The sequence below is a fragment of the Carettochelys insculpta genome, chromosome 19, assembly GCF_033958435.1.
Source record: "Carettochelys insculpta isolate YL-2023 chromosome 19, ASM3395843v1, whole genome shotgun sequence".
Lineage (NCBI taxonomy): Eukaryota > Metazoa > Chordata > Testudines > Carettochelyidae > Carettochelys > Carettochelys insculpta.
In genome coordinates, this window is record NC_134155.1 from 7,903,442 (window position 1) to 7,973,678 (window position 70,237).

At 46.0% G+C, this 70,237-nt stretch overlaps 1 protein-coding gene across 1 annotated transcript; it reads left to right on the forward strand.

The window, feature by feature from the left end:
- The first annotated feature begins 959 nt into the window (after positions 1 to 959).
- On the forward strand, positions 960 to 59,762 carry DHRS11 (dehydrogenase/reductase 11). Its single transcript, XM_075013734.1, has 7 exons — positions 960 to 1,168; positions 40,798 to 41,007; positions 49,631 to 49,725; positions 51,496 to 51,625; positions 52,402 to 52,494; positions 54,373 to 54,438; positions 58,682 to 59,762. The coding sequence occupies exons 1-7, from the start codon at positions 1,037 to 1,039 to the stop codon at positions 58,721 to 58,723; spliced, it is 768 nt and encodes a 255-aa protein (XP_074869835.1). The 5' UTR covers positions 960 to 1,036; the 3' UTR covers positions 58,724 to 59,762.
- Positions 59,763 to 70,237: the final 10,475 nt, after the last annotated feature.

Sequence of the window (70,237 nt, forward strand, 5' to 3'; positions counted from 1 at the left end):
CTTGTTAATGCGAGTTAAGTTCAAGTCAAAATCACACTTGTGGAGGGTTTACGGTACCGAGGTATCCTAAAATAGCAACTCTGCATCTACGCAATGCGTCTGTTCTATTTCGAAATATTTTCTGAAATAACCGCTGTGCTCTTTTGGGCTCCCTCTGCTCCTTGGTGCAGGAGACATCAGGGATGCCTGGACAGGGCGCGGTAATTTCGACAACACAGCAATTGCCTCTTTTGAAGGTAACTCAGAACAGGATAGTAACAGAGAGGTAGCCTTGTTAGTCTGTACTCCAACAAAACAAAGCGCAGAAATGTAGCACTTTAAAGTCTAACAAAATGGTTTATTCCGTGATGACCTTTCATGGGACTGACCCACTTCATCAGATCAATCTCATTTCCAGTACAGATGGACCTGCTAGCAGGACAGAGGTCCACAAAAAAAAAATTGCAATAAAAACTGACAAATCAAGTACTTGATCAAGTATTTGATTTTACTGCCGGTGTTTTTTTGACCTCTGTCCTGCCAGAGGTCAGTCTGTACTGCACATGCTACAGATCTGAAGAAGTGGCTCTGCCCCAGGGAACCGCATCACCCAATAAACCATTTTGTTCGACTTTGAAGTGCTACATTTCTGCCGGTTGTTTTCTCGGAAGAGGATAATGCGTCTCCTCTTTGGAGCTGAGGCCGCAGGGAAAATGTGGCCCAGGCTGGGCCTCCTCACAGCGATGACGATATAGATCAGGGGCACCTCATCCCCTCCCCGCCCCTGCAGGGCGTGCGCTGAGTGTGGCAGTTCTCAGCTGGAGCTGGGGGGGGGGGAGGTGTCCATCTACCCGCCCCCCAGGAGGCTGAGCGCTGTGAAACTCAGCGCATGCCAGGCGGCGCCGGCTGCTGACTCTCTCCCAGGCGGGGAGGGGCCGGGCGTGGGGCGGGGAGAGGAGAGACGGCAGCCGAGCGAGGGGCGGTGTCGGCCTCCTCCCGGGGAGCGGGGGCAGGCGGCTCGGCCGGGCGCGGGGCTCCTGCGCCGCAGTGGGGGGCCATGGAGCGCTGGAAGGGCCGGGTAGCGCTGGTCACCGGCGCCTCGGTGGGCATCGGGGCGGCCGTGGCCCGGGCGCTGGTGCAGCACGGCATGAAGGTGGTGGGCTGCGCCCGGAGCGTGGACAAGATAGAGGTACCCGGCGGGGCGGGGGTGGGGATAGCGGCAGGCGGCCCTGGGCTCCCCCATGGGCCCCCTCCCCAGGAGCCGGCAGGGGGAATCCCATAAAGTGGGCGCGGGGAGCCGCCCATGGAGACGTCGCCTCCTCTCCCCTGCCGGTATTGTTAGCGGACAATGCCGGATCCGCGCCCACGTGGGGGGAGCGCAGGTGCGGCTGAGTCTGGGGAGGAGGAAGAGGCAGCGCAGAGGCTGGGGGGCTAAGCTGGGGGAGGGCAGGAATTAAAGGGGATTCTTTTAGTGAAAGGTCGTATCGTGTGTGTGTGTGTGTGTGTGTGTGTGTAAAGGAGAGCCGGGGACTCGGTGCACACCTCCCTCCATGTCCTCAGTCTTCGCCCAACGCATTTGGGGCAGGGAAGCCGGAGAGAGGCTATCAGCTAAACTCTCACCTGCCACCTGACATTGACTAGAGCTCTTCCCTTCTCAGCTCAGCTGGCTGGTTAGAGTTGCGGAGCCCCCTTTATTTTTAATTTTCACCCAAGCCTTCCCTCTGTGGAGCTGTCAGATTACAATTCAAGTCTGAGATTTCCCTCCCCCCAACACACAGTGACTAGTTGTTCTGATTGCCTCCCTTTTGGGGGACCGAATTTGAGGTCTCTAAAGGAACCTGGTTTTCAAAGGGTAGGTTAAAGTTTAGGTCCTAGGAGGGCAGCTCAAGCTGGGCAGCCCTAAATCACAAGCCGGTTTGGAAAATTATGACCCATATTTTTGAAAGGATCTCCTTTGAGTATTGGAAATAACGTTTCTGGCTTAAATTTTCAGACCAAATTGAGTTCTACTTTTTGCCATTTATTTTTCAGCACTATTTTTTTTAACCTTGGAAGATTGTCCAGTCAATTTCACTTCTGTTTATGAGCCCACTTTGTAGTCAGTTTTACTCTCTGGTTGTAGCACAATGCTGCAGTATAAGGGTTGCAGACATTTCGGGAAAATGACTGTTAAAACAATTGCCAAATGCTGTTGCTAATGGAACTAAATTGTAAAAATTTCTGGAAATATTTCTGCTGGTGGTAAGGTTTATACAAAACTTAAATTTGGGACCAAATTTGACCTGAATGTCCCTTCAGTTAAATAATACTAGTAAAACAATTTGGTCTCGGTACATGAAAAGATTTATAGAAGTGCAAAGTATTACAGTCTGCATCTGCAGAGCATATTAAAATAGAGCAGCAAGGAGGCTTGGATAGTAAAGGATGTATTGATTGAGGAGGCCCATGAGAAAAACAGTGTTATGAAGGAAATTTTGTAGGGATGTTGGGAAAGGGAGATCCTTTCTTGTGGCTTTATAACGACTTAACCTCCATTGCAGAACTGTAATATGTGGCAGTGATTGTGTTCAGATGAGTTAGCTGATGTGATTCTGACCACATCTCAGTGAACAAACTGTGTTCAGCATCAGGTCAGCTAATGTGATCAGCTGATATGCAACCAAACACCATTTGTCTGGTCTAGCTAGACAACTCGCATGTGGTCAGCAGCATTGCGTCAGCTAAGTTAAAAATGATGTTCCAACACAATGCAGTTTTGCAATGTAGAAGATCCTGAAGGGATAATATAAGGATGATGGTGAGATTATATGGAAAGTCTGGTGCATAGCTGCAAATAAATCTTGTAACAATATGTCCTTAAATACTGGGTGACCTCATGACTGTACTTCTGTAAAAACCTCATGTGCTCCTAGGTTCTAGCTTTCACTTGTGTCATGGCTACCAAGAGAATGGAATCTCTCTGGGGCAGGAATTGTACCGTGCTTGGGTAGAAAAGTTTCTAGTGCATTTTGGGAGTTACCCCAGTTAAACAATAAAGACTGTAATACAAATATTATGGTAGTGTAAAATTCAAAATATAGCTGGAGAGGTGAAGAATCATGTCATAGTCTGCATGACTTTCCATGCCAATTTGAAACCTGGTGTTTATGAATGAGTACTGTTGGGGGGGGTGGGGTCTGTAAGTGAAGTTCAGTAAAGATACCCAAGTCACCTATGATTGCAAAGACGAAATACTCACTTATACATTTTTTTTGTGAGACTACACATTGTCTCGTATTTTGTTGCCTCACCTGTTATAATGGTCAAAGGCATATTTAGTTGACTCACCTGGCAATTAATGTATAATATATTCTCTCCTTTGCTGGCTTGATTGCACTTTGTACAGTAATTCAGTTTTATTACAGATCTTTTAGGCCCCAGCTCATCCAAACCATTAAACACAGATTTAAGTTTGGTCTCAAATTCATTGTGTCTTATGTATATTCGTTAATGATTGGATGATTAAATTGGGAAGACCATTGTGAAGCTGAGGTACAGCATGAACCAACTATAATTATATTTCTGTCAGAAATCACTAGCTAGCAGTTACTTAGTACATTTTTATTAGGTTACATTTAAAACACACTTGCCCGGGCACACACACGTTTCATTCTGGTTGTTACATTTGTCGCTTAGCTGTTTAGGTGTAAATCCTTCAAGGGGAAGTGGCTTTTTAATTTAGTTGGGAACAAAAAAATTAGGTTTCACTGGAGGGGAAGACATCAGTTTATATTTTTTGTCTTTTTATTTTGGAAAGTTTTCCAAAACCTTGATTTATCCTCTGTCCAGACAGATCTGTCTGTGCGATATTCACTTCTAACTAGTTCAGTGGAACCAAGCAGTAGCATGGTTTATATACATATTGACAGCTTCAAATCAACCCCAGCAATGTACTTAGAAATGCGAGGTACTAAACATGCTGCCTTTATTGTTATGCCACTACCAGGGGGGTGGGGGAAATAGTTTTTCCAACAAGCTGGAAGTTGGGAACTAGGGAGTTGTAAACTGGTATATATTTGTGTGTGTGTGTGTGTGTGTGTGTGTGTGTGTGTGTGTGTGTGCATACACACAAGATATGGGGAAGCTTTTGGAGAGTGGCTGTGGTAATAGAGAAGAATACCCAAGATATCTCAGGAATGCGGGATGGAGGATGTAAGTATGAAGACCAACAAGGCTTTAGAGAGAGCTCTCTCTCTCTCTCTCAGAAGGTTTCCATGCCTCAGCTGCTTGTTTATTTTATTCAGGTCTGTTTCCTGGCTTTATTACCAATAGGTCTGCTGCAGATATATGTTTGTCTGTTTGTCTTGCATAGTCTAACCATGCAAATGAATTTCAAGTTTTTCTTACATCAGCTCTTCCCCTGAGATTCCTGCCCTGGTTCTAATCAGATTTTCACCAAGCTTTTTGTTCAAAGAGAAGAACTGGAGGTTGTACCATTAAGTTTTGAGCATAACTCAACCAAAATGCACCTTTATTTACCATGCACTGCATGCATTAAAGATATAATTGTGTTTTTTTTAGCTTCTGTGTTGTAGGAAAGAATTATTTTACGTTTATCTGAAAAACAGAATTGGCTTATGTTCTGAGCTGAAAGGGGTCATAGCATTTTCAGGCACTTATTTACATGTGGTTTAATAAATTTTATTTATGTCTTGTAAATCCATCTGAACCTTGGACACACTGCTTTTCTAGCCAAAGTTGAGGTTAACATAGCTATTCATTTTAAAGTTTTGTGCCTACAGCAGAATTGAACCAAATTGGCTGAAATATTATAGATGGTTTTTATTTAAAATGTCAGTGTGGGAAAATTTTTGGACAAGCCTAAAGTATATGAAACTATTATTTGGGACTGCATTCATATATATTTTGGGAACACCAAAACGCCAAAATGTTTTGGTCTAAAAATGCTAGAGATTTGTTTTAATTTGGTGTTGGCAAGGACTGGTACCTTGGAGCAGTTTTGCTGATGGAATTGTACAATTATTTGGTGCAATTTGTAGAGATTTTAAACTGTGCATGGCCACCATGTGGGGAGAGAGGAGTGGGCTGGCATTCAGAGGGAGCAGAAGAGAGAGAGCCACGTGGGTTGAGATATATGTGTTATACTAGTCCTAACCAGCCAGGAAACAAAAATAATATCCTGTGACCCACCTGTCCAATCAAAAGTAACTACAGGTTGAACATCTCTAGTCCAGCACCCTCAGGACCTAACTGGTTGCAAACGAGAGCATTTGCTGGACCACAGGAGGTCAATATTGTCTAGCAGCACTGCCAACTCTTCCACTGCTGACTCGGCTCTTAGAAGACATTTAGGGATAAATTACAGCTAAATAGCAGCACCAAACACTGAGGGCAAGGACTGGTGGCTGTAAACAAACCCTATGAGACCATGGAAAACTTGGCTATGTCTATGATAAGTGGGTATCCGGCTAACTAAAATCATGCAGGACTATGGATGTTACCAGGCGAGAGAGTGCTGGATTAGAGAGGTTCAGCCTGTAATGTATTTTGTTCGAGATGATATATAATCTCAACAACCTTCTTCTAAGCAGTTGATCATAGTACTTGCCAAACAATATGAGGTAAGAAGTATCTGCCAGATAACTATGAATGAAGAATGAATCTGAAAAATGTGTAAACTGATGGTAGATGATTTGCAAATGGAGAGTAGTGAGAAGGTTAGATTGTCTGCTATAAAGATCAGCATTGCTCTGGTGATGGTTTAGATGGTACATGGTCCTGCAATGCGTGCAGGGGCCTGGCCCTGGTGACCTCTTGAGGTTCCTTCCATTTCTGTTATTCTATGATGGCAATGGAGCTAAACTGATTTACCAGCTGGAATCAGGCCTTGAATTCAGTAAATAAATTGTTCCTAGAAGTTATTTACTTTTCTTGAGTTTAAAGCCCACACCAAATACTCCAGTCTTGACTCCACAGGTAAGCCCTGCAAAGAAGGTGAGTTTAGTCTGTGACTACGGCTGTGTCTACACGAGCCCCAAACTTCGAAATGGCCACGCAAATGGCCATTTCGAAGTTTACTAATGAAGCGCTGAAATACATATTCAGCGCTTCATTAGCATACGGGCGGCCGCAACACTTCGAAATTGACACGCCTTGCCGCCGTGCGTCTTGTCCCCACGGGGCTCCTTTTCGAAAGGACCCCGCCTACTTCGAAGTCCCCTTATTCCTGGGGGATAAGGGGACTTCGAAGTAGGCGGGGTCCTTTCGAAAAGGAGCCCCGTGGGGACGAGATGCACGGCGGCGAGGCGTGTCAATTTCGAAGTGCCGCAGCTGCCCGCATGCTAATGAAGCGCTGAATATGCATTTCAGCGCTTCATTTCGAAGTTTGGGGCTCATGTAGACATAGCCTACATGTGTATCACAAATTTTAAAATCAATAGGGTCAGAAGAGACCTCAGGACATTGAGTCCAGCCCCTTACTGAAGCAGGAATGATCCCAACTAAATTATCTCAGCCAGAGCTTCATCAAGCTGTGATTTAAAGACCTTTAGGGAAGGAGATTCTACCACCACCTAGGTAACCCATTTCAAAGCTTTACCGCTGTCCTAGGCTACGTCTACGCTGGCCCCTCGCTTTTAAAAGGGGTATGCAGAAACGGCTGATCGAAAATGCAAATGATGCACAGATTTGCATATTCAGTGTCTCAATTGCATAAAGATGGCCACTTGCCGTTCCGGAAGTGCTGTTTTTGAAAGCCAAAACAGCCGTGTACATGGGGTTCCTTCGAAAGGAAGCCCTGCGTTCGAAAGCCCCCTTCTTCCTGAAAATAATTTCCCTATGTAAATGATAGATTTATTATATTTTTATTGTAGATTGAATTTTCTTTTTCTTTATAATATCTTGTAAATGAGGCCATTGTATGAGTTTTTTCTTTTAAAAGTGAGACCCTTTTCAGTCCAGCTTTGGTCACACGTCTTCCTAAACTAGCTCCATGATAACTTTCATAACTTTTATAGACATAGCAGAACTTGTCAACAGCACAGTGATATACAGAGGATCTAGTTAACTCATGATGATGATAAAGCACTTCATTCTGAAGTTGGATCACATTATGCATATTCAAGAGTAATACTTTGTCATAATCTGTCAAAGAATGTTTATCCCAAAAAGGTTTACCTGGGCTCTGTTCCCACCTCTGTCTGATTCTGATTGTCTGATTCTCTGTGCCTCAGTTTATTGAATTGTAAAAGGGAAATGCTCCTGCTTGTTTAACTGATCAAGCATTTTATGAGGCTTATTTATTTAGGGCTTGATCCAAAAGCCCATTGAAACAAGTGGGAGTTTTACTATTTTTTTTTAAAGGCTTTGGATCAGGCCCTTACTAGTTGTAAAGCGGTTTGTGGTTCTTCAGTGAAAAGTTATATGGATGGAAAATTATTATTGTCATTCCATAGAAAGCTTTGGTAAACGGGCCTTTTATCTTGCTATTTCCTTTTCATTTCATTTTCATTATCATATCTTTAAACTGAGGTATTTGTACGATTCCTTATCCATCTCGTAGGTGTCCATAAGTACTGGTCTGTGGTAACAATTTGATCTGATCCTTTTTAAAAAGTTGCAGGTGATCACCTGCAAATGACTTGGCTGGGTTGCTTGATGATGGAGTTTTTATGTAGTTGGGCTGGTCTTTGTGAAACTGTACTCCATCCATCTATATTATCTTGCATGAAACACAAACATTAGTTACAATTTCACCCTCAAACTTTAATCACAGATGATTGTCTTTCACGACACTGTGCTTTGAAGCAAAACAAGCACCATTGCAAGATGCATGTAGACGTGTATTTAAATTGGCATTTTTGCTTTGAATGACGGAAAGTTGGACTTCTGCTGGGAAGTTAGTTTAGTGAGTTGTGCAACTGTTGTTGGTATTTGCATGGTACTTTTAAAGGAGAGACTTCCCACAGCATCCGAAAGATTTAGGGCAGGGAAGTCAGTGAGGCTTGTGCTCTCTAAATCTCTTAAGTGCTTTTGAAAATCTCAGCTGAATGATCTTTGTACCTCAGACTTTTCAGGCAAAAGTACATTATGTATAATGTGAACCTCAGAAACATTTACCTGTTAAAATCTTGGCTTTTTATTAAACGCAACCCAAAATGTACATTTGATATTGGTTATTTATTGGCATTGATTGTATTAGAGTATCCAACTGTCCCAGTTAAGACCAGGGTCTGCATTCAAATTCTGTTTAGAGTCTTCTGTTACTGTAGTATGAGGACCTCCCTGCCATGCATGAAGTGATGCGACTTAAATGTGTCACATGTGGGCTGTTCTTTCTCTCATCTTGTCTCCAGGTTGAGTTGTGTGCAGCGGAATGATTTTAGTTCTTGTCCTGCTCTGTTCCAAAGCTCCTCATTTGTGATGAAGTCTTGCTTTTTATGTGAAGGATGTACCTCAGGCGTCTGTTTATGAATGTCTGTAGCTTGTGATTTTATACGCCAGGTCTCGCAGCCATAGAAGAGCACACTCCTCACATCTGTGTTGAAGATCCGCAGTTTCATCGTCACAGATATTATTTGTGATCTCCATATGGGATGGAGAGCCTTGAATGCAGCTGTTGCTTCCCCTATTCTGGCATTGATATCCTTATCCTTTCCTCCATCTATACCCATAATACTCCCTGAGTACGTAAACAGCTCCACATCTTCCTGGTCATTCCCTTCCAGGGTGGTGGTGGACTGGTTGATCCTCACTGTCTTGGACTTTCCCTTTTTAATGCTCAGTCCAGTCACTGAGGCAGTTTTTTGTAGTGTTGTGACCTTTTCTTGCAGGCTTTCATGTTGGTGTGAAAGGAGGGCGACATCAGCAGCAAAATCATTGTCCTCTAGCTGTTTGTGTCCACTGAATGCCTATGAAATAGAACATGGACCATTGTTACTTCCTTAGAACATTTGGTTTCAATGAGTACAATATTTACTGTGTGGTACAATTTTGATCAATAGTTACTTCTGCTGTGTGGCACAATAAAGGATTAGCTTAGTTATTTGGATTTATCATATGTAATAATGTCCAGCAGTGATGGCTTCCAGTAAAATAGTATACAGGTTCAATCCAGCAACTGTGACAAAAGTTTGTTACACAGTGAAGTCAGTTTCTCAACAGCGAAATTCTTTAAATCTAACTCAGCGCAATATTCTTTAGAATAAAGGGTTATTTGCATCAGTGTCATGATTGTGGCCTTCTATAATTCAAGTCTGGAGGAATAAGATAACTCTGTAATTGCATTTGGCTAAATACTCATTTGTAAGTGGGAATCCATGAAACATTGAAGCAGTAACACCATTCTTGTGGTGTACCACAACCCATTTTTTCCTGGTTTTCCAAGGTTTAAGCACAGGTACTCGATATTCTTGAAAGGTACGTGACACTGATAGTCCACCTGGATTCTGCATTAATAACATTTTTGGGCAATGAATGTATTAAAGTCAAGCATGGGCTGAAGTATTTTGCTGGATTTGCCTAGAGCTTTCAGCAGAGGGTTGGACTAGACAGCCTCTGAAGGTCTCTTCGAACCTTAACCTCGTATGACTCTTATGATTTAGAACTTTGCTTTAAGCAAATGGCTTATATGGTTTCTCTGATCCTCTCTCTGAGAGAAGTGTGTGTGCATGCAGGGTTTTGTTCTGGTTATGGAGTCTGTGATCTGCAAGGCCTTTTCCATCTTGAATTTCTGATGTGAGTTTTATAAAACAATTTTGTAGGCTGAAACCTACATGTGTATACATAGCATTTTTCTTTGGGTGTTGAGATGGGTTTTATGACACATAAAGTGACACATAAAGTTACAACACATGAGTGTTGTAACTGAGACAACTTCGTAACACAGCTGAATATTAAAAACTTGTACATTTCCAAAGTAGCGAGAAAATTCAAGCAATATCTGAGATCCATTCATGTCATTGGGGGTAAAATATCTCATGTACTGGCTCATAAAACGTTCTCTGCTCCTCTTACTTAACAATATAATGCCTCAGTTATGTTTTGCAATGCTCTACAACAGAGAGAAAATTTATGAGTATTTATCAGTACATGTAGGGTCTGTATGGCTTGGAGGCATAATGAAGATGACTGAATACCCTGTCAGTTGTAACACATATGCTGGTTTTTTATTAGAATGCAGGACCATATTAAATGTTTTCCTCTGTAAGAAGAGGCTTAGAGTAGCGCACAAGAGAACAAAGCTGCTCCTTTGGGATCTGAAAATGAATTCCACGTGTAAGGATGAAACCAGAGAGCAAGTCATTCTGTCTATCTGCCAGCAGAACATTGGTCTGGGTCATTTTAAGGGTACATAATAATGCTAATTCAACCTGTGCAATTACAAGAAAGCTTTTAATGTTAAATAATGTATTACTAACTGCACAGTAGATGGTAGAAAGCTGTACGATAGGACAAAAGGGCTAAGGGCAAGTCCCTCAGCCCAGAGAATTTACAGTTAAAATTCTACAGCATCCTGTTCTCTTTCAGGTCTGTTTGAACTACCATCTATACTGGTTTATAGGATGAATATTTTTGGGTAGAAAAGTGAATTGTCAAAGACAGGGGTTTACTTATCAGGGGATCGGCAGAGCCACATTGGTTCCCTGCTGGTCATGGTCAGCACTGGCATGCTGGGACGGGCTGAGGGAAGTGCTAGTTTCCACTTTCTGCCTCTCATTGGGCGAGGAAAGGCAAATTGCAGACTCAGGGAGTTGCAAGGCTCCAGGCCTGCAGACACTTCAGGTAAACAAAATGTCCACGTGCACCAGCAGCTTATCCTGATGTTTGCCAGTCCCTGAACGACAGGGTCAGCTTTGCAAGAGTCCTAGTGTTTTGGCATTTTTGCCCATCCATCTCGGGGTGTCGGCTTATAAATGAACGAGCTAGTGAACGAGTACATATGGCATATTGTATTCCCTGCGCTGGTGTTTTTCTCTTTTCCCTACTGATCTTAGGGTACATCTACACTACCCAGTCGATATTCTGGGGTTCGATCTAGCACACCTAGTGGGGACAGGCAAAACCGAACTATCAGGGGTCAACAGTTGACCCCTTTATGCCTCAGTCTCAGAAAGAGTAAGGGACGTCAATGGGAGAGTTTCTCTATTAACCTCCCTCTGTGAGGGCAGCCAGGTAAGTCAATCGAAGATAAAGTCAGCTCTAGTGACGCAGTTGCTATAGCTGGAATTGCGTATCTACGATCGACTTTAAGGTTTCGTGTAGACCTGGCCTTCGCTGCCAATGGACTTACTGTCTGTGATTTCTGGGCCGGTAGAAATGCTTTCCTCTCAACTGTTGTGCCCCCTATTTAAAACCTAGACATTGTTTTAACTCCACCCCTTATGCACCTCGGGTTTGTACAGCACCGAGCACCATCGGGGGCCTTGGTGTGTCTACTTTAAAAAAAAAAATGGACAAGTGAGTTTGTATCCTATTATCACAGGCAGAGCTGTGGGTTTGCGGGGGTGGGGGAGGACAGCAAAGGGACAGTTGCTGTGGGGCCTGGTGATTTAGAAGGGCCACAGGCTCCAGGCCACTGTTGATGTTACCGTGGTGCTGGCAGCAGCAGGAGGCTGGGCCCTTTAAATTTCCCCAGGAGCCCCAGGTTAGCTATTAGTCCCACCCTTTCTGCCTGAGGTCCCTTCTACAGACCCGGAACAAAGGTGCTCCCCTGCATTGCCCAGAGCCTGGCAAAGTCTGTTGCCAGCCTTGCATCCAGGTCACTGACTGTTCACTATATGTAGTAACTTTTAACTCTGCAGGTTGCACCTCTCTAATCCGGCACCCTAAGGACCTGATCGGTGCCAAATGAGAGAATTTGCTGGACCACAGGAGGTCAATATTGTCTAGCACAGCACTTCCACTGCTGACTGGGCTCTTGGAGACATTTAGGGAAAATTACAGCTAAGTAACAGCACAGAACAGTGAGAACCAGGATGGTTGGCTGGAAACAAACTTTATGGGACTGTAGGAAACTTGGTCTCGCCCGTGATAAGTGGTCATTCAGCTAACTAAAATCATGCTGGATTGTGGATGTTGCTGGATGAGAGAGTTCCAGATTAGAGAGGTTCAACCTGTACTAATCCAGGCTGCATTAGACTCAGGGATTGACAGGTCAAAGGTTTACGATCCCATTGCCTAGATCGGGGCCTGCAACCAAAAGAGCAAGAAGAGTCATTTATTCAAATTCAGTTACACAATTAATACTTCGAGCTGCAATGCATGCGCATACGAGACAGTCCTTAATAAATAACATCAAAACCTACTTTTGATAACCCCCATTTTGAGAACAGTGCATACACAGTGGTTTGTAACAGGTAGAAGGTTTTAGTTACTTTCACCCCTTGATTGGAGTGCAAACGAGGACAGGAAAAATGCTGCACCTGGTTTGCATCAACCCTATGTGTCCCTCGCATGCCCAGGCTCTGCCCCCACTTGGCCCACAAACCTGCCTGCCCCTCTATCTACAGGATTAACCCCTCTCAGCCTCAAACCACGCCCCTATTCCCAGGGTTAACCTGCCTCAGATGACGAGATCTGCATACTGCTGCTGCTCCTTCCTGGCAGCCTCCTCTTCCCCCTTCTCGACGCAGCTGGACAGTTCCAGCAGGGGCAGATTCAGCTGCCCCTTGCCCCAGCATTCCTGCTTGCTTTTCCCACCTGCAGCACAGGCGGCTCCCTGCCCTGCCGCCTCTGAAATAATGAAACTCAATTTAATCGGTTTAACGGCTGGATCCGTCCTGCCGGCTGTTAAACCAATTAAATTTAGTGCCATTATTTCAGCGGTGACAGGGTAGGGAGCGGCAAATGACTCCTTAAAGAGCCATATGCAGTTCCGGAGCCACAGGTTGCTGACCCTGATCTAGATCCTTTAACCAACCATTTCCCTATGTTCTTAACAAGCAAGACAAACAAGGTGGACTGGAGAGACCCAGAAGGCTGGGAAGTCCCATGCTGTCTGTGAGTACCTGGTTTCACACTGTTTTGATTTTTCCTTGGCTGGCTTTTATAATGGGTATTGTGTAATACAAAACTGGGGGAGGGGAAAGTTTGATAGGCTGAACACAAGAGTGGTAAAATGTGGCTCACATTACGAGCTTTAACAAGTTAGTTTCAATGCATTTGTGACAATTATTGATCAAAGGTAACATTCAGAACCATGGGCTGCTTTGTCAAGGTTAGAGCTTGCTCAAGAAATGGCCTTTGATCAGATGAGCTATTGATTGTAAATTCTAGAAGACGAGCTTCTTACCAGATTGGAGCTTTCCTTTTCGAGCAAGCTGCGAGGAGGGGGAAGAGAAATACTGGGCCTCCTTCTCCCTGCTGTGTGTACAATAAATAAATATTCACTCTTTAAATCCTCTGATGTATCCTCCTTGTATATTTATTTTTTTTAATTATTGGTAGTGCAGTAACTCAGAGAGGCCTGCTGAGGTCAGGGCCCAGCTGTGCCTGCAATGATGTCCCTCCTGAAGATTTTGCATTCTAAACAGACAGACAAAAGGGGGAGGGCTTGCTCAGTAGTTAGACCATTGGCCTTGTAAACCCAGGGTTGTGAGTTCAATCCTTGAGGGGGCCTTTCAAGGTTCTGGAGCAGGTTAGATTAAAAAAAAAAAAATCTGCCAGGGATGGTGGTAGGTCCTGCTGCAAGGACCAGGGACTGGACTCAATGAACTCTCCAGGCCCCTTCCAGCTCTGTGAGATAGTATGATACGTAACACAGCATGTGGGGGGCTTGGTTGCAAGGACAAGACAACCAGGTGTCATGTTCTCTTGGGCTGAAGGCTTCTTCCCTGAACAGGGTGTAGCAGGAGAGGCCCAGATATTTTATTTCAGAGCTTCACATTTGTACATGGAGGCCCCGCTCTGCAGCAGGCACCATGCAGTCGGGGATCTAGACCCCACCTCACCACGTGGCTAGCTGCCCAGGCATCATGTGGCAGGCCAGCCTCCCCTCACACGTGGTGGCTAGGCTGTGGGGTCATGCTTGTGTGAGAGGCTGAGAAACTTCTTTCTGCGGTTCACATTTGTACAGGGGCAGTCCCTCCGTCCCATGACTGGTGATTTCCTGCAGCATGCTCACAGGATCCTCGGAAGAGCTCCTGAGGTCTGGGGGGCTGGCCCCGCAAATAGCCATATTGTGGACTCCCCACTTCCCAAAGTGTGCGGCTCGAGCTGTGCAGTTTCTGCTGCATCCTGTTTGCTTCATTTTCACAGGGAGGAAACAGCTCCCTGACTTGCTTCCCTGCCCCAGGAAAGGCACTCTTTGCCCAGGGGAGAGCTGAGGTTGCAGTTAGCGTGGCACAGTCAGAACAGGGAAAGATATCCTTGCTATTCGCGGGCAGAATGATTCTTGAGTGGGGACAACAGGTGCCCAGCCTCACTGAACGCAGGTAAATTTACAAGTTTCATGAAATGATCATAGATTATTGTAAAAGAGAAGATTGAGGGGAGACATGATAGCAGTTTTCAGGTATCTAAAAGGATGTCATAAGGAGGAGGGAGAAAACTTGTTCTTTTTGGCCTCTGAGGATAGAACAAGAGGCAATGGACTTAAACTGCAGCAAGGGAGGTTTAGGTTGGACATTAGGAAAAAGTTCCTAACTGTCAGGGTGGTCAAACACTGGAATAAATTGCCTAGGGAGGTTGTGGAATCTCCATCACTGGGGATATTTAAGAACAGGTTAGATAGATATCTATCGGGGTGATCTAGACAGTACTTGGTTAGGGTACTGGTCCTGCCATGAGGGCAGGGGGCTGGACTCGATGGCCTCTCAAGGTCCCTTCTAGTCCTAGTATTCTATGATTGTAGTCTGAGAACCTTTACCAGCTGTTTGGCCACACTACAGTTTTCTCAAGGTGTTCTTTCCCTAGGAACCACTGTGGTTCCTGTTAGCAGGGCACAGACACCTGGAGAACAGGAACCTTAATACGTAGGACTGACAGCTCCCTGGCTTCCTGCCCTGCCCCATGAAAGATGCTCTTTCACCTGAGGGGACCACTGAGGTTCCCATTAACATGGCACAGACACCCAAATACATGGGTCCTCAAGGCAAACTTTCGCTGTCCTCAACCATTGTGTAGATTTGCTTGCTGCTGTTAAACAGATGAACGTATTTCAACCCAGAAATGACTGCGTGTCAGTGGCTAAAGTGGCCCCTGCATTTGGGGGTGGAGATAATGGTTTAACAGCCTGATCACAGGACAGGGAGCCTGGGGTTTTAATCTAGAGGTTCCCCTCACAAGTTAGTGTAAGTACTTGAAGAAAGTTTCTAGGCTGCTTTGCTTCAGTTTCTCTGTGTGTAAAAGCAGTGCTAATAATCCACGTGAAGCTTTTCAATAATATTTCTCATGGTGGTATCTAAGCCCTGCGAGTTGGGAAGATTTAATTCCTTCATGTCTGGAAAATAATCTGAAGATGAAAAGTGCTAAATGAGTGCTGCTATTGCTTGCTAATATTCAGAGAGCACTTGGCGCCTTCAAGAAGAACAGCACCCACTATATGTTAGACCAGGGGTCAGCAACCCCCTGCACATGTGCCCCTGGCCTGTGGATTCATAAAAGACCAGCTAATGCTTACCAACCACCACCTGATCAGTAAAGCATCTTCACTGATTTATTTATGAAGCTGTTGTAAGTAGGACTGTTAGTGACTTTAAAAAGTATCACTGGCATTTGGACCGTCCATAGAGGTCAAATTATGGCATTCCACCTCGGAAAGGTTGCTGACCCCTGTGTTAGACCATACATGTAATGTGACAACACCCATCATCACAACTCCAGAAGGAGGAGGACATTTTATATAAGAGACTTATAAATAACTGCCTGTCCTTTTGTTCCTTCCTTCCGAACCAGTGGATGGGTCTGAGAGAGAAATGTAGAGGGGAGGCCAGTCTTGCTGTATAAACACAACCCATGTGACCATAGCATGGCTAAACGATGAGCACAGGCGGAGCGATGCTCAAACTTCTCACGTGTGAGGATGGTGCCTGGGTTACTCTTTCGAGGCTTGCACTTGTGTGCATTGCATACGGCGGAAGCTTGATAACCTGATCTTCCCACAGGGTTACCGGCAGCGCTTCCATAAGAGGCAACAACAATGAAGCTCATGGAAAATTTGGTTTCCAGCATCTGAATCTTAAATTTAAGTATGTTTATCCTTTGGAACTGGCAGCATAAATACAGAACATATAATCACGTCTGGGTGGGATTTATTTTATGGCGGTGTAAACTGCTGCAACAGTTGTGGGTCTTTAAGCTTAACTGGTTCATATTTATCAAATTATCCTTTCGGTGCTTGGTGTCCAACCCAAACCACAAATCTGCTTCCCAGTGTTTCGTGCTTCTGGTTCAGTTTGAGATTTGGGGGGTGTTCAAAATCTTGCCCGATCCTGAACTTGTACTTCCCAGAACATAGACCACTAAAACTTCAGTAGCCTTAATTTTGTGAATGCCACTAAATGTAGAATTATAAACTAGAAACCAAGAGGAAAGCTTTAGACCCGTGTTCCCTCTAAGTTTTTCCAGTTATGGACAGAATAAATTTTGTTACATGCACCAAGGTATGTGTGGCTGTTCACCAGCAATAGAAACGTGTTACTGGCTGCGGGTGGCTGTGGGCACTCTTTTGATCATCTGGGTGGCACCTGAATCTCTCCTGGGTGGCTGCCCAAGCGCTCAGTTTATAGGGAACACTGCTTTAGCCCCTAGATGTATTTTGTACAGTATTTTGGTCAGATAATTAAATGCTAAATGATCTCTCAGTGTATGCACCTGGAGTAAATTAGGTTCCATGTGTATTGCAAAGATGACTCTGAATTACCTTTCAACTCCAGACTTGCCTCTTTCTGTCCAATCTAAAATACTGGCCTGTATCACTGATATTTTCCCTTGGATAAATAGCCATCAGCTGGAGTACAACAGAGCTCTTAGTTGTCACCCTCTCCCTCCAGTCCTCGCTTGTTACTTCCTTGCTTGATCACTGCGGACAATGGTGGTACCCTCCCTGTCTTTCAGGCCTGTAACCAGGGCATCATCTTGGACTCGGAACCCCTGCTGGATCCTCACATCCAGGCTGTATCTAAAGGCTTGTCTAGGCAAGCAGACCACGGTAAACTGGGGTCGGGGTAGAGCCCTGCACATCCACAGGCGTCTGCTTTATATTGGTGGGTATTTGCACCTGCAGATGTCAGTGTGGATGTTTGCAGCTCATTTTTATGGATACAAAATTGGTATCTGCACAGGGTTCTAAATGGGGGTGACTGAACACCATGCTAGCCTGCTGTGGTGCTGCCGCGCATTCTTGGATCTACTTCTCCTTCAAACAGACAAGCTCAAAGTGCTCTGAAGACATCTTATCTTGCATCATCAAGGAGAGCCCTGTTAGGAAAGCAGGGTAAATTCAGACCCCAGATTGCCGAGGCCCAGTTCCTATAGCCATGCCCTTAATCTTGCCAATTTTTCTGCAGACCATCTCTACTTACAAGATCGTCACTGCTGTGGTCGATTTTTCCCGGGTTCAGTTTAGCACGTCTGGTCGGGATGCACTAAGTCGAATCATCAGGGTATCCCTGTCGGCCCTGGTACTCCTTGCGACTGCAAAGTGTAAGGGGAGTCTATGGGAGAGTTTCTTTTATTGAGTTCCTGCTGTGGGGATGGCATAGCAAATCCATTTAAGGTCCTCTTTGCCCACCCTGTTGGCGGGCATGCCTACACCTGTTCTCCCTATCGACGGTCTACCACTTCCTGAATCAATACTCCACTAAACTGCCTATCGGCAGTGACTTTATCCTCAGACCACAACAGTTCCCTGATACGCCCCCATTACTATGCAGATGATAACTCTGGAGATAGTCCCACATGCTGCCCTGGGGCCTGGCATTTCAAAGTGCCCCCACCAGAAACCCTGTACCATTTACCAGCTCTGACTGCCCCAAGCCCTGTCCCTTCCACTTGTGGCCCTGTCCCTTCCAGGGACAGGGAGCTGGCCCCACTGGCCACTGTGTCCCTGGGCCCAGGGTGGCTATCGGCATTGCTGGGTATAGAGTTGGTGTGTGTATATGAGCACGTCTGCCCCATTGGCTAAAGAGCAGTATAAAGGCTGGGCTGTCTGATGAAGACAAGGTGTGAACCTGGCCAGCCTCCAACTGCTACCTCCCAGGTGAATGTGGCAGAGGGCTGATTTTCAGAGGTGCTGAGTGCCCACCTTTCCTGTTGACATCAGTGGGAGAAGTCAGGCTCTGAGTACTCCTTTTGTTGCCATTCTGGTCTTGGAAAATATTGCTGTTCTTCTCGTCTTCCCAGGGGTTTGAAACCTGCCCTCATCCCCTCCTGCAGCCCAACTTCTTGCACCCATCTGGGACCCTCTCCTACCCCCTGAACCTCTACCCCAGAGCTTGCCTCCCTAGTTAGAGCCCTCAGCCCAATACCTTGTTCTAGCTCAGATAAAGTGAGTCAGGATGGGGTTGAGCAAGCTGCCACGGGAGGGGGAGTATAGTGAGTGAGGGATGTGGCTTCAGGGAAGAGATGGGGCAGAGGGCATGGCCTTGGAGAAGAGGCGGGGCTAGAATGTTTGTCTTTGTGTTAGTAGAAAGTTAGCAACCCTGGAGCACGCCTTTGCTATCTTGACATTGAAATGTAACCTGTATATCTGATTGGAACATCAGTGACACCGATGTAAATCAGATCTGAGCTTGGCCCGTTGCAACTGGTAGTGCTGGCATTTGTGCAGATGTTCCATTACAGTATGTCAAATCTTCCATTTCTGCGCAGAAGTTGGCAGGTCCGTCTGGGTTTCGTGTGTCTTTCACTCTGAGCATGGCTGTACCATTTTATGCTGAATCCTTCCCCGCACCTGGCTTGCAGTCATAAATCGAAGCGCATAAAAATTGAGTAACCATCACCTGCATTTTGCTACTGGGGCATATCCTGGCTTGCTCCTTTCCAAGCATGTGTTAATCTCTTCTTCAGGAGAGAATTTATTTAGGATTCTAGTGCCAGATTGCAGAAGCCAATGAACAAAGGTACAGGCATGAGGAATATAATTCCCTCCCCTCGACACCCGGGCATAAATGTTTGCAGTGATATGGATCACACTGGGGCCATGTGGGAATATTCCAGAGCTGTACTTGGCTGTTTAAAAACAAAACAAAACAAAACAAAACAAAACCCTGGGGAGTGTTGGAAAGGAGAAAGGTTGATCATCCAGCAGGGACCTGCTGTTCTTGTACTGTTCTTTCTGCGATAGTGTTGGAGTGATTTCCAGCCAGTCAGCTGCCTGCTTTCCTCACAGGCATGTTTCTGATAGTGTGGCACGGTTTGCAGCTGAGTTGTCGGAAGTTTATCTGTCTTCTTCCAACTTTGTTGCAATTGAGTGATTCACGCCTGGAATTTACAGACTCAGTCCTTTGCTGCCCCTAACACTTTGCCCTTCTGCCCGAGGATCTCAAAGCCCAGGAATGGCTTATCACACCATGCCCTATTGTACAGGTGTGGAAACGGAAGCAGAATATGGTTAAAGTGAGTTGCCCAAGGTCAGTCACTGAATCTGTGGCAGAACTGGGAATGTGGCTCTTGAGGTGTTTTTTTTCATACAGACTGGAGTGCGGGGGTGCAGCTTGATTGGGTGAACGCTGGCTGATTAGATGTATTTAGAAACCGCTGTTTAGGGCACGTGGGGATGGGGAAGGAAGGTAAATGTGTATGTACAGATACACAGCAGCTCCAGCACAGAGAAGAGAATAGCAGGTGCACATTGTTAATTTGCGTTTCCACCCTCTTGCCTTTGATTTATAGCTGTTGTCCACACAAAGACCCTGGGGTCGACCTTCATGGATATTCCCACAGCTGCTGCAAGAAGAGACCAAGTTTAGCTGAAGTAAAAGAAATGAGCAACTTCTAACTGTATAAAAGTACAGTCTGTTGCGGTAGAATAAAATGTGTGTGTTTTAGAAGTATCTGACTGTATGATATTGAAATTCAGATCCTCTCCGCCAATACTGCACACACACACACTGCTTTGTATCTGCAGGTTGCTGTGGAAATTCACTGCCAGATACGCAGTGATCCATACTGTAATGCATAACAAGTCAGGTCTGCTGGGTGGAAACACTTACGTATATTTGGACAGTCTTTCTCTGAATCCTCCCCACTGCGAGTAGCTAAGACTGCAGAGCCTCTGGCAAATGGACACATTTGACTGCAGTACAGTTACTCCCTTCTCAAAGGTAAATAACAGTATTTGGGCCAAAAATAAGGGTGGGGCTTGAATCTATGTTGTGGAATTCAGGAAGAGGCAGAAATCTAAGAAGTCAGATATTCATACTTCAGGGTAAACATTGTTCTCGTGAGGTGTCACAATAGAAATGGCATATTTCCCTTCTGACCACCCTTAGAATCATAGAATGCTAGGACTGGAAGGGACCTCGAGGTCATTGAGTCCAGCCCCCTGCCCTCATGGCAGGACCAATTACTGTCTAGACCATCCCTGATAGACATCTATCTAACCTGCTCTTAAATATCTCCAGTGATGGAGATTCCACAACCTCCCTTGGCAATTTATTCCAGTGTTTAGCCACCCTGACAGTTAGGAACTTTTTCCTAATGTCCAACCTAACCCTCCCTTGCTGCAGTTTAAGCCCATTGCTTCTTGTTCTATCCTCAGAGGCCAAGAACAAGTTTTCTCCCTCCTTATGACACCCTTTTAGATACCTGAAAACTGCTATCATGTCCTCCCTCAATCTTCTCTTTTCCAAACTAAACAAGCCCCATTCTTTCAGCCTGTCTTCATAGCTCATGTTCTCGAGACCTTTGATCATTCTTATTGCTCTTTTCTGGATGGTCTGTAATTTCTCCACATCTTTCTTGAAATGAAGTGCCTTCTAGCCCTGTCAGAATACTATTTCCAGTTGCTGCAAACCAGGCCCTTTAATTTTGTTGTAAAGAACCAAGCCCATGTGCAGGAATTTCTTGGTATGTGTGTACTTTTCTTGTGAACGTGAACTGCAATTTTTTTTAAACACAAAGGAGTTCAAAATCTTTGGGCAATGAGTGTATATAAGAGCCTTTAATGAAAAATGTGAGTGGAAAAAGTAGTGGGTAAAATGATTTTGTTATGAGAGACTAAAATTGATACAGTAAAAAAAGGTTTTGTAGAAATTACCTTCAGTGATCTTGCTGTAATATTTGTAAGTGGGAAAACAATATTCCAAAATATTCCAGTTGTCTTCAGAGTTTTTTCAGTTAAGACTATATGTAGGGTTATAGCAATGAAAGAGATTTTAGGGAACAGCAACCTTTCCTTCATGACAATGAGCTCACAGCAGTGTTTGACATGTTCATAGTTAATTTCCAGTTGCTAATGACCAAGGGCTTGATGGGAAATGTAGTCCTTTCCTGCTCTAGGGCCAGTTCTCTAAGCAGTGAATGGGCCACAGAACTGCAGCATCCAGGATACCTTGGGCTCCCCCAGCACGGCACGGTGAGGAGCAAGGGAGAGTAACCAGACACAGGGCTAAGATGCGTTCGCACCCTTCACGCCCCCCTTGTGTACAGGCCTCAGAACAATTGTTTGTGCTTTACAGGAGCCGGAACTCTCTTTAAAATACAAAAGGAAGAATTTGACCTGTACGTGTTAAACTAGACATTCCATGATTAGTTGAGCTGGAAAATATGTCTGACAGTTTTAGCTGCTGAGAAGTACGGTGAGTGAGGTATGACTCATTAAAGCAACATGCCCTACCTCCCCGTTAGTCAGTTAACACCCTGAAGAGCATAGCAACTAGTTTGATCCATAGTGGATGGAATTAGTATTCCATTCTACCCTTAACAGTGGCCTGTACTCAGCACTTCAGAAGAAGGTACGAGACACACCGAAGTTATGGCTTGACACTGGGAAAGTTCCTTCCTAACTCTCATTCATTTGAGGTTGGCATAAGCCCTGAACCAAAAAAGCAATGGTACGCTTCACATGCAGAAGTCAGTCAAGATTGAATGCTGACAAAGTTTGAGCCAGAGACAGTTTAGACCACTGATGTGCAACCTAGGCTAGTGAGTAGGCCGTGTGAATGGCCCTCCTCTATCTCAGTGGGCCACAATGTTGTCCCAACCAAAATGGTCTCCCAGGAGAGGGTAATTTTGCTAACTGCACTTGCGCATCTAGAATTTGTGGGGTGGCCCAATGGAACTACAGCAGCCCTTTGATTGGATGCAGAGGAAGCGCCTGGCTCTCTCAGTGAGAAGGAACAATGAATAATTGACAATGAACCAAGAATGACTTTGTTGACACAGGAGTGAGTAAAGGGTATGTGTGCACCTGAATTTTTAACCCATGTTAACTAACTTGACTGCAAATTGAGCGTAGACTCAACACAAACATTTGCTGTTAGGAGTGTGGGATCCTAACAAAAGGTGGTAGTAGCCTGGGGTAAACATGAGCAACCCAAAAATGTTGTACCTTAGAACAACCATTTGTGTCACTAGGATTGATAATCAAATTAGCTCAAATGGTGTTCATTACCATTCAGAGTTGGCTAAAAGTTAACATGCAGCCTTGCTCAAGGTCCTCAAGATGCCAAATTGCTCCTCCTCAGAGGTTATGATGAACCAATCACACAGCATGAGTCATGCATGGTTTACTAAAATACCCCATGCATCTTTCATGGAGCCTTTGGGGCTGATCCAAATGTTGTCCTCAATGAAAAGCTTCCTAATAAGTTGAGTGGGTTTTGGATCAAGCCCTGGCTTCTTTAGGGTATTTCTTCTCAATGGGGAAGATCAGCTATGGTGGATCTTCTGGGGTTGGATTTAGCACATCTGGTAGGGATGCGCTCAGTCGACCTCACAGGGTACCCCCGTTGGCATCGGTACTTTTGTTCCTTGCGAGGAGTGAGGGAAGTGGACGAGAGTGTTTGCTCCCGTCGGCCTCCTTCAGGGGAGATGTCACAGAAGCTCAAATTAAAGTCCTGTGACTCCAGCTACATAATTAACATAGCTGGAGTACGGTATCTTAATATGACCTTCCTCTGTCATGTAGACCTGGCCTGGGGAAGCCAGCAGGCTTGGTGTGAGTGTTGTAAAGCAACATAAGAATAAATCTAGGTACAAAATTCCCCCAATGAGGAAACACACTTAATAGTGGTGATGGACAATCGCACACACCAGTTAAAGGTGAAATCCACTCCAGTGCAAAAGGCAAGGCCTGAACTATGCCTGATGAAGCCCTCTGCAAAAGAGGGAATTTTGCCAAGAACGATGAAGCAGCATCATGTGTGTCCTGTGGGTGTAATTAAGGATCACTTCTAAATGGCGCTCCTGAATCCAATTGTTACAGGGAATCATTGAGAAGGAGCAGACGCGCCAGCTGGGTGTCCCACTTTCTTCCAGTAGCCTCTGCAGCCTCATAAATCATCTTGCCTCGGTGTGCCAGGCAGCAAGAGCGACTCCCGTTTTGGTCAGACGCTCTTTTAGATACAGAACAGTGCAATAAGGGCCTGAGTCAGACACTGGGGTCAACCTGAAATAACTTCCACCAACTTCAATGAAGATAGGCTGGCCCCCATGTAGTAGCTAAGATCAGGTCCTAACTGCAAAAGTCATTGAGGGAGATCCCAAATACTGAAGTAGTTTTCAGGTGCATTAATTAGGCCTTTTAGGTTATGAAGCTCAGCTCACCTTCAAAAAGTAGCTGAACATTTCAGCTTCACTTTAATTTCTGTGACGCAATGACCCCTTCAAAGCAGAAGCCCATTCCAAGCAGTTGCACTAGAGGTTAAGGAGCATGATTGTTCCCGCAGCAAATACACCCACGTCCCAAGCCCCGCTGATGTTTTCTCACCTTGTGTAATTGTGAATTGCTGACACACAGGCTGGATCAGAAAACTGCAGTATCAGGAAAAATCTTGTTAAAGAAGCTTGTCTTGTGTTTTCATGCTGCCGCTTCCACTGGGTCTTCTTTTCTTAAAGCTCATGAGCCCGTTTTATGTCTTACCTGTCACACGTTTTACGTGCCTTGGCGTATATTAGTCTCTGAGGCGTAGCCATGTTAGCGTGTAGCTTCGCAAATAACAGGCAGTCGTGTGGCACCTTAGAGACTAACAAATTTCCTGGGTAAAATCCACTTTTTTGGATGAAAAGTGGAGAGAAAAACCAGAATCCATGAGGGGGGAGAGAAAAACGAAAGGGTTACCGGTCACGAGTAAGACCAGTTAGTGAAGCAAATTAAGTAGGATATGTCCCATTCCTGAGAATATCAAAGGTGGGGAAATTGCCCTCGTAATTCATAAGGTAAGATCTCTAGTCAGTCCACTGTTAAAGGTATCAACTTTGCAAACGAATTCCAATTCAGAGGTCTCCCTCTGTAATCGTGTGGTTAAATTCTTTCATAGAACTATGGCTACTTTTAAATCCATCATTGAATGTCCAGGGAGGTTAAAGTGTTCCCCTATAGGTTTATGCGTGGTCACATTCTTGATGTTGGATTTACGTCCATGCGTTCTTTGGCACACAGACTGTCCAGTTTGTCCAATGTACATGGCGGGCGTGTGTGTGTGGCTGGCACACATCACATTAATGTGCAGGTGTATGAGCCACGGTGGAGTGTGGCTGATGTGGATAGGTCCTATGGTGGTATCACTTGTAGAGATATGTGGACAGAGTTGACAATGGGTTTGCTGCAGGGATAGGATCCTGGGTTGATGTTTCTGTTTATTATTTGTATTGTGGTTCACCAAGCATCCTCAATTGTGGACTATACCTTGTTGTATAGACACAACAAAAAGAGGTTTCCCTGTCCCACAGAGTTAACTATGAAAGTAACTTAGGCTGAGCTTGGTGAGTCGGAGGGGCCAGTTCAGAAACCCTTATAAACAGGAAGGCAAATTCATCCGTAGCATAAGGATTTCATACCAGCCAGAGTTGTTATGCTGTGGTCATCACCCTGGCAGTCCCACGGGAGTCTCTGTCTCTGTGGTAGCAAATTCACGTGAGCCACTTCAGTGGCCGTTCAGGAGATGCTCAGGAAACAGCTGTTCTAGCACTGCAGGCATCTCATCTTCTTCTTCACTTGCAAAGGAGCTGCAACACTGAGTAGTGGCAGCAACATGGCTGAAGCAGCTGGTCCCTAACTACTTCCCTTGGGTGCTGCCTGTCACTGCGCACCGTTAATAGAAAGTAAGGCCGAACAAATCTTTGTGTAGTTTTTCCCTTCTCCAGAAACTTCAACTCTAATAATTTATCTGCATTACCGATTATTTTAAATAGTTTATTTTGCATGCCAATAGCAGGTTTTGTCTGAGAATATGCTGTTGTAATCTTACAATGATGGGGAGCGAATATTGTGCAGTGGGAGCTGAATTCCCTATAGATTTTGCCAGCTTTTAATCACATCTTCCTTTAGCAAAGCCTAGAGGTGAGTGTGACAGTTTCTGGGACAACATTATAAATTCGTGCCCACTAATGAGACAGTCTGTGCATCAGATGCATTTGGCCTAAACTGTTTAGAAATTGCAAGACTCCTCTCTCGTGTCTCTGCGATCGTGGCGTGGGTGTTCCACGGTGAATGCTGATGTGATTGTCTCGCTAATCCACAGGTGCTTGCCTTTCCACTTTGAAAGGTTCTAATTTCAAAGGCCCCGAACCTGAGAGGTATTTAGGTGCCTAACTCACACTGAAATTAATGGGCGTTCGGTGCCTAAATATTTTTGGAGATCTGCACAAAGGTCATTTCTCCCTTCTGCCATGCATCTTGGAACAGAAGATGTGAGATGAGGAGCTGTGTTTAAAATACATCCGTTTAGTCTAGTCTGTCCCAAAGGGTGTTCAGTGGAACCCCAGGGTTCCTTGAAGTGAAAGCAAGGGTTCTGTGGGAAAATTCCATTACGATAACAACTTTTGGTTTACAAATATTACGCATTTATTAAATTTTTTAAAAACAAGTTTCTTTTGTGTTTGCCAGGATAAGTGTCCCTGTGTAATGCCAGCTTAGCCAGAGAGCTGGGTGATGACGTCAGTACTCAGCATGGCATATATCACATGTTATATGACACCATAAATCCCCATACTCTCCTCTAAATTAAATGGGATTTTTTTGTTTTTAAATGTGTGCAGTTAAATTGAATGTTGATCTCATGACCTTGTTTACCAGTTGTTGTTATTCTTACTTATTTGGGGTCTGCTTTTTCACCTCTCTATATAAGTGACTGTTATTAGGAGTTCCGCAAAATCCTTTCATGTTTAAAAGGGTTCCGTGGCCACATAAAATTGGGAACCACTGGTTTAGTCCATTAAAAAGGAAAAAGCTGGAGGAGGGGAAAAGGGAAAATTACGCACACCCACCCATGTCTCCCCACACAACCCCAAAGCATGGTGGAGCTGGTTGAACATTCAATGTCATTTCAAAGTTTTTAAACATAATGGGAGAAGAGGGAAATCAAAATCCTCATCAGTTTTTCTCCACTAACAGCGCTCTAATGTCTCTAATTGGAAGTACAGGTTTCCCAGCATGCTGCTGCGCTGAAGACGAATCACTGCTCTTATTCTGAGATGTATGCTTGCTCAAGGAAGGTTTAAATGGGGTGGGGTGGGGACAAGTGAGTGGGTGTAATGGCACAAAAATATATTTTTATCCCCCCTCAACATTATTTTGAACTGTGGAATGAAAATTTTACATTTTGTATAGCGCCAATAAATCCACATCACCGAGAAATAGAGAAAAGTGCGTCTGCATGTGTGAGAGATTCTCTGTACTTCTGTAGTATGTAAATGAGTGATGATTTTTTTTTTTCCCTCTTTGTCGTCTAAGGTGTACAATGACTCTTGGTAACCTTGAGCTATAGCGGCTGCCCTCTCTGTTGTTTTCTGTTCCTGGCTGTCTTAATAGCCAAAGACAGCATCCTGCTTTGCCATGATGGAAAGTGACAGTGACTGTTAAAATTCTAGGCACTGCTGAAACTGTAGATGAACAAAATTCTCACATCATCCTTGAGCGTATTGCAGTGCTCTCTGTAAGTTTTGTGTGTTGGTTTTTTTTTTTTCGTTTTGTTTAAATAACAGAAATTCAGGAAAATTAAATATGTCCAAGATGTGTGAAAATAAAAGCAGCTGTCTCAAGCCTAACTTGGTATTTTCTTTCACTCTTATGTCTCTGTCAAATTCTCTGCTGGTCCCATTAATGAGAGAGAGGTGAACTCAGGTTGGAATTATTTGCAATTTAATATTCTCCACTCCATCCCCTGCCACCCTCTGCTGGGTGGAACTTTATAACACTCCCCAGATGTCAGAATTTGAGGGCATTACCCCTCTTGTCCCAAGTAAACATTTAATTACAACATAGAGAGTGCCTCGTTTCCATCTACGCAAAGGCCTTTATGCTGCCGTGGATGTAAATGGAATTCATGCCCATCTTAAGGCTGATCTGCCCTGTAAATGAGATTCTGATCCGGACAATGATGACACTGTTTCATGGATCAGGTCTCCAGTGGGTTTACTCATTTTCTGTGCGTTCTGGTTTCTTTTGTGGCGTGGGGGAACAGGGGGCTGATGGAGTGTGTGTTACATCTACGGCTGTTGAAGTGTGGGGAAGAGGGGTAAACGGGGCAGCTGTCCCAGGACCTGGTAATGTAAAAGGGCTCTGGGCGTGCCGGCGCTGCTACCTCAGCTATGGCAACATCCAGAACTTTGGGCCCTTTACCTTGCCACCATGTGCCCTGTGGCACTGAAGGGCCAGCTGGTTGGGGGAATTTAGCCCCCCAGTCCTATCCCTTCTGCCCAAGGCCTCATCCCTTCTGAGGGGCCCGGAGCCAGCTCCCTGCAAGGCCCAGCGATGTCTCTCGTCAGCCCTGCTTATGTCTGTCTATCTCAGGTAAAGTTTCTGAGGGGGACTCAGCAAGGGAGCTGACAGAGCTCTTGGAGCTGGGAATTCAATTAGTGAAGCTTATTTCCTGACAAGTTGACTCTACCCTGCAGTGGGCACCGTGGCTTAACGTGTGCAGTCTGCTGCTCAGAAATGCTAAAATCAAGAGTGACCTTTGGTGTCTGAGTCCCTGGTGTACATTATCAGGACTGCCTGTTTCATGGAGGGGGGGTGTCAACGGAGGGACAGGATGTACCGAGATAGAGCGATTGCGTTTGGGAGCAAATTAAGATCTTATCCCCTGTACAGAAAGTTCCTGGCCTTGGACAGTCCGTCACCACCAACGCAGCTGAGACCTTTCTGCTATAATACTTTGTAACGGGCAAACGTGGTGTGATGAGCTGGCATTCAGACTGCAAGATTGTCTTCTGCTTGGGAAAGGTCTGTGAACTTGGGTATGATGTCTCTGTGCACTGTTGAAATAACCACGAAAGCTGACTCCTTGAGGGAGAGCTCTGATCAAAATGAATGAATGCCCCCTTCTATCTTATCCCCTGTATTTGCCTAGATCAGGGGCCAGCGACCTTTCCAAGGCAGAGGGACGAAATTTGACCTTTTGACTTCTATGTACAGTCCAAATGTCAGTCATACTTTAAAAGTCACTAATTGTCCGACTTACAACGGCTTTGTTAATAAATAGATGAAAGAGGCAGAGCTTTACCGTTTTGGTGGTGGTTGGTGGCATTAGCTGGTCCTTTGTTAATCCACAGGTGGCCTGGCTTTAAGCAAGCTCCTGGCTGCAAGGGAGAGGAGGGGTTGGGCTGAGCCTCCGCCTTGCGTGTCAATAAAAATCAGCTCGTGTCCCACTCTTTGCACCGGTGCCGGGAATTGCTGGCCCCGGCCTAAATTCTTAATGGGCTTCCAGCCATTGTACTGTCTAACAGAGAGCCCACCCTAAATTCTGACTCACGCAGGGACAATGTCCACTCATGCTTGCTTTCCGCTACTAACTGTGCAGTTTTGCATGAATGATGCACCTGAATATCCAAACAGCACTGTTAGACTTGCACACCTAAAGCTCAGCTATTGCTGGTGCTGTGTTACAGGGATCATCTGTCCCTGAAGCAAAATGCTTATATGTAGATAATCCAACCATGATCCCCAGCTGTACAGAAACTTTTTTGCAACCTATGTGCTAGTGCGTGTGTGTGTAACATTAACATGAATAAATTTTTTAAACCTGAACCTCTCCCAGCTGCTCTGGATGCTTCTTTTAATTGTGCCCAATGGTGGCTCTTCCCAATAGCCTTTTAAAGTGTGGGCCTATCAGCATGGTTGCACAGATGACCAAATAAAACCAGGCACAGTGAAGGGATAGGCAGGCTATAATTCAGTCATAGGGGCAGTTTTATGCTGTCCCCTACAGAAATATTGTCTCACTCAGCACAAGGAGAAGGCAATTGATTTGCATTCAGATATATCGATTTCCCTGTCATTTAGGCTGTATTCAGCAAGCTTCTCACCCCCCCCTCACCCCCTACCTTCCTACGCACTTTGGTCTGTAGTACTAGTAATAATAGTCCTCACAGGTTGCATTGCTACAGCGGCTTCATTTAAGAAATCTAAATTGTGGTAGGACCTGATCTAGTGCCCCTTGCAGACACCAGGCTTTGGATCATACCCTTAGACGTTATGGCTGAGCTTGGCCAAGTTGCTTAAGGGATTTCAAGGTCAAACTCCAATTTAAAGTTAATGCAAATTGGGCACTTGAACACTATCGCAGCATCCCCATAACTAACTAAGGAGACTCTTTGGAGGTTGTGACTTGCCTGAGGCGCACAGCAAGCGATCAGCACTGGACTCTGCAGCCGGTGGGCCTCCCAGGTCAAACATGCACAGTCCAGAATTCATTAGGTTCTTCTGGGGAGACCTTTTTTCATTAGCATTTCTCAGTTCCTTTGACCATGTTGCTATCAACCCTGAAAGCCAGAGGGTGACTGAATTGCACAGTTCTAAGTGACGGGGCTGTCCTGATTTCTGTTAGCGGGTGCACAGACTGTTGTTTCTTGCAAAGCTGTTGGGGCCGTGCATTTCAAAATTTTCCTTCTCTTGTTGGCAAGTTGCACTGCAGCATCGGATGAGGCAGAGGCAGTCGGGATAACAGCCACTGCCCGTGCTTTGGTTTTGTGGTTACCAGGTCTGGTGTTGTTTGTAAATACATGGCAATCATCTGTCAGTTCGCACTGCACTCTCCCCCACCAAATGCTTGTGACCTGGAAGATTCACACCGTAATTCCCCCAGCCCCTTTCCCTTGTATGCCATTATGATTGTTCTTCCTTTGTTGCTAACATTTATTTAGAAGCTGATAATTTTTCTGGTGCCCTCTTTGTGACTCTGCCAGATGCTCTCTCTCTCCCTAGCTACCTGAGTAATTGTACTAGTGGAATGAAGCATTCTGACTGCAGAATTCCCTCTTCCCTCTTATCAGCAGACTCCGGATGCAGTGTAGCTGCTGAAGTCCTTGGAGGCTGCGTGGCTTAGCTGTCCTGTGTACAAGGTTAAGAGAATCAATTTCCTTCATCCTTAGTCATAGACTGGTGCTGAGGAAAACCCTTTGAGGAGTGCCGGAGCTGCAGAGGATGGCTCTGGAGCCGTGTTCCTGTAATCTTTTCTGTCCATGTGCAGATATTTTACCCCATCCATGTGAGGAGTGAATTTTATGTGCATCATTAGGAGAAACACAAACCTAGCTGTGGAAACCCTGCTAAGTGTAACCCACAAACCTGGGGGTGGGGTTCACTGTCCCACGTAGTGGCACTTAGACCTAATAAATTATTTTGTTAGTCTTTGAAGTGCTATAGAACTGCTTTTTTTGATTTGTGAAGATACAGACTAACACGGCCACGGGTAGTCACAGACAGAGAACGAATTCTACAGCCTTAGCTGAGAGCCAGCTGGTTCTTAGCTCAAACTGTAGAGCAGGGGTCAGCGATCCCTGGCACAGGTGCCAAGAATGGCACGCGCGCCGATTTTCATTGGTATGCGAGGCAGGAGCTCAGCCCTGCCCCTCCTTCCCCATGCAGCTGGGAACTTGCTCAAAGTCGTGCTGCCTGTGGATTAACGAAAGACCAGCTAATGCCACCAACTACCACCTAAACAGTAAAGATCTGCATCTGAATTGATTTATTGGTGAAGCTGTTGTAAATAGGGCTATTAGTGGAGTTTAAAAAGTATCACTGGCACTCGGACTGTACATGGGGTCAAAAGGTCAAATTTCCGCACCATGCCTTGGAAAGGTTGCTGACCCCTGCTGTGGAGGTTCCTGTACTCAGTTTCAGAGGTCTCCAGTTCCAGTCAGCCTGTTGGCAGTTGCATTAAGTATCTGGGTTGCATTTGAATCTCTCCTGACCAGGTGCATGGCTTACAGGGAGAGCCGCTCCGGAGTCAAACCACAAACACCCTGACGGTTCAGTGCGTGAAATTGAATGGCGGCGGTCCCATAGAGTTTGTGGGCCAGGATTTCAACCAGGTATTCAGATCTGTTGGCTTTTGCTTTGGCTCATTCTCTTGGTACGGGCCAGCTGCAAAATTCTGAGCTCGATGTCAGCTGGGATCCTGACCATCCCTGCATTTGGACCTGGGGTTTGGTTTGAGGTGCATCTGCGTGATATCAGACAAAAGAACAACTCTGGTAATAAACACTGGAAGTTGCCAGGCCTGTTTGCTGCCCCTAGACAGGATATATCTTTAATGCACTGGTTTCTCTCTCTTGTTCTACTGCATCTCTGCCTAAGTGGATGTGCCTTCATGTTGAAGTACCGACCCTGCACAAGGCTGCTCAGATCAGGAGGTCTGGCTGGGTCACACCCAGCTTGGCATGTGTTGAGTTATTTTTGCAGAGGTGACACTTTATCTGTTTGCGTGTTCAGGATGCAACACAAATGTGTCTCCTGGGGAGGAAACAACTTACGGTATGTGATCAGAGTCATGCCACGTACTGCACCGTGTGGGTTTATGCCCAGTGTTTCCTGTAAGCTGAGTACTTGGGCAGTTACCCAGGAGAGTTTCAGGTGCAGCCCAGGTGATTAGCAGAGTGCCTACAGCTGGCAGTGTGTCTCTACTGGTGGTGCACATGCCTTGGTGCACATAACAAAATTTATTCTGCCCATAGGTGAAAAAATTAGAGCGAACCCTGGTTATGCCCTGCAAACATATCAGCCAGCCACTTTGACTGCAGAGAGGAGGGCTCTGAAGGAATGGAAAACTCCCTTTAATGGGCTATATGTTTTATTTCACCTGCCGAAATGTCACACTGGTGAAACTGCTGTGGGCTGGGCAGGATTTGTTGGAACCCGAGTCCATCTCTCTGCAGCAGCCAGACACCACATGACTCTCCCCTCATGCTGGCGGCTGTCACATCCTTAATGTGAGACATCCGCTTGATGAGATGCTGTTTCTCATTAGCATCAGGGCCCTTTGGAAGGGGTGAGAGGGCATCCCTGAGAGAGTTTTGGGCAAGGGCTGTTTAATGATTAACGCCTGTGGAGAGCTGCAGAACCTCCCATTTCCTTCACACTGTATCATTCAGTTTGTTAAAAGAGCGGGATGCTTATAATAATCGAGGATAATGGCTAATTAGCAATGGTAGTGCATGCAATTGCTGTGTCCTTTATCTACTCCTGTGTGTTTGAAACCTACAGCTTGTCACTTTCCAGGCTGTGAATTTATGTGTATTAGAGGTCCCAGTCTGATAAGGAGACCTGTCTTGGGGTCTGCTATACAAGCCTGGAACATGGATTGCAGTCAAGATTTACACATGCAGATTCAGAATCTTGTCTGCAAATATTTTTAAGATATGATCCTTTAAATTTTGTCCTCTCAATTGACCTCGTTTTTTGCCTTTTAAAAATTCTCGTGGTAGCTTGTAATTTTTTGCTCATACTGAGTCACAGCCTCCTGGGAGAATGGATACAGATACATAGATCAGATAAGCCAGGGGGTGGTGGTGGGGCAGATAATTGTATCGTTCTTGATGGAAAACCTGATGCAGGGCATATATCACTTTTATGCACTCTTCTGATCTCAGGGGCTTTTGCCCGTTGCACAAGTTTGAGGTGCTTCAGAGTTGGTCTAAACCAGTGCTTCTTAACCAGGGGTCCAAGTACATGTGGGTTTACTTAGTGGTCTTCTGTGGGTACATGAGCTTCTCTAGCTATTTGGCTATTTTACAACCCGCTGTACTTCATAAGCACTACCAAAGGCTGCACAGACTAGAGTTTCATACAGGCCATGGCTTGTGTATACTGCTCTACATACTAGCCACTGAAATAACATTCTTGCCCATAAGTTAAGGAAATATGGATTGGATTCATGGACTATAAGATGGATAGAAAACTGGCTTTACGGGCATGCCCAACAGGTAGTGGTTATGGCTCAATATCTGGACGGCAGTTGGTTTCAAGCGGAGTACCGCAAGGCTTGGTTCTGAGGCTGGTGTTGTTCAACATCTTTGTTAATGACCTGGATGAGGGACTGGACTGCACCCTCAGCAAGTTTGCGGACAATACAAAACTTGGGGGAGAGGTAGATACATTGAAGGGTAGAGAGAGGATCCAGAGAGACCTGGATAAATTGGAGGATCGGACCAAAAGAAAATTGATGTGGTTCAACACGGAGGAGTGTTGAGTCCTGCACTTGAGACGGAAGAATCCCAAGCATTGTTATAGGCTGGGGACCGACTGGCTCAGCAGCAGTACGGCAGAAAGTGACCTAGTGGTTATGGTGGATGAAAGGGTAAACAGTGTGCCCTCGTAGCCAGGAAGGCTAATGGCATATTAGGGTGCATTAGAAGGAGCATTTCGAGCAAATCTAGAGAAGTGGTTGTTCCCTTCTATTTGGCACTGGTGAGGCCACATCTGGAATATTGTGTCCAGTTTTGGGCCCCCCAATATAGAAAGGATGTGGATGTGCTGGAGCAGGTTCAGCAGAGGGCAACAGAAATGATTAAGGGGCTGGAACACATGACCTATTCGGAGAGGCTGAGGGATTTGGGCTTGTTTAGTTTACAGAAGAGAAGACTAAGGGGTGATTTAATAGCAGCCTTCAACTTTCTGAAGGGGAGCTCTAAAGAGGATGGTGAGAAACTGTTCTCAGTGAAGCGGGTCTTTGTCAACGAAAGCTTATGCTCCAAAATATCTGTTAGTCTATAAGGTGCCACAGGAGCTGCTTCTTGTTCTTGAAGATACAGAGTAACACAGCTACCTCTCTAATACTTGTGCTCAGTGGTGTCAGATAGCAGAACAAGGAGCAATGGTCTGAAGCTAAAGAAGCGGAGGTAAAGGTTGGATATCAGGAAAAACTACTTCACCAGGAGGGTGATGAAGCACTGGAATGCGTTACCTAGGAGGTGGTAGATTCTCCATCCCTAGAGGTTTGTAAGTCCTGGCTTGACAGGGTCCTGGCTGGGATGATCTAGTGTGGGTTGATCCTGCTTGAAGCAGGGGGCTGGACTAGGTGACCTCCTGAGGTTCCTTCTTGCCCTGTGATTCTATAAGTGCAATATTTATATTGATTTATTTTTAATTATATGGTAAAAATGAGAACATACGGATTTTTTCAGTAACAGTGTGTTGTGACACTTTTGTGTTTTATATGTCTGATTTTGTAAGCAACTAGTTTTTAAGTGACATGAAACATGGGGGTACACAGGACAAATCAGGCTTTTAAAAGGGGTACCGCAGTCTAGAAAGGTTGAAAGCCAGTGCTCTAAGGCTGTGGTTACACTGCAGGGTTTTTCTGAAATAGCTTACAAGTTATTTCTGAATAGAGCATTCACACTCCAAGAGCATTTTGAAATTGAGCATTCACACTGGAGTATCCAATTTCAGATACCTTTCTGGAGGCCAGTTAAGTCCTAATTAACTGTGCTTAGTACACACCGAGTCAATTTTGAAATTGAAAAGGGGCAGGGTGGGGGTGTTGGCAAAAGTCGTTCGTTTTGGTGGATATACTGTTTTGAGTTAAATACTCTGTTACACCAGAATAACAAGCTTTAAAGTGGGGATGCAAGTTTTTTCCCTCCCCCCCGGGAAAAATGGTTTTTTCCACCCAAAAAAAAAAAACAAGTATAAAGCAGCTGAATCAGGGACAGGATGTGTCTTCCAGAGTGTGAATGTATAGAACATGCATTGCCATTGTGTAGGCAATATGCTGAAGTGCTTTTCAAAGTCCTGAAGTAAAAGATGACATTAAGCAAGGAAACAGCATACAGTACCAATATTAATATCCCTTGTGAATGCGTGTGAAGATTGTACTCCACTCTGCATACCAGCTGAATTAAAATAAAAAATCCCGAATAAATGCCAGGCCTGATTCCCTCTGACTTACACCCATCTAACATACCATTGGCTTCAGATGAGTTGCTCCTAATTTACACTTAGTGAGAGGATAGTCAGGGCCCAAAAGCTGTGCAGATGAATACTAAACCGAGGCACGTTTATGTGGGAAGCATTCACATTAGAAAGCACGTACACACAAATTCCCTTTGCATCCCATCATGTAATGCAGCTTTATGAGTTTTGCCTCTTAAATGCAGGGGGAAAGCAGGACAAACAAACCCAAGCACAATAGGACTATGAACAATGCATCCAATATTCTTCATCTTTCTGTTCATGTATAATGAGCCCAAGCCGACTCTGTACAAAGACCTTTTCTTGCCTTCTTGTGAAGGAGAGTAATTTCACCCTCTTCTCACTTGCCAGATTCCTGATACTGGTTCTTTATGCTATTCACAATGGAGAGGTTTGTTGTTGACTATATGTAATGAATCCCAGCACTCACTGAGCATGGTACGCCTGTCCCTGTTTTTGTTCTTCTAAGGGTAAATATTCAGCAAAATTCAATGGAAAGCTACATTGTGGAGCCTGACAGGAGTTGCAACTAATGGCTTTTTTTTCATTGGGATTTAGTTGCTAATTAAAGGTGTGACTGTGTGATCGCAGTGACATTGGTGTAAAACAGGCGTCACACCAGACAAATCGGTGAGGGTAATGTGAAGGCCAGGATTATGGAGGTTTCAGCAACAATTGCTCTGTGCCTTTCGTGATTTGCATTCATGCAAAATGGGGCTGAAAGGCAACTAGATGATAGCACTTGGAATCTGTTGTGCATGGGGTGGTTGGGCACGTTCCACAGGCCCTGATTATTATCAATAAACATCATTATTTTTATTACCATGGTGCCTAGAAGCCCCAGCTGTGGACTGGGATGCCAATATACTAGGTACTACCATTGCTTGCCGACGCTGGTTGTCATCTGGTAACTTCACTGATGTAGTGGAATTATTCCTGGTTTATATTGATGTAGGTGATCAGGATCTGGCTTTGTCGTCATTGCTGAAAAGATGATTTTTTTTTTTTTTATTTCATGGTGATGATTGTGAATTCCAAGGTAAAAACCACAGTGAAAACCTGGCATTTTTTTGCTTCACCATAAGGTCAGTTAAGCAGTCAGCACTATAACCCCACAGGCAGTGTTTCCTGTGAGCTGAGTGCTTGGACGGCCACCCGGGAGAGAGTCAGGTGCTGCCCAGCTGATTAGAAGAGCACCCACTGCCACCCACATCGGGCAGCGTGTATTTCTAGTGGTGGTGCACATCCACGCATGTTTTGGTGCACAGAGCAAAATTTATTCTGCCCCAGATGGAAAAAAAATGAGAGGGAGCACTGACCATGGGAGGTTGACGTCACCTAATTTACCTCATATAAGTGCCTCTTCTTCCCTGTGTGTTTATCTCAGGATGGTTCACGTATGTTACTTAACCTGAGGTAAAAAAATTCCAAAAGCAGGAAACCCTTATTCCACATCGTTCAGCGGCGTTATTTCTATGGGATTCGGTAGAAGAGGCGTGACTGGGGAGGAACAAAACTCAGTGGCATCTTTCTTTTGCTGACATTGCTTGGCGCTCTGGGGATGTCCTTGTTTAAACTAAGGTGATGCACTCCCTTAAAATGCCCCTGTGGCACAGGTTGAGCGCTGCTGCTGTAGCACTTCCATGCAGACATGGTAGCAGGAGGGGTTCCCCTGTTGGTGTACTTAATCCCCCTGCTGGAGAGCCGGTAGTTACAGTGACAGAAGGATTTTTCCCTTGACCTTGTGCTGCTCATAGCGAGGGTTAGACACAGCTGTGTCTCACAGGGCTTTGGATTTTCCACACCCTGAGAGGCATAGCTATGCTGAGGGAGGTTTTTAATATAGTCCAGCCCCAATGCTGCTTTATACCTCTCTAGCCGTGTAAAGAAGTGTTCAATTACCTCTTGGTTGGAGGCTGTAAGTACTACAGTTGCATTTCCCTAAACTGCGACTGTCTGGTCAGGTGACCAGCAGGACCACAGATGTTCCCAGGCCAGAGAGCCCCTGGTGGCTGAGAGTCAGGCAGCAGGAGATCTGGCAGCTCAGCACCAGACAGGGTTGGGAATACTGGCTGTGACAGCCCGGCAGGGGAGCCAAAGCTGGTTGGGGCTGCCCAGCAGGGGAGTCAGGGCCTGTTAGACATCATGTGCTAGATTGTCAGCTCGTGTAAATCAGCGTGGCACCATTCGCTTCAAAGAAATTATGCTGATTTTCACCAGCTAAGTACTGGGCCTTGCAAATGTAAACCAGGAGAATTCAGTTTTGAGTACTGGGACATTTGTAGCATCCAGCCCAAGAGGATAAGCTCTGTAGAGCTGGATGAGCAAATGTGGTGTGCAGTGACAATTAGCAAGACAGCCTGCTAATCTCTTGCTAAGTCTGAAGCCTGGTTTACACCTAAAACTTAAGCTGATGTAGCTACTTTGCTCAGGCATGTGGGGGGAGAAATCACTTCCTGGAGAGATGTAGTTAAACTGAACTAAATCCTGATCGAGATTTGACAAGGTCGATGGAGAATTCGTCCATCTGCCTGACGACCATCTCTTGAGGGGTTGGATTTAGTGCAGAGATGGAAGACCCCCTTCCATCGTCATAGTGTCTACGTAACCCACACACATAGGGGTGTGGTTCACTGTTCCATATATCGGAGAGGTAGCTGTGTTAGTCTGTATCTTTGAGAACAAGAAGTCCTGTGGCACCTTATAGACTAGCAGGTATATTGGAGCATAAGCTCTCATGCACGCATCTGATGCAGTGGGTCCTTGCCCACGAAAGCTTATGCTCCAAAATATCTATTAGTCTATAAGATGCCACAGGACTTCTTGTTGTTCTGTGTACTGGCACCTAGCCCACTGACACAGACAAAGCACGAGTCTTCCCTTAGCTGAGGGCCAGCTGGCTTTTAGCTCAAACTGTAGATGTGCCTGCACTAAGCTCCAGAGGACCCAGGTTTGAATCCACCTGTGGGTGGTTACATCTACACCTCTGTGCTAACAGTGGCATCACTGTTGTAGTGCTTGTAGTACAGATGTAGCCTTAGTCCCTCTCAGCTGAGGTGTTTTAAAATCAAGAGCTAAAGGTCATAATTTTAGTTGTCAGGAAATTCTGGTAGTTGTATCTGCAGAGGCTCTGTGGTTACGTGCAGTGGTTCTCAACCAGGGTTATATGTCTATCACCTCATCTAGATATGCCCCTAGTTTTACAACAGGCTACGTAAAAAGCACTACCAGAGTCAGTATACACTACAATTCCAAACGGTGACTTGTTTTAAACTAGGGGTGTTAAAATGAGTATCTGGTTAAATTATAGGGCTTAACCAGTTAACTGTTCTAATTTAGGGCCTGCTGCCCAGCCTGGCTGCAGCCATGGGGTCCCACCTCCAGACTTCCAGCCCCTCTGCAGCTGGGGCTGCCCTAGCCCAGAGTGGCAGGACTCTGCTGGAGTTCACCCGCAGGCCAGTAGCCTCATGCTGCCCATATACTTACTGTTCAACAATTTAACATCCCTATTTTACACTGCTCTGTTTCCTATCTGCTGAAAGGCAAGTACAGTGTTTGCATTTCAGTCACCTAATTTTTATGGTAAAAATGAGAAAGTAAGTCATTTTTCAGTCCTCGCAAGTTTTCTTGGTCTGATTTTGTAAGTAAGTTGTGTTTTTTAAAGTCAGGTGGCACTTGGGATACGCAAGACAAATCAAACTCCTCAACAGGGGGTAGCAATCTGGAAAGACTGAGAGCCACTGGCCTGGTAGATAGGGAACCTTGTGAGGTTTTGGGTTTTCTTCCTGGCTCTGTTGCTGATGGTGTGTGTGACCTTGAGCACGTCACTTCCCCCTCTATACCTCTGTTTCCTTCGTCTTGAATGCAAGTCTTCGGGGTCATCCGTCCCATACTATGTGATTATACAGGCTCTTGCACAATGGTCTTGGTTGGGGCTGTTTTGGCGCTGCTGTAATACAAACTACAGGTTGAACCTCTCCAATCCGGCACTCTTTCATCTGGCAGCATCCGTAATCTGGCATGGTTTTAGTTAGCTGGAAAATCAGTCATCTTGGGTGTGGCCAAGTTTCCCACAGCCCCAGAAGTTTGTTTACAGCCACCACACCTGGCTCTTGGTGTTTGTTCTGTGTGGTCATTTAGCTGTAATTTACCCCAGATGTCTTCTAAGAGCCTGGAGTAGGTCTACACAGCAAAGTTATTTCACAATAACTCTCCTAGCATCTGCACAACAATGCTGGTGTTTTGAAAAAATTAGAAATAGCACTCGGCTTATTTTGAAATAGGTAAACCTCGTTCTACGAGGAATAGCACCTGTATTGAAACAGCTATTTTGAAATAGGGGCTGCGTTAGACAGGGAATAGAGCCTATTTCGAAATAAGCTGTAGGGTGTCCAATGGCTCTGTTTTGAAACAGACTCTATGTGTGTAGACGCTATATTTCGAAGTAGCTAAGTGCTACTTTGAATGCATTTTGGCCATGTCTACACTAGCACACTACGTCGAAGTAGCCTATTTCGAAGTAAGAACATCGAAATAGGCTACTTCAACACGTATCGTCTACACATCCTCTGGGGCTGGGGCTGTCGACATTCATCATCGAAATAGAGATGGGGAACATCGAAAGGAGCTGCCCCCGAAGGAAATGCGGGGCGTCCACACACACAAGCACTCCCCATCGAAATAAGGGACCAGCAAAGCCTGTGGATGGGGCCACAGGCTGGACTAGCCCTTCTGGGGCAACAGCAAGCCACTCCCTTAAAGGGCCCCTCCCAGACACACTCAGCCTGCACAGCATGAGGTCTGCACAGCCGACAACCAGTTGCAGACCCCGTGCACACAGCATGGACCTCCAGCTGCTGCAGCAGCAGCAGCAGCAGCAGCAGCCAGAAGCCCTGGGCTAAGGGCTGCTGCACACGGCGACCACAGAGCCCCGTAGAGGCTGGACAGAGCATCTCTCAACCCCTCAGCTGATGGCTACCTTGGAGGACCTCACTATTTCAGCGTAGCGGGATGCAGATTGTCTACACACGCACTACTTCGACGTTGAACATCGAAGTAGGGAGCTATTCCCATCTTCGGATAGGAATAGCGATTTCGACATCTCGCTGCCTAATGTCGATTTCAACGTCAAAATAGCACACGGCGCGTGTAGATCCAACGTGTGCTATTTCGACATTGTGCCAGCTGCTTCGAAGTAGCTGGTTAGTGTAGACGCACCCTTTGTGTGTAGCAGCGTTATTTCAAAATAAGCTCTTCCAGAATATCTTATTTTGAAAGAAGGTTGCCATGTAGGCATACCCTAGTGAGCAGTGAAAGTGTCGGTAATGCTGCTAGACAATACTGATCTCCCAGGGTCTGGCAATTTCTCTCGTATGGCACTGGCTGGGTCCTGAAGGTACCGGACTAGAGCGATACAACCTGTACTAGCGAAAGGGTCTCTAGCTGAAATGAAGTGCACAGCTGATCAATGGGAGCTTTGCATTCTGATTGCTTTTCTCTTCCTTCCTTCTTCCTTTCTTTAGAAATTGGCAGCCGAGTGCCAGAGTGCAGGTTACCCTGGAACCCTGATTCCCTATAAGTGCGATCTGTCCAACGAAGAGGAGATCCTCTCTATGTTCTCTGCAATCAAGACTCTGCATCAAGGGGTTGATGTGTGCATTAACAACGCTGGCTTGGCTCGCCCTGAGCCCCTGCTCTCTGGGAGAACAGAGGGTTGGAGGATGATGATAGATGTGAGTAGTACGCAGAGGGAAGAGGGGATTTGTGGTGGACTGGGCGGAGAGATGCTTGGTCACAGCAAAGACTCACATTTGGAGGCAGTGATAAATGTGTCCTGCTGGCTGGGTGCTAAGGGCGGGAATATATGTTTTGCCTGATTCTTGAACCACCTGGAATGTGGGTGTGATTAGAGTAGGAGAGAGACAGTGGGAATAGAGAGCAGAAAGGCCAGGAAGTCTTGATTGGAAGCATGGGGTGAAAAATGGAGCAGAGACCAGGTGGAGTGAAAACCAAATACACTTGAACCTCCTTAACTTGTCTGTAGTCTGTGAACACCAGTGGGTCAGACCCCTGCCTGGCTGGAGCACCATAATGATACTAACAACAAAATACATTTAAATACAGTGCAACAAAGCAAAATGCACGCATAGGTCTATGCACTGTGCTGTCTAGCACCAATTTAATCTGTAAACCTGAACCTCTCCGGTCAATATTTGCTGCCAAGCATAGACCCAGTTGAGGAAAGCCAGCGAATTTAGGAACACATTCTTAACTTCAAGCATGTGAGAGTTAAACGTGCTTAGCTTGAAGTGCGTGCCTAAGTGGCATGTTGAATAAGGATGCTTTCCTGAACTGGGCTCCGAGAGGGAACTACAGGTTGAACCTCTCTATTCCAGCACTCTGTCATGCGGCAACATCCATAAGCCAGCATGATTTTAGGAAGCTGGACGACCACTTATAATAGGTGTGGCCAAGTTTCCCATGGTCCCATAAAGTTTGTTTACAGCCACTGTCAGTGTTCTGTACTGTTATTTAGCTATAATTTACCCCAAAATGCTTTCTAAGAGCCCAGTCAGCAGTGGAAGAGTTGGTAACGCTGCTAGAGAATATTGGTCTCCTGTGGTCCAGCAAATTCTCTGGTTTGGCACCAGTCAGTTCCCGAGCATGCTGAGCTAGAGAGGTTGTAGTAGTAGCAGGTTTTTTTTTTTTTTTTTGCTTAACTACCTACTTATAATGCTAAAAAGAAAATAACAGTTTAAAGAGAGTGCGTTAGGATTTATCTTATGACATGTTACACACGTACAGTACTCGGTACTGGCTTTAGTCATTGACTCTGGTTACCCTTCATTATGGCAAACACCCATGGTCTGGGAAATTCCATAATCCGGTGTGGCCTGTTTCCCAAAATTGCTGGATTAAAGATATTCAAGTGCACAAAGAGACAGTGGGGGAATGAGGAGCAGGGCTGGGGAGAGGGCACCCTAATTAAAAGCACACACAGTGATATATCAGGCAAGGTATTTACATGCCCTTAATTTCTCTAATATCTGGGCACCTCACCATGATTAATGGATTTTACCTTTAGGACACTCCTGTGAGGTAGGAAGATGCTGTTGTAGGAGCCCAGGCATGAGGCAGACTATGTCTTACCCAAGGTCACACAGACAGGCTGTGGCGGAGCCAATAATCAAACCCAGCTCTGAATCACAGCCCAGTGTCCTGGCTATTCGACCACCCTCTCTTTCTTGATATCCTGTTGGTATTCACTTGTCCCAGCCTAGCTTGGGGTGGGAAGTGATTACTTTGTCCCTATGCAGTCCTCAGCACAGGTTTTTCTCTACTCAGAAAATATGTTTTGGCTTTAAATGAGATAATCTTGTGGCAGCCCCATTCCAAAATACCCATTTTTAGAACAGGCGCTGTTCCTCGTAGCACGAGGTTTACAGAATTCGAAATAAGCCATCCGCCATTCTGAAATTATTTCAAAATAGCTGTTTTGCTGCATAGATGCTCGCAGAGTTATTTCAGTATCGCGGCTGGTATTCCAAAATAACTTTGCTGTGTAGACGCATCTTAAGCATATGTCTAGACTGCAACCACTAGCTACAGCTGCACTAGTTTTGCAGACAAAACATCTGGTCCTGACTCCTGTTGGAGTCAAGATACAGACCTAGATGGATCTCAGGTCTCACCCTGTCGGGCAGTTTCTAGGTTCCTAACTCAGTGATGTCTGTAAATCAGGCATGGAGGGCTTGATTACAAATACGCAAAAGGCCCTTTTAAGCCATGTTGGCAGCATAAAGTGCCTTTAAAATGGGTGGGAATATCCCTTAGTCCAAAAATAGCCACCTAGTGCCTCGTGCACAGAGGACCTCCTTGGACAGTGCGATGAGCAGAGGCAGATCAGTGTCGTCCTTGGTGTATATGGCATTACAACTATTCCCTGCTTCCTGGGGCTCACAGAACAGGACTATGTTGAAAGCAGTCACTAGGCAGAGGTTTGCCAGGCTCCTGCATGGCTCTAGGCTATAGGGAGTGCAATGGTGGTTTAAAGTCACCCTCTTGCCCTGACCCTAGGTGCAAGAACAGAGCAACTGAGACCCAGAGCCTGAGGTTTTTATCATTCCTCTATGGGTGCACTCCCATCATCGTTAGCAGGAGCGTGTCTTGGAGAAAACCTGAGATTTGACTGGTATTACACCAAGGTCTTGTCTTAACTTCCCCCTCACTATGTGTCCTATAGTTGTACAGGTTGAGCCTCTCTAGTCCGGCACGCTCTCATCTGGCAACATCTGTAATTCAGCATGATTTTAGTTAGCCAGATTACCAAGTCTTCCAGGGTCCTATAAAGTTTGTTTACTATCATGAGTCCTGGCTCTCAGTGTTCTGGGCTGTTATTTAGCTGTAATGTACCCCTAAATGTCTTCCAAGAGCTCAGTAAACAGTGGAAGTGTTGGAAGTGCTGCTAGACAGTATTGACCTCCCGTGGTCCTGCAAATTCTCTCATTCAGCACCAGTCAAGTCCCAAGGTTGCCCAACTAGAGAGGTCCAACCAGTACTTTGTCGCCAGTTGGATGGGCAGAAAAATGGCCTCTTGCCAATCCATTGCAGAGATCTGCTTATTAGGAGAAAGATATTGGTCGCATATCTCTGAGCTGATCCTATTTTGGGACTTGCAGAAAATCACCCCACCCCGCTTTACCAATCTCTCTTTATTGAGTTTCATTGCTTTGAATCTCTCCAAGTTCAGCCTCGCTAAGCAGCGGACACATTGAAAAGGTCAGAAATGAGAACTGTCAGATCCCAGGCAAGATGGATCAAAGGCAAATAATCCCTCTGATCAAAAATTGGAAAGGCTTTACAAGTGGCAGAGCAGGTCCTCGGCTGGTGTTAATCAGGATAATTCTGTTCACTTGGATGGCGTGATGCTGATTGGACACCAGCTATTCATCTAGCTCCTCAAATCATAGGGAGGATGAGAACAACGTTTGGTTGCTCAGCATGGCTCACTTTCAAAGGTAGAGTGCAGCTCCCGGCTGGGACGTAAACTGGGTGTGAGTTTTTCAGCAGCGTTCATATGACTGAGAAATATAAATCCCAGTGGGTTTTTGATAATCTCATCCCAATCTCAACATCCAATGACCCGTTATGGGACGGCTCTCCATTATCACAAGGTGACGGCTTTGGAATAGGTGCCCCTTGAAAGCATTGGCAACTGGTAAAGGGGATGCTCAGAGCTAAGCTCCTCGAAAGGGAAAGGGGCAGGAGACAGGTGTGAGAAACAGGGTCCCAGGGGTGCCAGTGCCAGTCAGTCACTTAGGGTGAACTGTATAGAATGTCAGCCAATCCCCAAAGCTGGTGGTTGTTCCAATATTTAGATTTACCAAGTCAGCACCAAACAGCCTCTGATTCCCCCTGGATACCCAGAAGCCAACATCACAGTCCCCTTAAAACAACCCAGCCTCGGGCTTTCACCCAGAAACCCAAGTCAAATAAATTTCTCCCAATCCCAAAGGTCATTGAATATTTCAGCTCTTCCCTCAAATACACTCTTATAGCCAATTCTTCTTAACTACACTGAAGTGTATTAAAAAGAGAGCGTGTTGGTTAAAAGATCAATGTACAGACAAACATATATTTAATTCTTGAGGTTCAGATACACAATAGAGATGGTGATCTTGTATTTGTGAAGACTTCTTTTAAAAAAAACTCCAGATTATATAGTCCAATGTCCATATCCAGGATGATTCCTGCCAATGACTGGGACCTCAGTCCTTAAAGCTTAGTTTTCCCCTGTATGAAACTTAAAGCAGATCTGAGACCTCAAGTTAATGTCCATTATAGGGGCAATGGGGGATCCTGGGATCTCATTTCTTATGGCTAGCGGCTTTCACCATGAACAGCCAAACAGGTAGGAGCAAAAAGGGATAAGGACCCAAGTGGGTTTTATATACATTTCAAGCAGCCTCTTGACCATTCAGTCCTGGAAAAACAACAGGCTTCTGATGTGACCTTCTGTTTCCCAAACATTATGGTAATAACATAAGGTAATTTATCCGTTGAACAGTTTATCACAGACTTTAAAGATCCACATAGAGAACGAAATTATTTCATGCAAGGTTCATTTAAATGTTAATATTTCCTTTGATCTCCTACTCAACATCTTTAGTAATAGACAGGAACTGTCTGTCTGCGCGGCTCACAACTTAAAGATGGAAGTAAACACTTGTAAGTAGTATTACCTCTAATTTCTGACAACACAGGTTTGCATTTTAAAGTTCTGTCCAAACTAGCACTGATTGGTCCTAATTATCATTTGCCTACTATTCTCACATGCCTCCAGCCTGCTGACAGGGGTGGGAGAGTGGGAGGGAGGAAGGCCAGGCAATTCAAATGGGCCTGAAGCCCTGGGCCCTTTAATTGCTGCCAGAGTGCAGCAAGGTGCACTCCAGGCAGCTCTGAGGGCTAGAACGTGAGGTGCACCATGGTCAGGGCTGGCTCCCCTACCCCCGCCCCTTCTGCCTGAAGCCCCGCCCCTTCCAGGATTGTGCCCTGGCCCAGCAAGCCTGTCTGCCTAGGATTGTTTAACCCTTTGTGGTCATGCGTCCTGCACGTCATGAGATTTTTTCCCACTATATGACAGTGGTACTAACCCTGGTTTGTGAGGTTCTGTTATACCCAGGGTAACGTCCCACCAGGACTGTACTCTCACCTGTCATGTCCATCCTCACCAGCTTAAAGACTCTGGCCCAGTTCCTCAAAGGCATCTCGGTGCCTCACTCACTGAAATAGGCATCTAGTAATCTTTGGGCCCCCAGTGTGGTGCTTTAACCACTGGGCCATCCTTCCTCTCATTTTGTAGAATCCTAGGATTGGAAGGGACTTTGAGAGGTCATCTAGTCCACTCCCTTGCTCTCAAGGCAGGATAAAATATTATCTAGACAGTTTCTAACAGGTGTTAGTCTTACTTGCTCTTAAAAAATGTCCTATCTCCTTTCCCGCGGTTTAGGAGTTTTCCATTCTTCTCTCTATTCTTGCAGCTTGTTTATAATACTGGGCTCTAAAAGAGACCAGACTAAACTCTTCTCAGCCTTCCACATTCTTCTTGGGAGAATCTGGAGCCATGTCCTCTATACACACTTTATTTTACCCGCATTCTTTGAACAACTCCTTCACATTTTACCCACTGACCTTTACAGCTGTAAATTCAAGCTGAACCTTCTGGCCACTCCACGCGGGCTACATTCCAGCCTAGGGGCAAGAGATTAGTGTTCACATACCATCCCATTCAGTAACTGTTGCGTGGTGCAGGGTCCTGGCTCTCTGAGTTTTTTGATTGTTGTTCATTGACCGAGGATACTTTTTGCAGTGTGTTAACTATACCTCTTTGTTTTTGCTCTTGATGTTATTGCTACCTCGCAGACTGGTACAACGGATGGTGGCGTTGCTGCTCTGGGTGTTCCCTTTCTTGCTATTCCTCCCACGTCCTGTAACCCTCAGTTGCTGTCTTAAACCTAATTATTGCAAGAGAGGCTATTGCAACCATCCCTGGGTCAGACGAGTTGTTTTCCTCCAGGCCAGAGTCAGCGTCCTCCTGTGTGTTACACAATGTCCCCACCGTTGAAAAACTTACAATGTAAATAGACAAGATAAGCACCATGTGGGGAAACTGAGGCAATGGGGGGCAACATCATCTTAGTTACTCAGGAGCTCAGTGTCAGTGCTGGGAAGAGCACCCTGGGCTCCTGTCCTGCAAGCCAGCGCCAGGTGTACAGGGCACGGCTCCTAGCGGGACCTGCCCTGCACTGTGAGCCTCAGCTGTGCAGGGGCAGCAGCTGGTACAAGTTCCAGGGCTGGCCCTGGAAGTGTCGTGCGTTTGTGTGTGCACAAAGCAAGCATATAGTACTGTGTGAGGCATGTTTTTACAGAGGCCAATGAAATTGGTAGCTCTGGAACACACTGGCAGATATTGTCAGAAGATCTAACGTTCTCCTGTTGAGACTTCCACTATGGAAGATGCTTGTGAGCCTCAGGATGAGCAAAGCAAGCACTGGCAGCTGCTGTTTTGCCTTGGCCCAGCTGAGTTGTGGAGGCTTTTTGCTGCTGTGGATCCATTTTTCTACACTTGTCACTCGGGCAGTGCAGTTAATAACATCCATAGTGTAGTGGGTATTTTATTCCTAATGGTAAACCATTTACATTTTGGCATTCCATTCCCTGCAGTAGAACAACATGTTGTAAATCACTCTGTGTTGCAAGACAATGATGGTTTTAGCTTGCGACATTAAACGTGGCAGACATGTCCCCTGTTCTTGCTCCTTCAAATAGCCTCATAGTGAAGCAAGCTGTCAGCTCCCCAGCTTGCTCAAGCTGGCCCAGCTCTATTGACTTCAGTGGGATAATGATAATTTACATTAGCTGAGCCATTATATGCATGACTTTACTGCTTCACAAAGAGTGCTGTGGAAGCTTTTTGTGCTACTAAAAGCCAAAATCAGTATCTCAAAAGGCTTTTTTTTGGCTGTTCATTTAAAATGTGGACTGAAACAATCCAGTCACGCTTTCCTTGACCTTGCAAACTGTGAAATGGAATAGATTTGAAAATACCTTGTTTATTCTGGGCTTTACTCCAGCCCTGGAATACACAGCAACTTTGGTGCGACCTCTGGATACTGTCTCCCCCACATAACCAAGGTAAATGTTTAACCCAGTCTGTGGGGATTTTATCCTCAAGTTCCCAATGTGCTGGCTGAATGCCTAGGCAGTATTTATATGCTCAGCCAATGTGTAGTTTTATTTTTTTCTATTATTAATTCATAGAATCCTAGGGCTGGAAGGGACCTTAGGAGGTCATCAAGTCCAGGCCCCTGCTTAAAGTAGGATCAACCCCAACTAAATCATGACAGCAAGGACTTTGTCAAGCTGGGGTTTAAAACCTCTAGGGATGGAGACTCCACCACCTCTCTAGGTAACACATTCCAGTGCTTCACCACCCTCCTAGTGAAATAGTTTTTTCCTAATATCCAACCTAGACCTCCCGCTCTGTGACTTGAGACCATTGCTCCTCCTTCTGTCATCTGTCACCACTGACAACAGACTCTCTCCATCCTCTTTAGGAAACCCTCCGCCCTTTCAGGAAGTTGAAGGCTGCTATCAAATTGCCCCTCACTCTGGTCTTCTGCGAGCTAAATAAACCCAAATCCCTCAGCTGCTCCTCGTAGGTCATCTGCTCTAGCCCCCTAATCATTTTGGCTGTCCTCCCCTGGACCCTCTCCAATGCGTCCACATCCTTTCTGTAACGGGGCTCCCAGAACCGGGTGCAATATTCCAGATGCGCCCTCTGATCTGTTAATTAATTAGTGTTGCAGTAGCACCTAAGAGCTCTAATCATGGATCTGGATCCTTCTGTGCTAGGGGTCATCCAAACATGGAATAAAAAGACAGTCTCTTCCTTACAGAACTTACAATGAGAAAACCGACTTTTCACTTTCCTGTAACTTGAAACCAGCCAAAAACAGCTTTCCTCCCACTTTGTTGTGAAACAATTAAATAAAATTCCTACTGCCTGGAACCAAGCCTAGAGAATTTCATCCTCCTAAAACGAATGTTGTCGTTGGGTATCAGACTTTAAAAGTATTATAGATACTGCAGAGATCTGCCTTGTGTGTATATGTCACTGCTGCACTCCACAGGGCAGAATCAGAATTGCATGAGCATTTATCTTGGGTGCTCTAGTGATGATGGTTAATGGAGGGTTTTTGTTTGTTTGTTTTTTATCTGAAGTACCAAGAGTCAGCACTGGTGAAGCTGGGGATCAGATTTAGTTCCCGTTCAGTTCTGAATGGTAGTGGTTGCATAGCAGTGACAACTGTGAAGTCCCCTGCGCTACAGGTTGAATCTTGCTAGTCCGGCACTCTCTCGACTGGCAACATCTGTAATCCAGCGTGATTTAAGTTAGACAGATGACCAATTATCATGGGTGTAACTAAGTTTCCTGTGGTCCTATAAGTATGCTTACAGCCACCAGTTCTGGCTCTCACTATTCTGTGCTGTTACTTAGCTGTAATTTACCCTAAATGTCTTCTAAGAGTCCAGGGAGCAGTGGTAATGCTGCTAGACAATGTTGACATCCTGTGCTCTGGCAAATTGTCTCCTTCAGCACCAATCAAGTCCCTAAGAAGCCTGACTAGAGAGGTTCAACCTGTAGTATATTTAAGCAAAACTCATTCCTTTGATTGCAGCATGGTTCCATCGGGTTTAAGTCGAGGCAGAATTTGTCCCAAGCATGGAAGGCTAAGCATCAAATCTATGATCACTGCAATGGGCTTTAATGTCCTTTTTCTCCTGCCGTTTCAGGTCAACGTTATGGCTGTAAGTATCTGTACCCGTGAGGTCTATCAGTCCATGAAGGAGAGAAATGTTGATGATGGCCATATTATTAACATTAACAGGTGAGAGATTGGATTGTGGCAGGCAGTGAAAGGAGTCCTAGGTTGCTGTGGATTGGCTTTCTTTTCTGTTTTCTTTTACTGCTTTGCAATGTGAAGTTCTGAATCCCTGACTGCCCTGTTGCTTGTCTCTGGAAGTCAGTCTGTATCTAATTGGGAGTTTTTCTGTACAGGTATGTTTTTTTGGCCTGTTTTCAATACCAAAACATTATGTGATACTGACTCATCCCATGTTGTTTCGTGCCCTGTAGGGACTGGACTGGGACACAGGGTGTCTGTGAGCCCTCTTCTCTCATAGGCAGTGCTTCATGGACAACATTCCTTCATGTAAAGCCTGAATCCTGGAGCTCTGTGTGGGTGACGTGTTAGGTTTGGGAAGGTGAAATTCACCCTCTAACTCAGGACTAAGATACAGGCCGAGAGAACAGCTGAATGGCATAGGGACTTGCATAAACAGAGGGATCCTCAGGCCTTTTTCCACGGCCCTGACTCTTTGCTGGGCACAAGTGCAGGGCTAGCAGGGAGAAGTCACTCTGGAGGGGGTTCTCCAGTCACAGCTGCCATGTAGTGTTTATGTGTTGCAAAGGGTTTCGTATTGATGTTTTGCTCTGGAAAGATACAATTCCATGTCTGATACTAATATTAGCTTCATCTGATGCTGAGCCCTGTAAGTTTTCCTATCCTGTTTGTGCCTACTGGGGCAAACATTTCTCTAATCTTCTCATAAAGTCAGGCCTTGTCTACACTGGAGATAGTTCCTGGTTACAACTCTTGGTGTCTGCCCAGCCATATAACACCAGTAAAAATAACAACTCTTTTTTCCTGTTGACTCTATGGTCTGATTACACCTTTCATTGGCTACCTGTAGTCAGTGGGACAGACAGCCACCAAGAGCCCTGAGTTAAGGGGTATTGGTGGGGGAGACAGGGTGCAGCTCTGCACTGGCAGAAGGGTGTGGCCAGGGGCAGACAGCCTTCAGCACCACTCCAGCCCTGGCATTGGGCCTCAGCACCTCCCCAGCCCTCAGAGCCGTGTGGTGCTCCAGCAGCATTTCAGAGGGGGCTGGGGCTCTGGCCATCAGGGCTACCTCAGTTGCAGCAGTGGTGGCCAGGAGCCCTGGGCCCCGTAACAAGTGCCCCCTTCAGCCCTTCCCCGGCAGCCAACCTGTCTGTGGTTAACGCTCCCTGTGGAGACAGAACCTTTGTGTCATATCATATTGAAGCTTGGGGGCTCAGCTTTTAGGATGCATCTGAACTTTTTAATTTGTTTTGGGGGGGAAAAATATCCGGGGCGCCAGTTTAATAATTTTAAGAAGTGTTAGTTGAGATTTCATTTTCCTGAAACAGTTTGACTGTTCTGCTCACTGGTGAGAAGCAGGAAGGATTGTCATAGAAATATTGCCAAAAAGAAGAAAAAAAAATCCAAACTTTTCAACCATCTCTAGAAATCAATTACGTGAAAAGGGGGAAAAAAACCCAAAAAACCCTCACTGTCTCACTGTGCACAATTCCCCTCATTTCTTTTTATGGTTTTATTTGCTTGTTCACTCTTCAAAGCCCATTTGCTCATTTCCCAGCTCCAGCGGGGTAAGAGGAAATTCTGTATTCACCCATCCATGCCGGAGGGTTAGATAGGTTGCACCCCAGCTTTTGGGTTCACTGTGACGGCAACAATTTAATATTTTTAGTAGGTTACTGGTTCCTGTTTGGGATGCCCGACGCTGTTCTTTGTTCCCTCCTCCGCTCACCCACTTTCCTTCTGTTCTCTTCTCAGCATGAATGGCCACAGTGTCGCGCCCCAGTCAGTTGTTCATTTTTACAGTGCCACCAAATATGCGGTCACAGCACTGACGGAGGGGCTAAGGCAAGAACTTCGAGAAGCCAAGACTCACATACGAGCTACAGTGAGTGTTTCTTTTCTCTCTGCTATTTGAGTGGTCTTTTGTGATGTGCGTAGGAAATTTTACCTGTGAGGAATGTTTGTGAGGGGTAGGGTAGTACTCTTCCTAAACCAGAGGGCTGTGAGACCTGTGCCTGAGCTTACCTTAGGTGTCTCAGTTCTCCCATCTGTAAAATGGGGTTAAGAATATCTACCTTACCAGGGTTTGAGGAGCCTTAATTTATGCTGATAAAGTGCTTTGAGCTTCTCATAGAGATGCAAGTATAGAAATATGAGTGGACAAGACACAGCACTGGGAGACACGAGACCTGGATTCTGCTGCTGATTTTGTCACTGACTTACTGAATGACCTCGAGTGACTCACTTGGCCCTCCTGTGCCTCAGTTTCCCTCCTGGGAAAGAAATGGGGAACCACACCTTGGGGCTAGAGCTATGGATTACATTTTAGAGCTGCACAAAATGTACAGTAACTTGCTGAGGAAGCAGCAAACATGCATTAAAAATGAATAACACTCATCAAATAGTAGCTTTGTTTGAACTGTGTAGTAACCTTGCCTCTCAGATATCTGTTGTTCAACAGTTATACTGTGTTGCAAATTTATTCTGTCATTTGGTGTGCTGAACCTTCTCTTTGTGGTGTAAGGGCTATCTATCAGAAGTCCCCACAGTAATACACTATGGCGATCATTAAGTCAACATCTAGTCTCTTAAAATATTTCTGTCTTTTTTTAATGAAAGGGGAGTTACAAATCCATTAGGATGTGCTCTGTTCTTTTCCAGTGTATATCTCCAGGACTGGTGGAAACTGGATTTGCTTTTAAACTTCATGATAATGATCCAGAAAGAGCTGCGGCAACCTACGAGAGCATTAGGGTAGGGAACTGAGAAATGAATATGGAGGAAAGTTATGCTGATTACATGCCTAATGATTTTTCTCCAGCTCATAATCTTTTAGGGTCCCAAGTCTGCATGGCACTGAGTGCTTCCTGAAAAACCCTCCGCATCCTCAACTCTCATCCGAGTCAGTGGGAGGTGAAGGACCCATTAGGAAGTGCTCAGCACTTCAGCAGGATTAGACACTTCAAAGTGAATCTCAGATTTTGCACTGAGCACTGCATATACCATGCAGAGTTTAACATGTTTCAGGCTCATTATTTTCTTATTTATACGAACATTGTCCAAGATCAACCAGTTTTTAATAGTTTGCAGCTGTAAGTGACTTGGTCTTATTGAAGAGCAAATATACACCATTAACTACTACACTTTTGGAAAACTGGACCTTCTTACAATTTTGGAAATTCAGAAACTAACCAGCCTCTTGTAGAGACGCTGGCTTAATTTTTTTTTTTAACTAAGCATCCCTTCAGAGCTCATCTTAAGTCTGTTTAATTCAATGAAGTGCTTTGGGAGGAATATAAATCCTTATGCTTCAGGACACAAGCCAGACTCAACTTAATGGAGTCAGGCAGGAACTTTCTGCAGGAGCAGGTTATCTCCTACTTAACTAGTACTGGGATTCTTGTACCTTCCTCTGAAGTGGCTGATACTCATCATTGTTGGAGATGGAATACTGGACTGAATGGGTCACTGGACTGAGCCGGTTTGGAAATTTCAGTATTCCTCATTTTTACCCAATTTGTCCATGAAGTCCAGAGTGTCATCCCAGTCCTCACAAAATCCCTTGCTTTCTGCTGCAAGGTTGCTTTTCCATGTCTCTCCTAGTTGCATTGTCCCCTCTCCACAAAAGCAGAATGTACTTCTCCATCCTGGGTAAGAGGTATCAAGTTTAGCTCTGGGAGAACGTACATGAGGGTTGAGGGATAGAATCTTCAACCCAGCTAATTGGGTTGCTCCCAGGTTAGGTAATCCAGGCCCTGGATAAGAGGATCGGATCTGATCTGCTCCTTCTCCTCCCCCCCAGCGCAGGAACGGTATAGCGTGCATAGTCACATGCCACATCCCTTGCTCAGCCCCAAAACTTTTGGAGGGAGTTTTGCCAGGGCGGTTCTCACACATGCGGTCTCTGTAGTAGTGTCACGGGCTACAGGGCAAGATTGGGGGTGGGGAGCAGTTCTGTGCCCAGAAGGGGTGGGGCCAAGAGCAGAAGTGGGGGGGCCAACCCCCCCCGGACTGTGGTGCTGGGCCCTCCCCCGCATGCCCTGACAGTTGCATGCAGCCAGAGCACCATTGCCACAGCGTTTCAAAGGGGCCCAGTAGCAAAGTAGCAGTGGCGACTGGCTTTGGGGCAACAGCTCTCTTTGTTCCCCGTTGTCAGCAGACCTAGGTCTCTGCTACTGCTGCTGCCCTGGGCATATTGGGCCAGATGCCTTTGGACGCATGTGGGGATCTGTCCCTTCATCTCAACACAAGAACAGTCCTGGGAGTTTTATTCTGATCAGCCTTTAAGGTTGTGAATATATTATGCAAGTGTCTAAATAAGACCAGTGCCATTGAAATACCTTTTTACTATGATCTGGACATCACCGGGGGGAAGGAGGGCATTGAGTGGGAGGGGGCTCATCTCAGCTGATGCAGCAAAGCGTTGCCGTTATTGCTACTGTTACAACAGCCAGTGCAAAAATTAAAACAATCAGCCGCCCTTTTTGAATTTTAATGCAGATTTCCCATGTCTGTTTTCCTTGAAGTGATTTTTGTCATTTCCAATTGTTGATTGTGAGAAACTGAGAAATTGTATTCTGAATTTCCCTAATTAAGCCTTTGTCTCGGTTAATATTGATTCTATCTTTCCAGTGTCTAAAAGCTGAAGATATGGCCAACGCGGTGATATATGTACTAAGTGCTCCACCTCATGTACAGGTAAGTGGCAGTTCTTGTAAAACAATGTCTCTGTTGTGTGTCATCAAAGGAGCAGTGGGGGATTTTGCTGACCTGACGTTTGTTCATCAGCGTTGCAGTCTCCATATCAGCTGGGTGCTCAGGAGGACATGACCAGGGGATTAACGGTGCTCATTTTTGCTTACGTGAACCTTATGACCCTACTGAAATGGCAAGGCTCCAGAGGCAAAAACCCGTGTGTCTACAGGATAAGAAGTTCAAACCCCAGAGAAAAGTTATCTGGGATTTCTTAGAACCTAGATAAAATGTGGAGGTCAAAAAAGTACCCGAAAAGTTACTTGAATAAAAGGGCAGCTGCTGGGAGGGGGTTGTAATCAAGTAAAAGTGAAAGTGTTCATCTGGGAAACTGCTTGAGTGAAAGCGCACACATGCATCACATCTTAGTTGTACTCAAGTATCCAGAAATAAAAAGCAGACTCCCATGAACATCCTTGCATACTTCTGGATATTTGAGTACAATGAAAACACAATGGTTTTGCCCTTTACTCAAGTAGTTTTCCAGAAGGCAAGTTGTACTTTTACTTAATGATTATCCCCCAAAGTATCGGTACTTTTACTCAAGTAACTTTCCCCACCTCTGATAAAATGGAAGGAACTTGGGCATCTCTGCCGCCTTGGAACTGAGCTCCCTGGAGTCCCGCTGACATTCTGAGGGCTAGATCAGAGGTGGCAGTAAGGCGGTGCACCCCAATGTGCTGCTGGGGTAAGAACCAGTGAGGGCACCCAGTAACAGGAGACAGGGCACGCTCCTGGCTGGACTCCGCTACAGGCTGCTGCACCATGCAGGAGGCAGGTGAACAGGGCCTGTGGGGGCTGCCCTTACCTTCAGGATCTCAGGCCCCAGCATTCCTCTACCAATGCTGCTGGCTGCTTGCAGTTCCCCTTCTGTCATTGTTGGGGTAAAGAGGAAAGCTCACCATGTGCCTTCATTTCTCTCCCTCCCAGCTGGTGCTGGGATTGGCAGAGGAGGGAGTGACCTACACTGTGTGCTGTCCTCTCACCCCCAACCATGAGAGAGAGGGAACAGCAGACAAGAAGCAGTGCCAATAGGAAGGGCAGGGCTTCAAGCTCCCTCCTGCGCCCTCTCTAAAGGTTGCCCTTGTTCCACCACTCTCCCCATACACCCCAACCCCTGCCCTGCCCAGTGTTCCAGCTAATCTTTTCCACCTGGGGTGGAATAAATTTTGTTACGTGCACCAATGCATGTGCGGATGCGCACCACCCATAGAAATACACGCTGCCCACTCTGGATGGCTGTAGTTGCTCTGCTAATCAGCTGGGCAGCACCTGAATCTCTTCTGGGTGGCTGCCCAAGCACGCAGCTACAGGGAACTCTGGCCCTCAGGACCCCCTACCTCTATAGTTCCCAGCCCTGGTTCCTTTACCCCCTCACATCCCAACCCTCTGCACTGAGTCCCCCCCATGCCTCCAGCCCTGATTCCCTCACCCCCTCCACACGCACCCCAACCCTGACTCCTGCACCACTCCCACAACACACCCCCAGCCAATGTTCCCTCTAGTTTCTTTCTGTCCAAGGGTGGAATAAATTTTATGTGCAGTGAGGCATGTGCGGATGTGCACCACCCCTATAAACACACGCTGACGGCTATGAGTGGCTCTGGGTGCTCTGCTCATCAGCTGGGTGGCATTTGAATCTTTCCCGGGCGGCCGCCCAAGTGCTCAGCTCATGGGGATCGCTGACCCCAGCCCCCTGCCCTGAGCCCCTGCATGCCACCCGCCACTTCAATGTCTTACACATTCTGTCAAATCACACCTCCCTCCACTCACTGCCTGGAGTGCCCTGGGCAGGGGGTGGGGCCAATCCAAGAGCGCCTGTAAGAAATTTAACTTGTTTTCACCCCGGGCTCTATCAGATACTCCCAGTTGCCAGTTTAGAACCCAGTCCTGCTATGTGTCCAGGGTCACACTAGATGTTTGTGGCAGAGCAGCATTTAAGCACAGGTTGTTGTATAGGCTGTCTGTCTACCCTCTCCCTCAGCTCTTTCCAATGGGTACTGAGTACCTCACAGATTGAAGCCATATGCTTACGGCATCCCGTCCTCTCCAGTGGCTGGTCCACACAGAGGATAAAAGGCTACTACTGCTGCCACCGCCTGCTGCTGCTCCTTTAGGTCTGGAAGCCCGTGCGTCTAGCGCTAGTGATCCCAGGTTCTCGGACCAGTGGGGACACCGTAGAGTTAAGTATCAAACTTCCAGTGCCTAAGCACAGCTAAATCCACTAGCCCCTGGATACCGAAGAGCTACTCCTCAGCTCCTCGCTGTCCTGCTTTTATGCCTCTGTTACACTTGCATCTGAGGTGGTTTTCACTTGATGGATTCCCTTGGGTGCTTTCAGCTGCTTTTAAAATCCCAGTGAATTTGCGGCTTACGCGTTAAAATAATCTGGGTGTCTCCCTCTGCGATGCACTCACTTCTCAGCAACAGGGCCAGATTTCTGGTTGGAGCTGCTGGGTGCTGAGCACATTAGGAAATCTGCCTGATTGCTATTTTGCACTTGTGCCTTTTGTTGAGAGTCTCTGTAACCCGGTCGAGGGTGGGGCACCATCCATCAGTGCTCAGGGAGAGCCCTTCTCCCCCTGGGTCAGCGGGTGGCCATTACAGCCTTCGAGGTGCCAGGGGGACTCAGCTGTGGTAGAAGTCCCAGGGCCCAGGTTTATGGTCCGGCTGAGCCAATGGTTAGACAGGCTCCGGCAGTGACCATAGTCCTAGGGCTCGGGCCAGCAGTCAGGCCGAGTCACTGAACGTAGGTGTTTGTTTAAGGAAGTGGGGGAGGGAGACTGCCAACCATTGGTTGGTGGCTGGTGGGGACCCAGGCCCACCCATTCCGCTTCATCCCAGCCCAGGGCCCTAACAGTGGCTGAGTCAGCCAGGATCCAGGTTGCAACACGCTGACACCCACCCAGGTCCATCACGGCCTTCCAGCTCAGGACAGGTGTCTGTCTGCTCCAGCAGCTGGGCTGTCACTGAACTTCTGGGCTTATTCCTTTCCTGCCTCTTGACTTCCAGGCAGGTGATAAAGAGGGGTGGGGTTCTGTCCACCAGGGCTGTGGGCCAGTGGGCAGCCATTGCAGCCTACTACCGTCTTAAAATTCAAACCTTTTGTGCTTTCAGACTTATTTTTCACCCACTGCTTAACAAACAAACAATTTGCTTCTGTGCTGGATTTCAGCTCTATGCTGGTGTGAAGTGACAAATCCCTGGCACTCAAGGTTTTAGAGATGTCGAAAAAATTATTTGAGAGAAGGCTGAGTGGAGACCCATGCAAATACTGATGAAAACAAGAAAACATGTTAAATGACTGTGGCCATGAAACATTACTGCAGGTTGAACCTCTCTCATCCAGCACCCTCAGGACCGTGACTAGTGCCATACAAGAGAATTTACCAGACCTTGGGAGGTCAATATTGTCGAGCACATTAGCAACACTGCACGGCTTACTGGGCTCTTAGAAGACATTTAGGGTAAATTACAGCTAAAAAACTGCACAGAACAGTGAGAGCCAGGACTGGTAGCTGGAAACAAACTTTATGGGACCGCACAAAACTTGGCCACACCCATGATAAGTTGTCATTTGGGTGACTAAAATCATGCTGGATTATGGATGTTGCTGGATAAGTGTGTTCTGGATTAGAGAAGTTTAACCTGTAGCAAGATCTTCGCATGGGCTCCTGCATAGCCTTGGCATGAGACATATGGATACAAGAGCTGTATTCCTGTGTTAGTCCAATGCCCTCTCTCTGCTAGTGACCACTTCTTGCCGCTTCAGAGCTAGTTGTAAGAATCAATGCAATAGGCAGTTATGGAATAACTTGGCCAGGAGCAATGTTCCTTCCTGACTCTCGTTAGGTAAAAGTTGATTTACGCCCCGAAGCATGAACGGTATATAACCAACGCTACCTTATACTGTCTTCCTTCTCTGCTGAGTACTGAGTGTAATTCCGTCAGAAGGAAAAAAAATAAATATGGCTAAAAGAAAAAAAAACTTACTAAAAACAAACAAAACCTATAGGACTGCTGGTTAAATAATTCTGAAGGCACCTATAGCTTGTTGTATACATTGTGTTCATCTTCAGTTTGTCGTCGTGTTTCACGCAGGTTTGGCGTGTTTGTGTTTTGCACTCTGTGCACTTCTTAAAATGGGCTTCTGTGCTACTAGGAAATCATGTATTGGTCTTTGTTCCAGATTGCAGATATTCAGATGAGGCCGACAGAGCAGATTTCATAGCAAATGAGGAGGAATTCAGGCAGTACCGGGCGTCAGTCTCCCTTCACACCCTCCAGCGCTTTAGGGTTTCATCTGCTGGTCGACGACATTTTAATTGGATTCCAAGGATCACATTTGAAGATTAATTTTCGTTCTCACCCCCCACCTCTCTCTGAGCTGATCCTGAGCCAGTAAAAAAAAAACAAAAAACTGTCACTTTCCTCCTTTCCTCCCACTATTACAGTAAATGTAATATGAAATCACAGTAGGGAAGCAGATCCGTGGAATACAGTATATGATTGGTTTGGGGGTGATTTTTGTTTTGTTTGGGTCTTGTTCGCTGATGCTCCAGACAGACACAGCTGAAGCATCGTGAGATATCTGCCAAATCGAAAGCATCATTCGATCGCTGGCTCTTCTCTGCTGATGCACATTCTTTGAATTGTTGCAATGAATTACATGGCATACACCTGTCACTTTCTTCTCTGATTTTTAAGTATTATTGTCAGAGGTGTCCCAGCTACTTCGTACGGCAGATGTGATTTCCACCTCTTCTCTGTTCAGCTCTGACAGACTAATGCATTGGAAGGAGATTTCCTTTGTACTTAGAACAAAGGATTTGCCTTAATACTAGTCTTCTCTTCTCAAATCAAAACAATAGACAAGATGTCCATTGTCCCCCTTTTTCAGCCTACTTAATATGTTGGATTTTTTGTGTATATTGTATATCAGTCAGTCTAATTTCTGTTTCTCTTGCATCTATTCAAAGCTAAGTTTGCTTGTCAATAACAGTGCATGTGACCTACCCCACCTCCTTGTATCTCACAGTGCCAGAAGAAGTGTAAAGAATTCTCCTTTCCCATTTACATGAATTGTGCCTGACAGATTTGAAGGAGTCTCTCTCTGTGATAGCCATTTCTCTCTCTAGGTAGATAGATGGAGGGATAGGCACCTGAATTTCCACAGGTTAGAGAATGACGTTCTTCTAACGTATCAGCGGCATAGTTAACGTATGAGTGCGTTGTTTTGGTCTTTTTAATAAAAGTAAAATAAAATTGCGTACCGTCTTCTTGTGCTCATATATATTCTTTGCATCATCTCGTGGCATTCTTAATGGTTTTTGTATGTTTGATTTTTGCACGCGTTGAACAGTTTGGAAATATCAACGCCCTCGTAGAAATGCTGTGTGGTGCTGTTTAAACTGTGAGTGCTGAAAGCTAGTGAGCCGGAAATGTTGAAACTGTGAAAAGGTACTTGATCAGATTCTTGGGACAAGAGAGAAGTGAGGCAGGGAACCCTGCTGAAGCTGTCCAGAATGCATGATTTCCAAACTGCAAAGGTAAAACCTGATTCTGCTCTGGTAAATAGTTTTATGCTGGAGTAATTTCTCACTGTTACTCCTCATTTACACCAGGTTAAGACTGAGGAGAATCGGGCCTGTATCTGATTACAATTAAAGTTGCAAGACTACTTGAGATATCATGTTTAGACTTATAAGAATGGTATAAAAAAAGACAAAAAGCAGTCAAGTAGCACTTTAAAGACTAGCAAAATAGTTTATTGGGTGCGCTTTCGTGGGACAGACCCACTTCTTCAGACCATAGCCAGACCAGACCAGACTCAATATTTAAGACACAGAGAACCAAAAACAGTAAGCAAGGAGGACAAATCAGAAAAAGATAATCAAGGTGAGCAAATCAGAGAGTGGAGGGGTAGGGGGGAAGATCAAGAATTAGATTAGATTCAATCTAATTCTTGATCTTCTCCCCCACCCCTCCACTCTCTGATTTGCTCACCTTGATTATCTTTTTGTGATTTGTCCTCCTTGCTTACTGTTTTTGGTTCTCTGTGTCTTAAATATTGAGTCTGGTCTGGTCTGGCTATGGTCTGAAGAAGTGGGTCTGTCCCACGAAAGCGCACCTAATAAACTATTTTGCTAGTCTTTAAAGTGCTACTTGACTGCTTTTTTGTTTTGATAGTGTATAGACTAGCACGGCTTACTCTCTGTTACTATAAAAAAAGACGTGTGCACTCCAAACTGATATGCAGTTGTTGAGTTGTTAATATATATTGCCTTAAGATGCTGATTTCATGTCTGCTGTGCTTTACGTTTCCTGTAGCATTTCTGGTGGTGAACCTGTTGTGTTAAGTGAGGCAGGTGTTGTCAAGTGACCTGAGCACAGGACTGGAAGCCAGGGTAACAGATGTTGATCTCTTTCCTCACATCAGTTTTCCTCTGTGTTTATATCAGTGTAAGAGAGAGCAGAATCTGTGCAAATACCTCCTGAATTCCAACTTCCTCTTTAGTCTTGGGCAAGTCACTTAACCTCTCTGTCTCAGTTTTCCCATCTGTAAAATGGGGACAGTAATACTTACCTACCTCACAGGGGTGTTGTGAGGTTTCATTAACTGTTTTGTAAAGCACCTTGAATAAGAAAAGCGCAATGCAAGTGCAAAGTATTATTATTAAGTATTATTAATTACATTTTGGGATACACATAATTATGCATGCCAGAGGTTGGCAACAGTCAGTATGCATAGCCAGAGTTACTGGGAATGCATACATTAGTGATGCTGGCATAAAGGAAAAACCATGTAACCTTTTTTCTCTCTCAAAAATTGTGCTTATGTTTTTTTTTCTTTCTATTCCTGGTTTTTCATTTTCTTCCTTGCTGTTTAAGGCCAATACTCACTCATCTGCTTCTGGATCTGGCTTTCTGCTTCATAGTGGGTGAATTTCACCAATGTGCTGAGGAGTTGAATCAAGCCAATGCAACACTTACATCCCACTTCACAGATGTATTGGCCTTTGTGTGGGACATCTGCACACAAGTGAGTTTTACCTTGGGGGCTGAATTAGATCATATGCTTCAAAGGGCACCAGTGCAACCTTGATTAACAGACTCTGTTCCTGACAACAGTCCAACGAGAGCTCCATATATTTGGCACATGCTTTTCTACATACTGGAGTTATTCTTAGGTTCAGATTCATGGCAGTTGGGTGCTGCCATTAATGCATTCTTGCATTGAGATATTTTCATAAGCCACCCCCCCCAGTTTTGTACGGCACCATTTTGGTATTCAGCTTGATTTAATTTTAAAAAGCATAATATTCTCCCAAGGACTTATATGCATTGGGTATTGGAGCTCATCGTTTTGACAGATACATGGTGCCACACAGGTGATATTTTAAAAAGAAAATATTGGAAATGGTGACATACTTAGAGTTTGGACCAAATTAATTTTTAGACATTGGAAACCTGCTGGTGGGGGAAACTCTTAAATCCTGGTTCAGCAAAGCATTTAACCCATGCTTAAAGCATTGAAGTCAGTGGAAATGCTCACATGCTTAAACACACGCTTAAATGTTTTGCTGGATCAGGGCCTAAGTTGAAAATTCTGCCTTGACTTCAGAGAGTGTTACCTAAGGTAATGAAAAAGATCATTCCAGTTTGCTGTTCCTTATAATCTGAGCTGGCGGCCTCCTGGCTTTAAAAGTTCTATTCGAATGTTCTACATTTGTAACCTTCTCAGACTGATAACATAATGCATTGTCTTTTCAATTGTTCTGCTCCCAACTGTCCAAAATATTTTCCTCACCAAATTTTGTAGGGAATTTTTTGTGCTGCCAGTTAACGTCAGACCTTTGGCAGATTTTCTAAGACACGTGCAAACCTTTAAGGGGCTTGAAAACAGATGGCAAGTTCAGCAGCTCTGCCTCTTATTTACACTTACTTAAATGGATTGTACTTCGAACCATCTTTTCCGAATGATGTGGCATTGGCAATGGAACTGTGAAGAGGAGGGGGTTGCTTTGAACCGCCCCGCTGCCAAAGAGGAGGGTGAAGTGTTTAATTTATCAATAGGTTTCTAATAGTGAACTGTAAAATAGAAGAGAGAAAAATAGTATTGCTTTATCCTGCTTTTTAAATATGTATACAGTTAAGCCCTGGATAACAGAACATTGTCATATGAAGAATTCAAGTGAAGTGATCTCAGGATGGAGAGCATCAATTCGTTTGTTTTTGGACAATGCCTACCCCGTTGCTGGCATTACTGGAAACGGGTAACAATTCCTAACATTACATAGCAGCTGTAATGTGCTTTTGTACGGAGGTTCTTCCTGATAGCCAATGCCTGTGTCCACATCGGTTGGAGGGAATAGTCTCGGGTTACATCTCTAAGAGTGGGTGATTGAGAAACTGGTGTAAGAGCTAAGGGTGTTAAGTGATGCCGCCTGCAGGCAGAGTTGTAGGAGACGTCATGGATAACCGACGTACCTATGAGGAGTGGTGTACAGTCCCATGGAATGGCACTTTGACCACATACAGAGAGAGGGAATGACTTCCCCCTCCAGCCTGAGCTGAGAGCCAACTGGCCTTTAGCTCCACCTGTCGAGCTCCGGCACTAAGCTCCAGAGGTCCCACATTCAACTCTGCCTGTCGGTTACACATGCATAAAGTGCGCACCTGCCATCAGGTAGCTGTAGATCACCGCAGTTTGGAGTCCCTGGTGTCACAACTAACGCGATTCCCATGCGACCTGGACGCTGTCCTCCTTTGCAGCACAGGGGAAAAATCAACTACAGTGCAACCCCCGCCACCGGTTATCCAACATTCTGTTGTATCCGACACTGCCCCGCTCCCCCAGCTGTGCAGCTCCTTTCTAGGGCTCCAGTCCCACAGAGGAACTCTTCTGCCCACCATTGGCTTCACTGGGGCAGGGTGGGCAGAAGAGACTGCCTGGGGTGGTCCCCCATTGATCCTGATAGGTGTGCACAGGCAGATATCGAAGGCTTAGTTGTACCAGTCTAGGCCAGGCAGCAGTGAGTCTCTGCAGCTGTGAACACCTCCACCCTATCAAGCCTGCTCGACAGAGCCCATCCACCATCAAAGCCCATAGGCTGTCACGAGTCAAGGGGCCCAACTGCAGGCTCTGGAGCTACACCAGCATACAGACAAGGAGAATGCAACTGTGTGGGTCTGAATTACACCAGCACACAGATGAGGAGAATGCATGGGGCCTGCATGAAGTTTAATACACCCTCTGCCCTGAGCTCACAAGGACATCTGTGTCTGAGTGGCACACTCTGACCTCGGAATGGGAATCAAGTCATTAGCTGAAAGCAATGTAACCGAGAGCTAAATTTAGCTCCTTATCCTAGCTCCCGGCGGCCTCCTCCATGAGTGTGGCAGTTTTCCAGGCTGTGCTGTGACAGGCTCTGTGCCCTCCCCATAATACTGTGGAGGGAGGAAACACAGCTGGACCGGGCTGCAGAAATGGCTCAGCCTTGAGCAGCTGTCCCCTAGCTCGGAGACTCGGTGGTGCTTTCTGGCAAATACCACGGCCTTTCCCTCTCTGTATTATCTGTAACTGTAGGAGGGTGAGAGGGAGGCCAGGCAAGGCAGGGGTTAAACAAGGCCTGTTGGCCCATTCAGCCCTGCCCTGGTTCACCTGTGGCCACTGTCAGGCCTGGAGGGGTATAAAGGGACGGAAGCCAGCTCAGTTTGGGGCTGACCAGCCAAGAGGCAGGAGCTGGCTCTCAAGCAGGAGGCCCCAGGCCAGAGCTGCCACTCAGTTAGCTGCTGGAGAGCACAGCCCAGAACCCTCTCCCAGGTACTGTGGGGAGCAGGGAGCCCCCACACCCCCGGGGACCCCTCTCCCACCAAAAGAGGTGACTAGATCCTTGGGGCCATGCCGCAAACTCAAGCCATAGACTCTTGAGTGGGGCTGCGGACCCACCCAACAGGCCCTGGCCAGGGTGCCTAGCCACTAGGCCACCTGGGCCCAGGTGCAAACCGCTCACAGTAACCTTGCCCGGAGGAGATGCAGCCTTGCTCCTTACCAGGCTATCTACGGTCCCCTTTGAGATAGGTCAGGTGTCTAGCTAGGTTTGTTCCTCTCAGCCTCCTGCTCTTTTTATTTTATTTTATTTTATTTGGCTGTGCCAATCCAATTACCCTTTCCCAGTTGTCAGCCTCTCCTAGATATCACTCGTGGTTTGATTCCTCTCAGCATTTGGCTGCGGTGGTTGTTTACCTGCCTGGGGAGGCCCCTCAGTGAAGCAGCATCTAGGGGGGTGGTTGGTTCTACTGCACATTTGGTGTCTACTTCACTTTGCAGAGGAGAGGGGTAATAGGAGCTGGAGGGAGGGGAAGCAGAATAATTTCCCCATTGGTATGTGCAGGCCGTTACTGATGCTCAGAAACTTAAGGATTGAGCACCTGTAAATGGTCTTGTTTGTCCTATAAGCCCAAACTGTGGGTGGTCCCAGAAAGACATGTGACCCTGCCATCTGATAGTGAATTTAGGTCTTGTCTATCCCAGGCAAGGCCTGTTTCCAACTCTTAGCGTCACTGCCTTAGTGCAACTCCCATTGGAGCAACGATCCAAGCGGTTGTTTTGCCTGTGGCGGTTGCCGCTCAGGTATGGGCTGAAATCAAGGTACCTCCCCAGTTATGTAGACCGAAACAGGTTGCAGCCAGTTGTCAGGCTGGATACATGGGCTTACAAACCTTATGGAAGATCACTCCTCTGTTTTTTAGAAGAGACTAGAGAAAAGACTAGGAAAAGAACTGATGCTAAAAATATGCAAGCTACATTTTTTTTCATGTGCTAGTGTAGACAGAAGGGTTATACCTTAAAACAATTAGCTGGTCTTGTTCAAACCTTGGGATCAATGTTCCCTCTAATCTTTTCCATGCATGTGCGGATTTTTTCCATCCAGGTGCAGAAGAAATTTTTAATGTGCACTGAGCCATGCATGAATGTGAACCACTAGTAGAAACAAAAACTTCCCTGTGGCCACTCTGCAAACCAGCTGGGCAGCATAGGCCTCTCTCTCTCAACTGCCTGGCTTACAGAGAACACTGCTTGGGATTTCACTTCTCTTTCAACATGCCCTGTGCTCCTACTCTGGCTTTTGATTGCGGCAGTCTCACCACAATTACTGCATGCACCGCTCCGACTCTTGCACCATTGCTTGTGCAGCATTGGCTCTGCTCTGCACATTGCAGGCTCGCTAGCTGAGCCGAGAGCAGCGATCAGGGCCATGACAGATGCTGCCAAGTGGAGACAGGGGATGGGATCAGCACACACCTGCTCTGACCCCAGCCTGTGACATGATAATTAAGTGGTTTAAAGATACCCTTTGGTTTCCTGTTTAATGGCTTAACAATGGAAACCTGATAATTGGCTGGCAGGCTCAGTGCTAATGAGCCCAGAGGCACTGCACGCACCATGTCCTTTGTTGTGGTTAAATCTCTTGAACCTTGTAATCACTAGAGATATTGGAACCAAACCACAGGTTACAAAAATGCTGCTGTATATGACCCTTTCCTTGCTAACTTTCTCACTGTCCTATCACTATACCTGTAAGACTCCAGTGAAATCAAGGAAGGATCAGCTCTTACATATTGCTGCCTGCCTGTGTGCGTGCTAATTTTTAATACCAACATATGGAATACATTTTTTTAATGCACTGAGATGCGCACCACCAGTAGATACACATGCCGCTGGCTGTGGGCACTCTGCTAATCAGCTGGCCAGGTTTTTGAAGCCCTCCTGGGTGTCCACCCAAGCACTCATTTTACAGAGATCAGTGCTGCCTGCTACTACAGCATATTTATTTTCCACTCACACTTATTGTGCTCAGCAACAGCCAGGAGATTATCATTGGGCACAGAAGACCTGATGCCTAGATAGTGTTATGGCGCTAAGAGACATGGAAACACCAAGGCAGATGGGCAGTGGTTGGAGCAGGAAAGTGGGAGCCAGCATCTCTGGGGTCTTGTTCTAACCATTGCTACTGATGCACTGTGTGAGCTCAGCCAAATCCCTTCTGTGTGTTAGTGTCCCACATCTGTAGCAAGGCAATAATATCAATACCCACTCCAGGGTGTCCTGATTGTCTGCAGGTTGGAACAGGGTGTCACGCTGTCCCCACTGGTTTATAAAATCTGGCTTATGAATGTGCATAACTCAAACATGCTTTAAATAAAGTAGCTCAGGTAATGTATCAATTTTAATGTTACAATCAGCTGAGGGTGTATGTTCTATTTTTGTGCATATATTATCCTAGTATGTGAACTTAGAAACACATATAAGCCTGGATCTTTTTATAATTCTGAATGTTTGAATGAGTGCCATTACTGATGCTCAGAAACTTAATGACTCAGCACTCAAACCAATGACCTGTGGTTGGTTTTGTTTGTCCTACTAGCTCAAACTGTGGGTAGTCCCAGAAAGACATGTGACCCCACCACCTGGTACTGGAATCCAACTTGAGTCTGGTGTTTTTCCATGAGCGTGGAGAATACTGTACAAAGGGTTTCCACCCTGAGGAAGTGGGGGATCTATTTAAGCAATGGGAAGCCATCAATCTCTTGTCTACAGCTAGCCTCAGAAACTGCCTGGCCCAACTTAAAAGGATACAAAGCACTCTGGAAAAGCTGTAGATCCAAGTCAGGGTACAGCTCAACTATGGTAGGTTTCCTGGGTAGTAAGCCTTACACGAGCTGAGCTGGTTCCCATCAAGTGTCTGTGTTGTTCTGCAGGGGGCATGGTAATCCGAACTGTGGTTTGGTTGGAGGAGTCTAGAGGATCTGGACCTGCAGGACAGGGTGGTGGGGAGCCCCAGAGGCAGGCAGCAGTGGTGTGCTTGGCATGCCAGGGGACGGGGCTGTCCCAGAGGGTGGGGCCTGGGGAAACCCGCCACAAATGGCCCGGGGTGGGGCCTTGAGCAACCCCTCCACACTGCAGGCCCTGCCCCGTCCCTGCTCCAACCCCACGCAGCCCCCCTGACCTGCTCCCCACCCAGCCTAGCCAGGGATTACCTGGGGCAGGACATGGGAGGTAGGAGCAGGCAGCGGCAGGGCATTGCCTGCCCCCAGGATCCCTCCCCACCACACTCACCATGTGGGCACTCTGCCACATCCTCCTGGCCTGCTGAAAAGCAGGGCTCAGTGGGCCAAGAGGGAGGGGGAAGGCGGAGGGGAGGGCAGGGGAGGCAACCTCCCACTGCTGCCTCTGCCGACCCACACTGCTTGCACCCTGTCCTAGATAGTCCTCCCCGCTCCCATCCATAGGATGGCTAGGGCAGCCACCTCGGGGCCCCCAAAAGCACGGGGTCTGGTGCAGCCACCCCACCCCATCCTGTGGACAGGACAGCTCTGCTGGGGGACAACCCAAGAAGATTTCTGTGATTTCAGCCAACCCCACTGGGACCTTTGGTGTTGCTGCGCCCTAGTTTTTCCTTCTTTTTCTGATGGGCCTTCAACCGTGCAAACCTGGGGGTTCAAGGAGCTGTCCCCCTTGTAAAGCCTGCCTCTCGGCAAGAGGCGTATCTAGCTCCTTCAGCTTGGTTGATGGATACTCACGGTGACAAGGCCCAAAGGGGGGTGCAGTGGGGAGAGAGAGCCCCAAAACGAACAGCTTCTCCTGCCTTACACGAATGATGGCTCCAAAGACATGGTCTATGTTTCTGTGGCTTACATACTGTTGTAATGGCAGCTATGTGACCCACTATCAGGACGGTCAGTTGTGGATGACAATGAAAATGAGAGGCCACCACGTTGAATGGGATCAAGACAAATTTGGAGCTACACGGAGGGTCATCCTTCCTAATGAGAGGCTGTTAAAGAGCAACCGGAAGGTACTAAATTGAGACTGTCAAACCCAATCAGGGAGGAAAGGGAATGTTCCATTAACGGTGCTCAGCAGAGCAGAAGCGCCGACTTTGGAAAATGTGTTGTGTTTGGAAGGCAGACAGACGACACTAATGGATTCCGGTGTATGGAAGACATCCTACCCAGGCTCCAGGGAAGCTAAAAACAAAGCTGTCTCTGAAAGATCCTGCTAAATTGGAAGCCCTGAAGAGTGTTCTTAGGAGGATTAGGAAGTGTAGGTATTATTTATTAGGGTTAGTTACAAGCAAGGGCATGTGGCAATGAATGCAAAGGTAATAAGGATTGCTCTACGCCTCTAGTTTTGTCTCTGCCCAAATGCTTCATTGGTGGGTTTATTGTAACTCACTGTACCGGTGCTAAACAGTAGTAGAACATGAGTTTGCTCATTAAAATTAACGGCAATGCGCTCATCCGTTTCACTGGGCTCAGATCAGGCCTGTAAACAGATGCATATAAACAGTGCACTGTTGGGTTTCAATGGACACTTTCTAGCTGTGTTACTAATGGCAGAAGGAGAGCTCTACACCTCCTTTGATGTTGAGAAATGACCTGTGTGACTTCTTTTCTTCTGGGAAGTAAATTACATGGATTTATTTTTCTCTTAAGTGAGTGGCGTTTCTATTGGAGGGAGGAGCTGGGAGCTGTAGTCGTCCTGAGCCAGGCCTTGATATAGTTATAAACTCATGCGATGTTAAGAGGCTACTTATGGTTGCTGTATAGTGGTGGCTGGTAATGTCTCATGGGACCTGGTGTTGCTGTGGCACGTACAGACTTGCTTTGCTATTATGCTGGAGTGAATGCAGAGTAATCCACTGAAGCCAAGTGAGTTATAGCAACATTCAACTGGTACAGGTTGTAATTTTTATATGTAAACAGACATATCAAAAAACCAGTCCCTGCAGCCGGCGAGCATTGTGGGGCAAATAGGCCCAGGAGTGCTGCCTACCCCTCAAATACAACAAGAAGTCCTGCAGCACCTTATAGATTAACAGCTATTTGCCCACGAAAGCTTATGCTCCAAAATATCTGTTAGTCTATAAGGTGCCACAGGACTTCTTGTTGTTCTCAAAGATACAGACTAACTCAGCTCCCTCTCTGATACTTACCCCTCAGATGGATCTGGTTGCAGTAGCATTCCACAGCCATTCACCCCAGCTGCCAGTGCACCGTTTAGGCTGGCCCAGCTGGGTGGAAGGGCCAGGGGACTTCCCTCCTGCAGCTGTGCTCACTCTCACGGTGAGGTGGGAACTTAAGGCGTCCGTTCTGCTGTACCCTCTCTTCCCCAGAAGCGAGTAGCCCTGAGGTTCCAGCTGAGTCCCCTTCCCCCTTGCTGTTTCCGCTTCTCTCAGATTCTGCTTCAATGGATGTTTGGATACAGAGGCAAGAGAGGGTGAGATGACAATATTAGGAACCGTTTCATACACATGTAGTACCCAGAGGTACTGAGACCTCATCTGGGGTGAGTGAAGTCTCTGCTCTACAGCTTTGGCTGAGAGCCAGCTGGCCTTTGGCTCATGTGGTAGAGTGCAAGGCTCTATGCCCTGTGCTCCCAGGTTCTATCCCTGGTGCTGGCAACCCAGCTCTGTCTGCATTACACACATTGGGGGTTGTCCTCATGTGGCACTTCTGGGGTGAGGTTCTCTCAGCAGGCAAAGAGCCAAGCAGATTTCAGCAGCATCACTTACCACACAGGGACAAAGGCAGATGCTTTGGTAGCGCTTGTTCTCTTGTGTTTCTCTCCTATTTTCAATAGGTGACAAACAATGGCGAAGCTCTGGCCAGTGTTCCCTCTAATTTTTTCCATTGGTGGAATAAATTTTGTTTTGCACACTAAACCATGTTTGGATGT

Excerpts from the sequence above, each read along its gene's own strand:
- DHRS11 (XM_075013734.1), top strand. The coding sequence starts at position 1,037 with ATGGAGCGCTGGAAGGGCCGGGTAGCGCTGGTCACCGGCGCCTCGGTG. Across the intron at positions 49,726-51,495 it reads CATATTATTAACATTAACAG|CATGAATGGCCACAGTGTCG; the intron begins GTGAGAGATTGG and ends TTCTCTTCTCAG. Across the intron at positions 52,495-54,372 it reads CAACCTACGAGAGCATTAGG|TGTCTAAAAGCTGAAGATAT; the intron begins GTAGGGAACTGA and ends CTATCTTTCCAG.